This window comes from Dermacentor silvarum, chromosome 1, assembly GCF_013339745.2.
Source record: "Dermacentor silvarum isolate Dsil-2018 chromosome 1, BIME_Dsil_1.4, whole genome shotgun sequence".
Taxonomy (NCBI): Eukaryota; Metazoa; Arthropoda; class Arachnida; order Ixodida; family Ixodidae; genus Dermacentor; species Dermacentor silvarum.
This window is the reverse complement of record NC_051154.1, coordinates 389,503,531-389,563,529: the sequence shown is the minus strand read 5'-3', so window position 1 is coordinate 389,563,529 and position 59,999 is coordinate 389,503,531. Positions and strand designations below refer to the sequence as shown.

The 59,999-nt window shown below is 45.7% G+C and overlaps 2 protein-coding genes, 1 long non-coding RNA gene and 1 pseudogene across 4 annotated transcripts in view; 2 read left to right on the top strand and 2 right to left on the bottom strand.

Annotated features, from left to right (window-relative positions):
- The window catches only part of LOC125942468 (uncharacterized), a 75,521-nt gene extending 66,709 nt beyond the window's left edge, over positions 1 to 8,812 (bottom strand). The window contains exons 1-4 of one of the 2 annotated variants that reach the window (XM_049660659.1): positions 8,264 to 8,812; positions 7,592 to 7,692; positions 4,619 to 4,844; positions 3,395 to 3,486 (exon numbers count right to left, since the gene is read on the bottom strand). In XM_049660659.1, coding sequence (XP_049516616.1) covers positions 3,395 to 3,486; positions 4,619 to 4,844; positions 7,592 to 7,692; positions 8,264 to 8,459 — 615 coding nt within the window. In that variant the 5' untranslated portion in view covers positions 8,460 to 8,812. The remainder of the gene's footprint in view (positions 1 to 3,394; positions 3,487 to 4,618; positions 4,845 to 7,591; positions 7,693 to 8,263) is intronic. The other variant, XM_049660658.1, reaches the window with a different exon arrangement.
- Positions 8,813 to 9,054: 242 nt separating this feature from the next.
- Positions 9,055 to 14,854, top strand: LOC125943737 (uncharacterized). Its single transcript, XM_049663226.1, has 4 exons — positions 9,055 to 10,372; positions 10,485 to 10,742; positions 12,305 to 12,565; positions 13,661 to 14,854. Exons 1-4 carry the CDS (start codon positions 9,055 to 9,057, stop codon positions 14,452 to 14,454), a joined length of 2,631 nt encoding a protein of 876 aa, XP_049519183.1. The 3' UTR covers positions 14,455 to 14,854.
- A 10,792-nt stretch (positions 14,855 to 25,646) lies between these two features.
- On the bottom strand, positions 25,647 to 27,540 carry LOC119446258 (uncharacterized; annotated as a pseudogene).
- A 5,633-nt stretch (positions 27,541 to 33,173) lies between these two features.
- LOC119454465 (uncharacterized) lies at positions 33,174 to 47,792 on the top strand. The gene is made up of 3 exons (XR_005192579.2): positions 33,174 to 33,321; positions 35,272 to 35,318; positions 47,754 to 47,792. It is a non-coding gene; the product is annotated as an uncharacterized LOC119454465 (long non-coding RNA).
- The last annotated feature ends 12,207 nt before the right edge of the window (positions 47,793 to 59,999 follow it).

The window sequence follows — 59,999 nt, the reverse complement described above, 5'->3', positions numbered from 1 at the left end:
TTCAAGGTATGCTACATAGAACCATGTGTCACATTCAATAATGCTGGCCTTCAGAACATTTAATTGAACAATGCAAAGCCTTCAGAATATTTAATTGCCTGATTATCAAGGAAACATTAAACAAATGCTTACTACACTAACACATTTTAATTACTGAATGAATCCAGAAATGAAGTGCAGAAGCTGCAATTACCATGATCTCGCAATTAATTAGTGTTCGCAGCAGCATGCACCTCGTGACTTCCTTCATGGTGAGCCACAGTACAAAAGTGCCACACCTTCATCTGAGACGTGCTTCACTACAGCGTGCACATCCCAATTATTTTTTATTTTTTTGCCAGTGAGCTGGTTAGAAACAGATTGCACATCCATTGCAATGTAGCCGGCAGAGTGGATGCCAACGTGCAGGCCCCATGGTAGAATAACTCTTCATCCTTGGCCGGTTACACTGCGTTCATATTATGCGTGCGTTGGACTGAGCCAAACAAAACTACTGCTCGCTGCAACTGCTGCAAACAAAACAATGGTTGCTATTGATGCGATCATAGAGATGGCGACTAAACAGTTATGAAGACAGACTACCTGTTATCAGCTATCGGCAACACCATTTGCTCATTTTTCGAGACAACTTTTGCTAATCCTTGAGGTCGTATCTGAGCTCCTAACTTCACAGGTTACATCACAAATGCAAGAATTGTAAAAAAAAGGCACTCGGTATTCTACTAGTTACAGAGACACTATGGTGGTAAAGCGGCAAGCAAAATCACAACTGTCATAGAATGAGCAGCTTACAAATACCAAATTATTGATTGTGCAAATGTTCTGCTGTACATACCTGGTTGGCGTCTTGCGTGCACAGCATCACAAACCATGTCTGGTTGCTGTGGGAGAAAGTTTGGTTGTGGCGGCATTGGCTGTTGTGGCACCGGTATCTGCACTGGCAGTGCCTCGTGGGGCTTTGCAAGCAGGTTTGGTTGTGGCGGCAATGGCTGTTGTGGCACCGGTATCTGCGTTGGCACCGGTATCTGCACTGGCACCGGTATCTGCACTGGCACCTGTATCTGCACTGGCTCGTGGGGCTTTGGAAGCAGGTTTGCTTGTGGCTCTCCTGGTGGTACACTCTGGTCTGCCAATCGCTCGTGGGCCAATTGGGCATCTTGGCAGTGACTTTCAGTCTGACACAAACATAATAAGCAGCACCTTAGTTAAGCACAACCATAATTATGAAGTCATAATAAACCAGAAGAAAATGCTTTATAAAACCTAAAATAGTATGAAAAATGCATACAGATAGCACAAAAAACTGGAGTGCTCTCCCTTAGACCAGTTGCTGATGTAAAAAATATCAGAAGAAAGTAATACAAAAACGGAAATATGCAATACTGTCGACTTGCAGCTTCACAATCATGAATTGCAAGAAAACAAAGGGGAGATTCTGCTACACAGCAAGAGTGTTCTACATGTGGTGACCACAACATATTTATGACTAAATAATAAAGGAAAAAATTGCGTCAATTTTTCGGTCTATTAGCCGCGCCATACTAATGTCATTGTTCTACTCTGAACCAATATAAAGTGCTTGCACGTTCGATTCGGGAGCGTGTAAGAATTGGGGCAAATACTGCCAGATTATTCACCAGTATTGTTTTAGTTTTACTGCTTCTTGTTGAATTCAACCAGCCAGATCATTTGGTCAATTTTGTTTGTCCTGCCAGGGTCCAGATGACGGAAGTCGGCTGTACCAGGAAGCTTACAGGCCTAAAAACACTGAAACAGCTTGTACAATCGCATTTTTTAAAGCAATGACAGCCCTCTTCACTGAGTGTACTTGCCATTGTGGGCTGCTGTGAACACATGCACATTGCTCACATGCCAATTAATGCTCTCTGCTTCCTGCACAACTTTGTGTAGCAAACTTCCTTTGCAAATGCACTGCCTAAAACAAATGCAGGTGCTCCAGCAGAAATAACCTACTCATATTTTGGTAGCTCTGCAGTAGTCTTTCCATCACATAACATCCAGTGGGCTGCAATATGACACCTTCACCTAGAACACCCCCCCCTCCTTATGGTGAACCCCACACCAGCTGCACCAGCTCTAAGATCACCTGTGAGCAATGATGAATGAGCTTGTCACATATGGCATTAGGCACATTGCTTTTTCTAAACTGAAATACTGTCCATTACCATCATCATCCACCATATCTCGTGTGCTCTTGTGCCAGTTCAAGATGCATGCCTGCTAGAATAAAGCAACAATTCTTCAGGCCTTGTCTTCAGCCTGATTGGCTTTTTTTTGTTTCTCATTTACATATTGCTACAGGCCACCCAACCACAGTCTAAGATTTTAGCTACTAAGCACTTCACAAAATATTTAGTTCCGTTTTACCTATTAGTAAAGTGTACATTAAAAATTGGGGCCACATTTAGGGTAAAGGCATCATTCACATAAGAGAATACACGGTTATGGAATTTTGTCTATTTGAGCCATGCAAAATGTTTTCTACCTAAAGTATAAACCGCATGCACGCAATCTTGTGCGTGAGAGCAACAAGTGACGCGATGGAGATGGCTGTCACATTCGCTCGTCGCCTACAAGTCGTACCGCATATGAGCGACGACTCCCCGGTGTTGCCGGTATGAGGGCAGCAAATACTTGCTGAAACTGGCGTGACGCGTGCTTTATTAATTTAAGTTCATGTGTTTTAGCGTAAAGAGCAGCTAAATATTTCTAAAGATGTTGCACTACGTTATTATCCTTGCACGTATCAAAATCAAGTCGTTTGCTCGTTCCATGCGACAATCGGTAGTATTTGACTAATGTATATCCAGTTCTGGCTTCGCGCTATTCGCTAGTCGCTCATAGTACTTCTGGGCGACGAGCAACGAATTCTAGATTTCCAGAACCAAGCGATCGAGCGACAAGAACGAGCGATCTGTTCGCGCACAAAATCGCTCTCATGTGGTTTGGGCTTTATGGTTTTAATAGGACGCAAAACAAAGAGGCATTAAACTGGGATAGAAATAAAGCATCTCTTGTAACCAAGTTTATTCAAAGCAGAGAGGGTCCCTTTTGCAGAGCAAATGCCAGCGTGTGCAAATGTATCTGTGCACTGCGATCACACCACTAATATGAGATTGAAAAATGCATGCCTATCCAAACAAATAAATAATTGATGTTCATTGCTGCACAGAGCCACAGACGTATCACTGGTACAAATGTCCCGTGCCTTTTTAATGTAATATATGCCTCCGCTAACTCATATGCCTCTCTGCTGTGAATAAGCTTAGCTGCAAGTGATGCTGTTTCCTGTCCTGGTCGTCACTTTGTTCATGTCATGTAGCACCATAATGAGTATGAACTAGCTCAGCAACAAAAAGCGATATGTTTTTACCTCGTCATGAATGCCGCTAGTGCCTTCATTTTCCTGTAGAAAAGGTTCTACAGCTGCACTCCTTCGATGGGCTGGCTGGCTGAACCATGTTTCTAGAGAACAGCAGATGTGCAAAACATAGACATCAAATTTTGAAAGTACATTGGCCACCACATAGCCACATTTCTGCTGTACCATGTATCAAAACAAAAAATGTAATTTTGGGGGTTTACCTTATACCACAACCTGATTAAATTCAACCACCTCCAGTTCTCTTAAAGTGCACCCCTCCAATCATGGTACATAATAAAACAATTGTGTACTGCGCCCACTTCACCCATGCTGGAATGCAGCCATCACGGCTGAGATCCAACCTGCGACCTTGTGTTCAGCAGCGTCAGCATAACGCCATAGCAACTGAGCTATCATGGCAGGTTATCAAGACACAGTACAATGGACCTCTCCCTGTTTCCATCGTCCGCACCTTTGAAACGTGCGCTGGTTGGCAAAAAACGTCTGAGCTGGTTGGCAAAAAACGCTAAAACAATAATTTCAGTGATTTGCCATTTGGGTGTTCCCATGGTGAAATACAAGCAGCTTCGTAGGTGTCAAAACATGCTAGGAGCCGATTTTAGTAATACCTTTCAATCAATACTTATGCGCAGATTTTCTTCCTTTTTTTGTTTTTTTTTCTGCACACATCGCACATGGCACCGAGATACGTGTGCTCACTAATCAGCGCATTTCATCAATTCTCACCTGTTCAAGAATTACGGGTCCTGATGTTATATCGGCGCCTCACAACTATGACTGGCCTTATTACATGCAACACGCATTCAGTATCTAATCACGTTGTATACCACACACACATAATGTGGTCCTTTTCCCTACGCAAAGATGAGCCAATATCGCCAAGCACTGCACCAATACACCAAGCACTGCACCAATACACCAAGCACTGCACGACTACACCGTGCAGAAAGCCGCCGCAGGCTGTGTTTTGCCAACCAGGGTCACTGCATGTGCGCCGGTGCTGGCGCGGTGTGACATACCCCAGGAGAGGTCTATAGAAAACATGGACCTCTACAGACTGCAGTGTATCAATATAAACTGCTAGATTTAAGAAATTAGAAGGCATCAACATGCATAAAGCTGCCGAAGTAAAAACATGCAAGATATGTGTAACTATACCACTCATCGAATATTTACAAAATCACAATGAGTTGAGAAATACATATAACTTGCCAAGTTTGTTGCACAGCAGATCTTGCAGCTTCCCATTTCGCTGCTCCAACACTTCTAGTTTCTCTTGGAGCTTCCTGACCTTTCTGCGAAGCTCAGAATTCAGTTGTTGCTCCTTCCTAAGTAGCCTTCTCTCCACAAGCTCTTCATCGGAGCTCTCCCGACTACTGCTCCTCTTTTTTGATTCCCCTGTTGCTGCTGCACGTTTTCGCTTCTTCTTCTTCGGGGTCTTGAAAATATACACATTAACTCATTATTAGTGTCACTCTGCATCGCTCAAGTGTTTCAAATAAGCATAAATTATTAGATGATCCATACTTTCAAGTAATACCTACTTCAATAACAAAGTTGTGGGTACTGCGACTTCTTTCAGTAATGAGTACCTATGCAGCCATACATATGCATTTATTCACACCTCACATAGTGCCTTGTTAACCGCCACAGCTGTGGAAGCGGAAACAGCGCGAACATGCCCTCCCGTTCACAGTGTGCTCGTACTCACAGTTAGAAAGAACAAATCAAACCAAAATGCTCTAAAAATACTATATATGAGTGTTATTAATTATTGAATAAAGTATTTTTGCCACTTGATATGTGCGAACTGCACATACTCTCGACAACAGGGACGTGCTTGTGTTCGTACACTCTCCCTCTACTCCATGTGCTGCCGGCTGCCGTCATATCGCCACCATTTCCCCGTATAAACAAATATCAAAGAAATTATAGTGCTTTTAAATGGTTTTAATGGTGTTTAACTTTTGGTAACACGAAAACGAAAATAAAGATCCGCAGCGCCACACAATTTTGCGAGAAACGTCTGAACCACTCAACGGCCTTTCAGAAGTGCCGTGTAGCAGCGCGATAACTCCTTTGAGTCGATAGAGTTGTGGCATTTCGAAGGCCGTCGACTGGAAGGGCTTCCAAATCTGCCCGTGTGACACAGGTATTATTCTGCGTTTTAAAATGACTAAACTGCTGCACACATTACATGCATGCTGCTCTTTGATTAGCCTGATATAGCCGTATGCATTTATGTGAACATGTTTTATGTATTGTCTCATGAAGCCAACACCATGAGTGATGTGGCAGGCATTGAGTCACTATGACAGCAGGCAGGCATGTTGTGTGAAGCAAGCTATAATATGCACTTATTCTAAATCAGCTGAATCAGTGATATGAGAATAAGGTTCCTGCAGACTCTTGCCCTCATGATCCTGCTATGACAATATCTGGACACCTAGGCGAAACGATTTTTAAATGGACGAGCTTGGAAAATGCACTAGGACACTCAATACCAAGCAGCCAAGGGCCAGAACCTAAAGGAGCTTATTTATGGGACTAGTCCCACCAGAACTTTCAGCAGTACTTCCTTCCACTTAGAAGTTAGAAGCTTTTATGAGAAGCTATCTGCACTGTTATTGTAATCCTGATTACTGAGATGGGAGACCATTGTATTTGCTTGGTCATGTTTACAAAAGCCTAATGGAATTTAACAGCTGTACAGTGTAAACACCATTTCAGTTCAGCTATGAGCTTTTTACAACAAAAACACCAAAAGCACAATAAATATGCATCAAAACTACCACTAGGACAGTCAATTACACAGCCAAAACAAGTTCTAGTGCCACTACAGCTTTTCTCATGACAATACATGAGATTGAGGTGGTTACACAATCCTTGGAGTCACGATAAAAACCACAGACTTATGCTATTAAAACGTCCACATGCATATAATGAGCTCAACTATACTGAAGTTGATTGCTTGCTTGCATCAGCTCCTCAAATGCAAACAAGTGCATATTACCCATCTCTTTAGAAGTGTAGCAATTTAACACTATGCGTGAAATGTGTGCCAGCAGATTTTGTAATATTAAATTTTTTTCTGAGACTTGTGACTCCATGGCTATGCATTGTAGGAGGCAGGCTAATGTGCATTTATGCAATTCACTTCTTTACGGCCAATAAGTGGCATGGCTGCACATCTATAATGGCAAATGTTCAGACGATTGCAACATTGCCGGAATGTAAAGCGCTGGAGAAAAGTAGTGTTCCTCACGCTGCAGTTCTAATATGTATGTTGTGCACATGCAGGGAAGCATTAAGATTTTGCATAAGATTTGCAAATCTTAGTGGCGAATTAAGATTTGCCACGTCAGAACTAGCGCTTGCATTAAACACTTAAATACGCCAAATTGTCAATACTGCAAGCGCAGCAGCCTGTTGTTTCGCTAGCATAAATTAAAGCATTGATGAGAGTGTGTCGGAATGTGCAGGTCAGTCCAGTGTTGGTCAAGGGCTATCAAACTCTGCACGTTTTTGCCACAGCATATTACGAGCATGAAGTTAAGCAGGAAACAACAAGGCAAAGTTCGTGCTTGCATAAGCAAGTAAAGTACTACAAGAATTGTGCTTTGTACTTTCTGACTGAACAGGAAGAACAACTGAGGTGGTATATCAGATTCCTGGTGATGTGCCTTTTTTGTGTTCAATTGAGCAGCAAACAACAGAAGACCCAAACAAGAAGTCGGCCAGCAGCAAACAATAACAAAGAAATATTGAAATAGTCATCTTTAAGGAATGCAAAGGAACAGAATACAATGAGGAGGGGATACAGCTACTGCATGGGATATGAATGCCAGCGATCATAGGAAAGATACTTTATGGGCGCTTCATACATTGAGTGAGGCGACAGGTATTTTTAACACGTAGCTTTCCTGATGCTTCAAGTTAGGCACCACTATGTGTAGTAGCCACGTGCGGCTTTCTTTCGGTGTCACTCTATCTTTGAGAACTCTTTTGTTTCCCACACTTCTACTTTATAAAGGCATTGGCAGACAAGTTGGCCACACTTTCTGCTTGAAAATGCAGCAGTTGCCCATTCTTCAGAGGCTGATCATCGCTTTGCTGGTTCACAAACAGACAATGTGATTCCTCCGCTATCTGTGAAATTGCGAATAATGATTGATGTATAATTACCCTTCGAGTATTGCAGTCTTCCGAGCTTGCGCTGCAGAATATATTGTCAGGCACGGCGAGCCGCTTCTTAGTCATCCTGTGAATCAGATCACTGACGCTGGCTACAGAAATGTGGGGAAAAAAGAACGGGCACCAGAGAGGAATGAAAGTCAAGGTGTGCAGAATATAATGAACTGTATTCTTCCACACGAAAGTGTCACAAAGCTCACTAGCAGGTTACACGCGCTTCTAATCGGCGAAATGCTGGCGACCACATTAAAAATACCTAAGCACCATACCACGCTGGCGTTTTAAATACACCTGTCAGAGTGTAACTACGCACAATCTTTGCAAAGTGCAGATGCACCCGCTTAAAAATTCGAATTTCTCCTCCCTTCCACGCTATCAACCGCATGTAACAGCAAGTAATCACCATACTACGCTGGCGTTTACAAACGCGTCGGGAGTAGAATATGCAGTGTCGCTGCTAACTGCAGATGGACACATTTAGCAAGTAATCCTTTTTAATTGTATTTTCTTTTGCACGCAGTATAATTGATAATCTGCTAGTAGTTACCCGCATAGCAAATCTGCCGCGTAAGCCCCGCACTTAGTGCAGCTCTGTGCTGCACCCATAATCATACGCTAGCGGCAAAAAAACAAAAAAAACATGCAATACAAAAGCACACTCACCTCCAAGGAGTACTACATCACCGCGGTAGTAGCCTTCTTCGATGTCTCCGTCGACATCGCACTTCCAATAAATTTCTTTGTTCTTTGCAGAATCTTCTAAAGTAAGTGGTTGAAAATCCTTCACTAGATGAATATCAACTATTGCACGGTACCCGTCCTTGTACACAACATACGCTACCTTCGGAGTAGAAGGCATTTGATGGCCGCGGTTTTATAAAATAGACTTTTTTTAAAAAGAAGCACGCCGCAACACTCTGCCTCACCTGTCTCCACAATCGCTACGATCAACTGCTCAGCGGCTCAGGATGGCTTCGGCTACAAAGCGGATTGAAAAAGCCAGAAGTCATTGCCGAGCCGTCAACGCATAATTACATTACTTTTCAGTTTTATCAATACATATTGGTGAGTATTCAGATAATTTACTATTTTAATTTAACGTATCCATTTATCTTTTATTTACGTATTTTTATTGCTTGTGAAAGATACTGTAGTGTTAATAGAAAAAAGCTAAACATTTGCGGTACTAACCGCATGTATGCTAACTCAGTCAGTGCACTACAGTTGATCCAGTTATCGAGCACCGCCTTCTCTGAAATCGTATCGTGCTTTCAATTTGTTGACATAATTTTTGCGTTTCTCCCGTGATAATGAGTCAGGGAACCGAAAAGAAGCGGCGAAAGTTATACTTGGGCCCGGATAGTCCATTCATTATCCCTCGCTCAACGCGGTGGTACAGCCAGCAATTTAACGCCAGCATTTCGCAGTCTCCTCGTTCCACTAAAGACGCAGCCATGCCATGTACAGCCGCAAATGATGCCTCAGATGACTCTGGCACACCCGAGTCATCTCCAGATGAACAACGGCCCAAGGACGGCTCCTCTGCTGATTGTGCAGCGGACTACAGTGATGACAATGTACCCTCTACGTTTCCCAACGGAGACAGTCACCTGGAAAGCAACAGTGACGGCTGCTTGGACAGCCTCGCACATGAAAGGATTAGCGACGGCGAAGCCCGGAGTTTAGTAGAAAGCAGCGACGACGACGCACTTGACTCGGACAACGACAGCGTAGACGAAAGCAGCAGGGCTCCACCCTATAGAGATGGAGAAGATGAGTCCACCCGCTCTAGTAGCGAAGATGACCGTCGTGGTGATCTGCCCTGTGATAGCACTGTCATACCTCCGTTCGACGATTCACAATTGCTGGCTAAGTGCATCGCTGATTTCGGCACCAACACTCTTCCTGGTTCAACAACTACAATTGCAGTGGCCATTGTGTTAATAATGTCGTTCATAGCAGCCCATGGGCTACCCTGGTCTGCTGTGGATGACTTATTAAAGCTCGTCGATGCCTTGTTTGGCTTTCAGAGATGCGGCTTGCCACAGTCAAAGTATTTGCTGAGAAAGCTTTGGTCTGCAAAATGTGCTTCAGTCGTGAAGTATCACTACTGTTGCAGCCAGTGTGGCAAGCTTCTCCACATTTCTTCAGACAAGGCACACCTGTCTTGCAATGGCTGCCTGAATTCCACGAAGTTGTCGGATATGAAAAGCGGTGGTACATTCTTTTCTATTCTTGACCTCCGAACCCAATTTTCCAGCCTAATAGCAAGACTCTCAAGTGTCTTGTACAACAACCTCTTGAAGTTGAAGCAGCAGGCAGAAGATGGATCTCGAATGATACGTGACCTCACAAGTGGCACGGCACACCGTTCTTTGTTTGAAAAGGGAGTCTTGAGGTGGAGCGACCTGACTATCACTCTGAACACTGACGGTAGCCCACTGTACAAATCATCAAATTCCTCGATATGGCCAATTCAGATGATTGTGAATGAACTGCCCACATCGCACAGACACAAAAATGTTGTGCTTGGAGGCTTGTGGTTCGGACGAAAACACCCAGACATGCTGCTATTCCTCGAAAAGTTTGTTGAAGCCATGGGCCAAATTGGTGAACTCATCTGGAAACATTGTTCATCTGTTATTCACACCAAAGTTTACACAATGTGCCTTTGTGTTGATGCTCCAGCCAGAGCAGCTGTGGGAAACCAGGTGCAATTTAATGGCTTTTTTGGCTGCCCATGGTGCCTGGCTTGTGGAGAAAGCCAAGAAGGTAAGTGTATCGAAAACATCTACAAACATAAATTCCGAAACAATGCAAACATCATGAGCTTTCAAATGAACAGTCTAACAATCCTGATAACCTTGTATTTTTTTTATTGCAGGACGGCTTCTATACACCCACTCAAAGCCAGATGTGGAGAGAACATCAGCAGGAATTCGAAGAGATATGAGCCTTGCAGCTAGTCTCAAAACCCCTGTCAATGGGTTGAAAGGGTTATCCCCACTGACAGAGCTCCCCCACTTCGACCTTGTGTGGGGCTACACAGTGGAATATATGCACTGCGTTTTACTGGGTGTGGTGAGGCAGTTCACAGATTATTGGTTCGACTCCTCAAACAACAACGAGGCATACTACATTGGTAAGCATACCACATAACTTGAAACAAAGTAACAGCACGCACAAAGATTTTAGAAATACCATGCATTCCGACTTCTGAGGTATTGCTGGCAAAGTTCAGTTACACGCGATACAAATTCATCTGATTGTGCAGTAGATATTATACGTAAAGACTGCTAGCATTGTCCATGGTTGCTGTGTGATTGCTTGTCATGGTTTTGTGTTCATCTTTAAGCTGCATTTAAAATACACGTTAGATTTCCTGCCTTTCTTACAAAGTGTTTCATTCTGACTTGGCTGCCAATTCATGTGTCAATTGTCAATGATATGCCAATGCGTACTTACATGTGTCGATACAACATTATGAAAACCTGCCGGCCTGCTCAAACTCGACAACGTCGAGATGCAGAATGCGATGTTGGACTACTGCCTTGTGTTGACCTCCAAAGCCATCTCTAACTAGGCAGAGTGATTGGGCATAGGCCTCTTGCGGCTCTCTGATGTATACGAAAAAAACGAACTATATACAAATTTTGTAATGATGTGTAAAAAACGCATTGCGTCGATCACATTCAAGCTTGTAGTTGCATTAGGCTTGTTATGCATGCTTCCATAGCTGGCCAGTTATGTCAAGCCATTATGGCAAAGATTACACAGTGTACTGCATTCTTTGTATTAGCTTTACGCTGTTAAGATGAATGTTAAAGGAGACTGCGAATTGAGTAAAGAATAAGCTTGAGATGGGCGTGGGATATAAAAAATGAAATGTAATTAAGTATGTAACGCTCGCTTCTTAGACTGATTGCGAAGCATTAGTTTAAGAACTGATTACCTAAGTTCCTCAGAGAGAAATTCATCGTAGCTGCAGCTCATTGAATTAATCTACCTTTAAAATATTTATGTATGTCACTGGTGACATTTGAATAACAATTTATAATGAAATCTGTTCAACTGCCTTTTATGATGAATACTACAAAGGTAACTAAAAATGAAAACAATTAAAACGTATTGGAGGATGGATCTCGTCCAACAGCATCACAAAGGACAGGTTCTGGAGTTTACTTTTCCAGCAAAGGGGGGAATCTAGCATAACAACATTCAAGCACGTGGCAAGACCAATGTAGATGTCAATATTGTCGTGCATGCATGACATGCATCCTCTGGCTCACTAACCTAATTTGCTTTTTATAAATTCTAAATAGGCAATGATTATCCTTGTCAAAGTTTGCCTGGCATCCAAGTCACCTGCATGTACATGACGAGTGGCAATGAGTGACATGTTCTGTATTGTTTTTTTTCGTCCAGCTTTTTATGCACATTTTCTGCTTTGCTACGCTTTTAAATTTCTCAGCAGGGAAATTAATTGATGTCCTGCACCTGCCCTACCTCCTACTTATGCCCCTTGTCATTTAGCTCTGTCGTTCCTGTTAGCCCAGTGTTACCCTAGCTCATTCGGCATGTACCCCACTTGCCTAGCTTTTAACAATTACTGCTGTACTGAATATTGTGCATTAGTCCTTAGCTTATACATGAGCCATTTAAACAGTTGACCAGGAGCACTCTAATGATTTGTTGCCACTGCAGGGCGCCCAAGGACACTCGAACTGATTAACAGACGGCTGCTCAGCATCAGACCACCCCATCATTTTACCCGGCTGCCCCGCACACTGCGAGAAAGGTGCTACTGGAAGGCTCATGAGTGGCGGAATTGGCTACTGTTCTACTGCTTGCCCTGCTGTCGTCATGCCCTTCCACCGAAATACCTTCGTCACTTCTCACTCTTGGCTGAAGCAATTTTTGTCTTGTTGTTGGAAGAGCTGTCATCTGACCAAATTGATTATGCAGGTAAGGGCACCAGTTGACACAAGGCATCATCTCGCATTTTATTATCATATATCTTTAGATGAAGCTGGGAAATATAGCCTGGCTATACTGTTAGTGTTTGAAGTTATCACATGAGCTGTGTATGCAATTGATGCCATTAGAAAGGCTATAACAGTCTCTAAAATGTTGTACTATATACTACATTGGCAGGCACTACCATACGGCATACGCGCATACAGTAGGCATTACCAAATCCTGACTGGGAGCTTACCACTGTTGTTGAAAAGAAAAGTGTATAATCATTGTATTCTACCAGTGCTAACATATGAGGCAGAAACTTGGAGGGTAACAAAGAAGCTCAAGAACAAGTAAGGACCGCATGAAGAGCCATGAAACAAAAAAAAAATGTTGCAGTTTCACCCGAAAGGCGAAGCATCAATTGCGATAGCAAATTGGTAGAGAGCTATACGGAGTAAGGATAGTACTTTCATCAGCTGCATAAACTTGGACATGCAGCAGCACCAGCAATGCGCAGAACTATTGTTGATGCCGTCGGTGTTTTGCCCACGGTCGCACCAAACGCGCGTGGCATTGGTGACTGTTCAGAATGGGACACTCGTCAAGCAGTGTCCGAAGTCTTTACCACCTTCTCACCTTGCAACGTTTTTATATAAATACGCATTTGGTGTCGCAGCTAAACGTCGCCTCCCCTCCCTCCCTCCCTCCCGTCCCGCCACAGCCTTTCGCGCGACAGAAGTGACGTTTGCTCTATATATATGGTGATTGTAAAGGAGGAAAGAAAGATTTAATTCTGAATACCACAGCATACAGCACGGGCGTTCGCCCAAGCCAGCAAGCCAACTGCCCATAGATGGCGCCACTGCCTACGCAATGGCGGCGCCCATGAAAAAACTGTCTATATGCAGTAGTATGGGAAGAGTTGCTATAGGTATCCGTCATCATAAGTGGTATTTAAATTAATTGAGTCCTGTCGATTGCTTAGTAGTAGCTGTTGTTGCAAGTATAGGCTTCATAAGATTCCATCTGCTGTAGCGTGATGTTAAAGGTTGGAGCCATGCACTACGGTGATTTATATGTATGTTTCTCTGTTTTCAGAAAAGCTTCTCACAGCCTTCGTGTCACAAGCGGCAAGCCTCTATGGCCAGCGGTGCATGAGTTTCAACACTCACCAACTGCTTCACCTGGCAGAAGCTGCTAGGAAATTTGGGCCTCTGTGGGCACATTCTGCCTTCACATTTGAAAGTGGCAATGGAGAACTAGTTAGGCTTGTGAATGCAGCAAAAGCTGTGCCAGAACAGATACTTGAAAGAGTTATAATGTCACAGGAGCTGCATGTTCTGCTGTCAAAACTTCCTTTGCCATCTGATGTGCTAAATTTTTGCACGACCATACTTGGCAACCCAAACACACAGCATGCACGACGCATTGGAGCTGCATGGATGTTTGGCACACCAAAGGATGTTGTTTCCCTTAGTGATCAAGAGGTTTCCTGCTTACAAGTTTATTTTGGTCATGTACCATCTGTGCAAGAGCACTTGAGATTTTCTTACATAGGGACAATCTTTCATAGTGCCAATTACAGAGCTGGAAGAAAAAATAGTTCTGTATTTGAATGCAACACAGGTGGCTTTTATGCCATTAAGAGAATATTTGAAGTCACTGACTCGTCTTCTACTTCAAATGGCCAGGCTGTCCTTCTCTGCACAAAAATCGTCACTGATAACAATGTAGAAGGACTGCCACCATATGTTTCTGAATGTTTTTTTTCATTAGCATATTCCCTGTTACCACTGAACATCACGGACATCGCTAAACCATGTGTTTTGATCTCTCTGAATGGCAGAGAAGACTACATTTGTGCAGTTCCGAACTTGATTGAGCGTGATTAAGATCACACAAGCCAAGCTCGTTTTTACCCTTTATTTACCTTTGACGAGTACCTTGATGAGTAATACCCTTGTCGAGTCATTAGAATTTATTCCAAGACAGCTAGTGATGAGCATAGTCGTCATGAAGCCATGTTACTGGAAATACCTGGGAAATTTAGTTCCTTCATTTCATGTGGTACCAAAAGGGTTAAAGAAGCACTGAAGCGAATTTGAACATTGCATGCATGTTGTAAAACCTTCCCCTATAATGCACCCTTATTGCTCGAGATCAATACATAACTGATTTTGGATTGCACCGCCATCAGGATGTGGCTACAGTGATAAATTCAAACCATGACCTCGTGCTAATTAGCAGAACGTGACAGCTACTGAGTTACTGTGTTGCGTAATGTGTCACTGTACCAAGGCTGAGAGCAGTAATTTATTTATGAAATGGAGATTGGATAATGCTGGTAATTTCATCAGTGCTGGCATGAACTGTCAAAACATGCATTTGGTTCATTGATGCTATAGGGGTGTGTGAATAGTTATTTTTAAGACTGAAATGGATGACTGGAATAGTGCTTAAAGCGAATGGAATATAAAATACCTCTTGAATAATTTTCTAATAATAAACAGACATTGCCATCATTAATATAAAATGTTCCAATCCTACCAAATTCACAATGTTTGCTAGTTCCTGTCATTACACTGTATACTTTATTAGAAGCACAAATAAGTAATGTGTTCGCATACTCATAGACTCGTTAGTGTGTTTGAGTAATAGCAGTTCAGCTGGAAAGGTCTGGCTCCCTGAGAAACATATAGCGTGCTTTGATGTCTACTACTGCCATTGAGATGAGATAGCATGTTGAGCGCTAATTGTCCCTTTTATCACCCTCACTGGTCGACTTGAAATATTGGAAAGCTATTAAAAAATATTGGTATTAACTGATAGCGACTATTTCATTCAAAAAATGAATCGAATTTCTGAAAATGAATAGTTTAGTATGCTTAATTACCCTCGCAGAATTCTTCATTGTGCTAAAATTCATGCAATCATATTTTATTCTGCTATTACGGATATCTTTACTTGTACCTAATTTATATGTGTCAGTCTATAAAAAAAAGTAAAGCCATGCAGGGATGAGACAGCTGTGCAGATTTCACCGAGCCTGCGCAAAAAACCATAAGAATGAAAGGTGTGTGCATTGAAGGCACCTTGCTAATGAAACTTAAACCTAAACATTATTTTCAACATTGTGGAAGTCAACGAAGTGGCCTTTGGCCCCAGATGTAACCAATGCATACAGTTCTTCATTTATTGTTTTTGTTTCCCGAAACTTTCACTGCATTTCGCTCTGGCAGACAGTGTATTGCCACTGTGTAGTCGTTTTGTCTTTGCTATTGATGGTGTAGTTCTGTACTTCTTGTACCAGTGTGGTGCTGAGCTCAATCAATGATGCCAGAAGATGAAAAAGAAGCCTAAGGTTAGGTGTGATTGATTGCTTGATTGTTGATTGCAGATTATGAATGTGGCAGCGCAAGACGCGCCAAAGATCAGGAAGTAAACAGGAAGTAAACTCACTGGTGCCACTCTCTAAATTAATGAGCAGCTTACACATGATTTGCTTATTAAGGTGAGGTCGTGTAATTAAGGCTCAGGGGCATGAGCCCTAAGTGGCTGATTCCCCTGATGGCCTTGAAGAAACTGTGTCGTCCAGTCCAGTGGTACAAAATTGGCTCATAGCAAGCAAGCTAAAATGAAATGGCTTATCTCTCTCGCAATGTAGAGGCTACAAGCACTCAGCAAGGTGAAGCGAACAGTGCATGTATTCATTGGAATCATGCATACAACGTACAGAAACATGTCGTCTAGTCGAGTGCTAAAAAAATGTGACCTTCTCAATGGCTCGCACCCATGTGAGCAAGCAAGCAAAAAATGCAATAGCTCATACCCCTGTAAGGCTGAGGCTACAAGTGCTCAGCAAATTTAAGTGAAGCGAACAGCGCATACTTTCATTGAAATCACCCATACAACACAGCACAGCATACGTTTCAATCCCCTGCTGAGAGGATGCAGCTAAAAGTCTAAGAGAAACGCCATCAGCGCGAGTCTGATCCTGCTACATGAGCGCGCAAAGCTGCAGCTAAGCATTGAAAACGAGCCGAAGAAGCTGAACTGCGAAAGCAGCAACGCGATGATGCGAGACGTTGCATTACCAAGTGTCCAGCAGGCTTTCACCTTCACATGTTACAGGAGTGTAACATGCTGCCGAAATTTTTAGTAAGCAATGGCAGCTTATAATTAAGCAAGGTGTGACGACTGGCAAACTACATTGTTATGCTAGTGGTCACATCAAGTAGCAGTAAGATATACCTATTTCCTACTGCCTCTTGTAGAGTGAAGTATTTTGTGTTGTAATAGACTTCACTTCTGCACCGGAGTCTGCCAACATCAGTTAGTGTTCTACAATGTAACAGGCTGTGAAATAATTAGGTCTTTTCTGGCTTCTATTCCAGAGCTCAGCACATGAAAAACGTAGCATTGCATGTAACTTTGTCCTGTTAACATTTTAGTTTGTCCAGTAATAGTCCACTCACATTTTTCTAGATTATGCAATTGTAATGGCTTTTATGTTTGCAAATTAATTCATACATGTTTGTTTATCATTTTTCTTGCTTTTGTCTCTGGGAGTGTGTATATATATATATATATATATATATATATATACACATGATGTGTTGTTATTTTGAAGCCTAAGAATGACCGCACCCGGCACTGTAATGTCCAAAGTGAGATTTGCTGGAAGGAATCGTTGAACTTGTCTTGCGACTTGATGCGAAAAAATCAGCAGGTCCTGATGCCATTGCTGCTGCCTTTCGCAGATGATATGCTGGCCTTGTGGGAAAGTTTTCAAGAATAATATTTGGCAGATCGATAGAATCCAGCAAGAGTACAGATGACTGGCGCATGGCTGATGTGATTCCAGTATACAAGAATAACTGTCAATTACTAGTTATCATCCTGTATTGCTTAAGTGTCTTCCTTTTCCAGGGGGGGGGGAGGTGTAGCCTTTAGGTGGGCTCCCCTTGCTGCCCGGTGTATTCCATGCAAACTGTTCGAGCACATCATAGCTGAGTACTTAAATCAATTTCTCGATCAGAACCACAGCATTGGCAACAAACATGGTTTTTGTCGTGGCTTTTCTGCTTGTACCCAGCTTGTGGAAATATTTGATGAGTTTGCCCATAAAGTTAATGTTGGTGGACAGGTTGATCCTGTGTTTTTAGACTATTCCAAAGGCCTTTCACAAGGTACCTCATGTCAAGCTAATACATAAGATGGAAGCAATGGGTGTTCCTCTGTACATTAACTGGGTTGCATCATACCTAAATAGACAAAAGCAATTTGTCAATATCAATGGCACCTCTTTTCATCTCTTAGATGTATGTTTTGGAGTACCCAAAAGATCAGGGTTGGGTGCAGTGCTGTTCAGTTTATAAATGATTGTACATGCTCTTGATCCTTATATGTCTATAATTATAAACTATTTGCAGATGACTGTGTTATCTTCCATAACATTAATTCTTCAAGGGATCAACTTGCATTAAACAGAAATCTTCATCTTGTGCCACACTGGTGTCAATTCTCAGACATGGTCATAAACTTTGACAAATGGGTTACCATTGTATCAATAACAAAATAATATGTTTGAGTTTACATATAGCCATGGAAAGCCCCTGACACATGTTGAGCAACATAAGTATTTTGGTGTAATGATAACTTGGCATTTAATATGGTCAGGACATATAGCTAGTATTTGTTCTAAGGTCATGCAAATTAGGATTCTTAAAACTCAAATTAGGTAGTTCTACCTGTCAGTTAAGATTAAAGGCATTTAAATCAATGGTTACACCCTCTCTTGAATATGCATCATCTGAGACTCCCGCACAGCAGCTAATGAAAATAAGCTGAAAAACTTCAATGCCTAGCCGCCCGGTTTGTCCATATAATCACTTCAGGGGTGCCCAGACTTTCCGTCCGAGAAGCTCCACTCAGTCTAATTGGAGTCGAACGATAGACCTATCAGAGCAAGACAACTTTTTCCAATCATTCTATTTTGAAAAGTTGCGTATACAACTACAACAGCATATAAAAAAGGATACAGCTAGAGCAGCTTGTCATAAGCACAGCAAGAGTGGGAAACCTGTTTTTGGTTACACAGACTTACAGATGCTCCTTCTTTGCTAGAACCATAGATGACTAGAATTCCATGCCTCATATATAATTCGAAGTTTCTTGGTTCAGTGAAGTAGTTCATGCGTTTATTTTTTTATGTGTTCACGTGGTTGCTTTTAATTGTTATTTTTGATGATCCAGATGTATTGTACTTTTGTTCCTGTACTTACAAACTTCATTAACATTTTGTAACAATGGCTGTACATATCTGTTTGCCCTCTTCTGCTCGAACCCATGCATTGAGGTATGCAGTAGTGTAGAAATAAATAAATAGTGCATTTACCTTTCTAATTGCTGTTCTGTACGTGTGCTCTTCTAAGTGGAAGTGCCTCCCCTGTACCCTAATTCATGCAAAATGAATGGAGCTGTATATAAATAAACAAATTTATGCATCTGTTTTCTTTAACCTTTGTTTATTTTTTTTGTATTTATGGTAAGTTTCACTGAATATATCTAGAAATTCGTGCAATCCTTACCGCAGTCGTTTAAGGAGCCTATACGCTGTGAAATCTCATCTACAATTCCTGGATTGCGATATGTCCGGAAAGTTAATAATTATTAGTGAATTTTTCCTAATTATTCAATTATGCATTTCGATCCATTTCTCATGCAAGTAATGTCTGCTGCTTAATTAATGCAGCTCCAGGACTACAATTATGCTGTCGCCCATAAGCGATTTCTTTAAAATTTTGCATCTGCAATAAACAAAAAAGTATATATGGGCTGAGCCGAGCTCCCTCAAGGGCTGCGGAAGATAGCACCAACCTTTCCTTTCTCTAACGACCACCTAGTAGGTCATGCACTCGCATGTACGCGAGTCCTATATTGCTCCTATACTCAGCGAGATGGATCCTATATGGGTCCCTTATTCGGGCATACTGGTCCTATATACTAAGCCATATGGGTCCTATATTCAGGCATCCAAGTACTATATGGGGTTGTCCTCAGCCTTATAGGTCCTATATATCAACCATGTGGGTCCTACATGCTTCCTGTATGAAGGCATATAGGTCCTGTATCAGGGCATATAGGTCCTGTATAAAATCGTATAGGATTTTTCAGTAGGGGCGAGCATTGATTACGCGCTCTTTTCTGACACTGCCTCCCACTTTAAGAATATTATGCAATAATATTCAATAAAACACAAAAGAAGCGCCCACAAGAGTCCACTAAGCACGAGTCCGTAAGTCCATAAATCAGTCCACCGCAAATCATACATGACTCGTGATATATCGATTGCAAACACATGTAACGGGTACACTTGGACTACACAATAACACATCTCTCGCGTAACAAGTACACTTCTACTATACAATAATACATCCCTCGCGTAACAACTACACTTGTACTACACAAAACACATATCTCAGATAACACGGCAGAAATACTAAACAGCAGGTACAACAGGTGTACAAAACTATGAGAAGTTAGTTTACAGAACACAAACACTATATCCATCTGCATAAATAAACACTCGGTGCACTCAATCAAAACGCTTTACACCACAGATAATCGGCAGCGGTTCTTAAATTTAAATTTCCTGTCCTTGGTTTTTCGATCGTAGGGTTTCAGATTGTGGTTGTGAGTCCCGGTCGGTTTATTTTTGGAATCGGGCGTGGAAGGTAGCTGGAAAGGCCTTGCCGGAGCCTTCGCTCGAGCTCGGGTGACAACTGCCGCGTTGTTCTCGTCAGCCGTTGATGTTCTTCCGCGTGGCTCTTCAATTGTCGATGGTTCGATCTTCGACTCTTCTTCCAAAGGTTTCGGATCGTCTGGGGCGCGAACTTCCTCGACGTTTCCTCTGATTAAGTCATACAGTGGGCTGTGCATACAAACAGCAATGACATTCCCACTGTACTATGGAGTCTCGACCTCAATGTTGGCTTCGGCAAGCTTCCTAGCCGTACCATCGATCAGGTAGACCAAACTGGTTTCGCCCGAGAGCTCTTCGTCTTTTACCAAGTCTCTTCGCACAATCACTGTGCAGCTGCCGGTATCTCGTAACACCGTGACTTGTTTTCCTGCGATTTTTCCGGCAAGTACAGGCATTACTTTAACGAGAAATTCTGGGCGTGGTGTCATCACAGCGTTAACTACCGGAATTCTTTTCCCGTTTCGTAGTTCTACAAAGCCGGCGTTTATGTATTCTTGGTGTTTTGGCGGGGCATACACACAGGATGCCTGGAGGGCTTCTTTTCCTCCATTGCGACTTGTATCGGCTTTGTGCCCAGTTCGCCCACATTTAAAACATTTGACATCATTGGGGCGCGTAAAATTGCTCCGACAATTGCTAGCACGATGGCCCAGTCAGTTACAAAGATACCACCTCGGAACAGGCTTCTGAGGGTTTCTTCTTTCATCGGATGTCGGTTTCTTAGCGTCCTCTGGCTCCTCTTTTTTGATCTTGGAGAGATTTGTGCCTCCCTGTGCTTCCAAAATTTGGTCTGCCAATTCCAACATATCTTAAAGCGATTTAGCTTTCCTTTCTTTCAGATAGAGTGGCAGGCTGGGGTGGCAACTGATGAGGAATTGCTCCTTGATCAGAAGCTCTCTAATCGCACCGTACTCCTGTGCAGTCTCTAAAAGTTCGGTCCACCTATCAAAATAGTGGCTGAGCCGCGCGGCAAATTGCGTGGAAGTCCCGCCATCGGCGGGCATTCAAGTCCTAAACTTGTCTCGGAAGCCTTCTACGGTGAACCTAAATCTCTTTAATAGAGCGGCTTTCAACCTTCTATAATTAGAGGTATCGGTTGGCGTCAGCCTACCATACACACTAAGTGCTTCGCCACCCAAACACGTGCTCTACGCAGTGGCCCATTGATCCTCTGGCCAATTCTCGCTTTTAGAAACTCTCTCAAATTTGTGCAAATAAGCATCCAAGTCATCTTTTCTTTCATCGAATGCCACGAGCCGCTTGCTTGGGTTCAGACGGAAGCTAGTTTCTTCCCTTTCGGTGCTATCGACTCTTGCTTGAGCGAGAGCGTCTGTGCGCTGCTGCAAACGAAGTCGTTCGAGTTCTAACTCGTGCTATCTTTGTCTTTCTCTCTCGGCTATTTCAGCTTCTCTTTCTTCTCTGATCTGTCACTCCTTTGCTTCTGTTCTTTTATCTGTCGTTCCTTTGCTTCTCCTACTTCTTTTCGCTCCATCGCCTCTCTTTCTTCTTTGGCCCTTTCGATCGCTAGCTTTTCTCTCTCTCTTTCTAAGGCTTCTTTTTCCTTCAGGCTAACCCACTTCCGTAGTTCCGCTACGGAAAGACCCATCTCACCAAGGGCAAGTAATTTCTCGAGATCCATAATGCCCTTCAAAAATCGAGCCGCTTGCAAAAAATATCTGCCTAGATTTCAACAATCGAACTGCTCTTTGCACACAAATTAGCAAAACGTGGTGCAACACTGAAAATCATTTACGATGGCAATGTAAACGACCCTAGGCTCTTTCTCACTACTGTGGACACACAATTTGCACAAGAAAGGTCCTATCGCGGACGCCAGAAATATTCTCACAAACCCCGTGAACAAGGCGCAAACGCTGGACCAAATTCCAAAGCCGACTTATCAGCTTCCGAAAATAATCCAACGAAAGCAAGGACAATTAAGAACGGGCCCTCTGGTGCGCCAGTGAACGCCGGTTGCTGTCCAAAGACCGAGTCAGAGCCCAGAGTTGTCAAAACACAACAAAATAGCCTTCACACAAGGCAGTTACACACACACGTGCACACTTAGACTAGACAACACAATACAATTCAGATGGGTATTAACAAACACAAGAAAAATAATTCACCACATGCACTAAGAGTCCAACACGCAAATTACAATATGAATAGGAATACTAAGTGTCCAATCGTATTCACCCGTGTTGGTCTTGTCAGACGATCTCGGCGTAGCTCGGGGCAAATCTCCAAGAAGGAACTTCTACCGGAAATGCAGACGCTCGATGAACTTGTCGACTAGCTTACCGGGGAATCCCTTCTTCCGCAGACACTAGGTCCTCACGTTACATCACTTCACCGGTGAAGACTGTCTTCCGATTCTCGCACTGCGTTTATATAGCCGTCGACGCTCCTTCTCGAGCCTTCGGTCGGAGTCGTGATCCCGTAGCATGGCCAAAGCCTGGGAATCTTCTAGACTTTTCTCGCACCTTCGACCGCCGCCGTCGGAGCTTCGTCGAGGGGGGGTGGTGCATGACTCATCCTGTAGGCGCACGCTCACGCTGCAGTAATCTCTCTTTCGACTCGCCGGGCGAGAAGGTGTCTGGTTGCCCGTGCTCTCTCTCACTCTCTCTCTCTCTCTCTCTCGTTACCGTTGCTTTGACGTCTAGACGTTTTTCGCGTCGGCTGTTTGAGGCGTATGAGCTCTCCCCCTTGTGTTGAAGCTGCCGCGGGCCCGGCGTGTTTCTTTCGCTGGCTTGCGTGACGCGCCGCGCGCGCTTTGATTACGCGCTCTTTTGTGACAATATATGAACACTTCAGCAAGAGAACTTTATCATTAAGCAGGTTGGTCACTGCGATAGAGCGAACAGGCCGCATTCCAACAAGCAAAAGGATGACCGTTTATTTCACAGTGCACTTATATAGACAGGGATTACATGATCCGTAACAAAAGGAATGCGCGCACTGGGTGCGCACTGATATACGACGTCACGCTATAACACTTCTTCCCCCTTACATTAATTTCGAAAGTCACTGGGCTGGTATCTGTTCGGGGGATGTCGCACACGGGCACTACGACGAAGAATTGGCAGCTCGGCTGTAGGTGCAGGGTCTGGCTGGTTCGAAGAGCCGGGGGCAGTTGTTCCGGGCGTGGGCGATTCAGGTACCGGAAGCTGCTGATTTGCAGACTCTTTCGCGCCTGGAACCCCGAGAGGTGGTTTGCCCAATCGACATCGGAGCATACGGATGAGCTGTGTCTTCCGGGGCTGTAGGAGCAGTTTGTACTGGCGGAAAGCTTGAGGAACCCGAGCTTGCGTAGCGGGCTCTGATGTGGTCCACATGCGTAAATCGCACAGCTTGCGACACTTTCACCAGATAGGTAACGGGACTAACAACTTGCGTCACGACACCATCGTCCCACGACACGCTTTCACCTCGCACAGTTTTCACCCACACAGCGTCCCCCACAGAAAAACATCGAGGAACCCCACGCGACACATCATGGGTTTCTTTCATGCGCTGTTGCTGCTCCCGCATGGAACGCGTAAAATCTGGTTTAAGCAAAGATAGCTTCACCCGTGGTTGTCTTTTCAAAAAACAATTCTGCCGGGGTCTGGCCAGTGGTACTGTGTGGAGTATTCCGATAACTCATAAGATAGCTGCTAAAACACTCCAGGAAGGAATGCTTCTTGTGGCTAAGTCCGTCATCTAAGACCTGCTTCAACAGAGCTTGTTTGGTTGTCTGCACTAAACGCTCGGCCGCTCCGTTAGAAGCGGCATGATACTGCGGCGTCTTAACATGCCTTACACCATTCACACATCAAGAACGTTGAGAACTCTTCCGAAATGAATTGCAGTCCATTATCACTCACCAGTACCTCTGGTAGACCGTAAGCTGCAAACACACAACGTAACTTTTCAATGGTTTTGTTAGCAGTAGTGGATGACACAGGACAGACCTCGATCCATTTCGAGAACACGTCGACGCGGACTAACAACGCCTGGGAGCCCTTTACAGCATAGTCGACGTGCACGCGTTGCCAGGGTTTTGTGGGACAATTCCATGGCTGCAAGGGAACAGGTAAAGCCACGTTCTGAACGGCCTGACACACCCGACACTGTCGAACGTAGCTCTCAATCGAAAGGTCGAGACCCGGCCACCACACAAAGCTTCTTGCGAGCGCTTTCATGCGGCTAGCTCCTGGTGGTCTTCATGCAATTGATGCAAAACCATTAGCCGAAGCTTATCAGGTATGATCACCCGTGATCCCCATGTTATGCTTTCTTGTTCTACTGATAGCTCATCGCGACGTGAATAAAATGGTCTCAACTCTTGGGAGCACTGCGAAGGCCAGCCATTTAGAATGAAGTGTGTCACGCGAGATAAGGTGGGATCACGTCTGGTAGCTTTAGCACGTCATTAGATTTTAGTGGCATGCTGTCAAAAAGCAAAAGACACTCGGGAGGCTCGTCGGCCGCTACAATAGGCCGTGGTAGCCTGGACAGAGCATCAGCCACTTCAACGTTTCTTCCTTTTCGATATTTTAGTTTATACCTATATGCTGCCAACGTCATTGCCCATCTTTGCATTCGAGCTGCCGCAAGTGTAGGCACAGATTTGTCTTGGACAAATATTCCGAGCAGTGGCTGATGGTCTGTGTAAAGAGTGAACTCTCTTCCATACAAGTAGCGGTGAAAATGTTTTAGCCCAAACATCAGTGCTAATGCCTCCCGCTCACCCTGAGCATAGTTCTTCTCAGCTGATGTAAGTGTTCTAGACGCAAACGCCACTAGCCTCTCTTGTCCCTCTGCAGTCTCATGAAAAAAAACAGCACCCAAACCATAGGACGAAGCATCACATGACAAAGCAATTGGTTTCGCTACGTCGTAAAAGGTTAGCACAATACTTTTCACAAGCAACTGCTTCGTAGCAGCAAAAGCTTCGCTACACTCCCGTGTCCACGGCCACTTTTTGCCCTTGCGCAACAGACGATACAATGGTTCTGCCACCCAGGCAATGTTGCTTAAAAACTTTGCGTAAAAGTTTAACATGCCAACATGCCATAACATGTTTAATAAGCCTTTAGCTCTGTTTGGTAAGTGGGCTCTGGCGCTTCCGTGACCGCTTTTATCTTTTCTTCCGTGGGATAGATACCGTCGACGCACACAGTGTGACCTAGATAAGTCACGGTGTCCTGAAAAAAAAACGACACTTTTCTTCTTTCAGAGTCACGTTGTAATCATTAAGCCGCCGCAGGACTAGTTCCAACGTTTTTGGCAGTCGAAGTTTTTTTCCGGACACAATGACGTCATCTATATAGCAACCTACGTGGGTACGCCCTTGAGCACCTCATCCATGAATGACTGAAAAATGGCTGGCGCGCTGGCTACACCAAACGGTAACCGCTGGAACTCGAAAAGTCCCATGTGCGTGTTAATGGTTAGCAGTGGTCGGGACTCGGTGGCGAGCGGAATCTGCTGATACGCGGCTGAAAGATCCAGCACACAAAACACCTTGCCACCCGCTGTTGCAGAGTAAAAGTCTTCCGGACGAGGCAATGGGTAGTGGTCGGTCTTTAGCACGGGATTTATTGTTACTTTGTAGTCCCCGCACAATCTCAGCGAGCCATCTTTTTTCTGAGTCACAACCACTGGCGTTGCCCAATCGCTTTGCATCAAGCGGCGTATAACTCCGCTTTTTTGCAGCCTTTCCAGCTCCTTTTCTACGTTATCTCGTAGCGCATGTGGAACGTTTCTGGCCTTGCCAAAGACTGGCGTACAGTTCTGTCTAAGAACTATCCTTGCTTGGTGTTCTTTACTACTCCGTGTTGCTTAGAAAACACCCCTGGGAACTTTTGTTGCACTGCTTCCACCTTGCTAGAGTCGCTTACATTTACGGACAACACACTTTTCCAGTCAAGCCCTAGCCTCTCGAGCGAATTTCGCCCCATCAGCAGTGGAAGCTGTTTGCCGTGATCTTTGACAATGATAACTGGCAGTCGTAAAGACTGGTTTCCGGTCGTAACGATAACGTTGCATTGCCCCTTCACTGGAACGGGTTCCCCAGTGTATGTTCTTAGGGTGACTCGCGATGGCTTAACACCCTCAGGAATTAGGGTTACAGCAGCTCCCGTGTCAATCTGCATGCAGATGTCTTTCCCTTCTACGTTTACTTGCACTTCGTATCCAGAACGAACTGTGTTAATAACATGGTACACATCTAATTCAGAGTCACTATCAGATCAGTCCACCACATTCGCAGTCTTTAGTTCTCTGCACTTGCTGGGACACATCTGTAAATGGCCGATTTGTGAACAGCAGTGACACTAGACATTCTTATACCAACAAACACTAGCGGCATGCGCCTTGCCACATCTTTCGCAGACTCGCTTGACGTCCTTGAATTTCCGAAGCTTCAATTTCTTTTCAGTTCCCTGAACTCTTATCTCCATGGCATGCAGCGTCGCTTCCTTGCCTTCTGCATGCAGTAACGCTGTTTGTCGCGCAGCCTGCTCCCGGTCCAAGGCTATCTTGCACGCCTTTTCAAAGGTTAAACTGTCTTCAGCAAACAAGGCGAGTTGCGTTTCTTCGCGTCTTATGCCTGCCACTAATCTGTCTGGCAGTGCGTCTTGCAGGAACCGACCGAAATTGCACTTCCTTGCTAATGCTTTAAGGACACTATGAAATCCTCGACGCTTTCTTGTTCTTGTGCTCGCTTGTTAAATTTGCAACGTTCGGCGATGACAGAAAAGCTTGGGCTATAGTGCTTCGTCAACAGCATTGTCACCTCTTCAAAGGATTTGTCCCCAGGAACGGCGGGTACTACCAAACTTTTGAGCACCTCGTACGTTCGTGGTCCTATCAGGCTCAGAAATACGGCCAGCTTCTTTTCCTCTTTGATATCGTTTGCAGTGACGAAATGCTCAAAGCGTTCTAAATAGGATTCAAATTTCTGCTCCTTCTCGTCGTACTCGTCCAGCTTCCCCAGTCGCGCCATTTCCAGTGAAGTGACTGTATACTTATCGGTTCGCTCTCCCGATGACTGCGTTGACTCGTTGCTGTGGTACCGACGATTTCAACCGTTCCGGGCCAGGGCTGCCGGCGCCTTCCTTTCCGTGGCTGTCGACCGCCGACTGTCTATGATACTGCTTCCGTACTGAGCTAGTGGAAGCGGGCACATCCCATCCTCGTCGCCAGTGCGATAGAGCGAACAGGCAGCATTCCAACAAACAAAAGGATGACCGTTTATTTCACAGTGCACTTATATAGACAGGGACCACATGATCCGTAACAAAAGGAATGCGCGCACTGGGTGCGCACTTATATGCGACGTAACGCTATAACAGTCACGAAACCAGCTTATTAGTTGTGAAACTGAAAGCCGCATACCTCTCCCGAAGAACAGATGAGCTGTAAGAGTGCAAGGAGAGTCAGTCCTGTGAATAAGTCGGGAAAAACGCTCAACTCTTAAAAATAAGAAGTGCACGGCTTAACAGTTTAGTATTCTATAACGGTTGATCACGAAGAATGAAAGCAACACGGGAATAAAAAACGTATAACAAGAACTACTGCTGCATTTGTGCACTGTTTTCTCTCTGACAATCCTCGAGTTCCCTAAAAATCTACGCAGGACAACATCGAGAGGTGATAAGTGGAGCTCGCTTCGTTTATAACTATTTGGCAAAACCTCGTCTCACATTTGAGGTACGGGCTGGGTAGTTCTTCATTTTTGTCGAAACGCACGATACAATTTATATATCACATATAGATTGCGTAACAACATGGTATGAAGTTTTTGGTGTAAGTCTGGCTAGAAGTCGCGTGACGCAAAAAAAATCATGATCCTTTCCATGCTGTGAAGGTGGATGACGAGTGAAGCTGTTTAGCACAAGGTACAGAGGCCTCCCCATTACTACGACAGAAAAGAAGGTAAATTCAAAATGGAGAACGGTAACTTGCCTTTCTGCTTTTCGTTTCTATACACTAGCGGGGACTTACTTTAGGCAAAAGGAAAACCCGTAAATCAAAAAGCCTAGGTATACTTTTTTGTAGCGTTAGCTACACTGGCCTAGCCAAGCCCGTTTCGCGCGGCACATCAAGAGCCGTGCTGCGCATGCGCAAGGATCAGTGATGTCACACGGCTTGCGCACCGGAGCCACCGGAGCCGGCACCTCTCGCGCACTCCGCCGCCGCCGCGCGCGACTCACCGCCGCCGGTCTGCGCATTCCAGAGGAGTGACGTCGTAGCCGTGGTAGACGCACTGGCGCCGGCGCGCGCTCGCTGTGCAGTCGCCGTCTGACACTGCGCTGGAGCCGCTGCGCTTCTGACTGGCGTTTGCCAGTGTGGTATAGCCATGGAGAAGGAGAGCGCAAATGCTGCTCAACAGCGCAGAAGAACGGAGAAGCTTGACTCATCGGATCCCGAAGTAGTTGCCTGGCAATTAGCGGTTGAGCGTAGGAGACAACCAGGAAAGCTAAGAATAATCAATTGAACCTTTGCTAACGCTACGTATATCCTGGCATAGCCGAGCTAAGCCACTGCAACTTTTCTTTTTGGTACGCACCATTTCTGGCTTCAGTGGCTTGAAACGAAGGCGCGGACAAAGGAGCAAAAAATTACCGGGTGTGCTTATAACTTTCTAAGAACTTGAAGGCGAAAGTCTAGTTGGACCCATAACGATGTGGAATGAAGCTCTGAGCCCACGCGGTGACGTATACAAGGCGCACAAGCGCGCTGCGAGCGCGTTGCTGCCGTTTCAAGAACGTTCTACAGGCGCCGCCACTCATATATCTCTTTATTCCCAGCGCCGCCATTGCCCTTTCCATCAACGTATTCCCGTGCCACCACTCACATTTCCCTCCTCCTCCCCAGCACTGATGAACGCGCGAATAGTGGCACGAGCGCGAGGCAAGCACGAGGCGAGCTCACTGACTTTTTCTACACCTCACACCTACCTTGAAACATAGAGACTGATGACTTTCGCCAAAAAAATGTCGATATCATTTTGGGACATTGTTGCAGCAAATTCAGAAGAGCCGCTACGCGGCATTCAAGGGCAGACAGGCGAATTCGAAAGACAGGGGGACATATTAAGTTGATCTATTTACTGCTTAAGTTGATCAAGATTAGACTGTATGCACCGGGGCACTCTGACAAGAGACAACAGAAAACTCAAAGAAAGACGGCGTGGTCTGAGCTTGATGCGGCCCTGCGCGCTTCTCCTTGGTCCGGCTACAGTGTACTTGAAGGTATTTTATTGGGCTTAGAGGAGGGAGCGGGCTGCTGTGTTGCATGTTGCCACCGGGAGGAGGCGCAGCAAGACGTTCCTCCTGAAGTTTCAACTATGTGAGCGACTGCAGACGGTGACGTTTGTCCTCGGACTCATGGTCCTTCGACGCATTCTCCGCTTTTGCACGGTACCGCTGCTACCACTGGTACTCGCGCAAAATACTTTTGAAGAATGCTGGTGGCGATATTTTTGCGACAGGGCCATCACCCTGTCAACGATGGGCGAAGCAGAAATCTGAGGGGGGGGGGGGGGGTCAGGACATCCGGACATCCCCCCTGGATCCGCGCCTGGAGGTAAGGCAGCATGAACTGTCTGTGCACATAGGTTTCGTGGTCAGGGGAAACCACGTGGTGCTTCCAGGGGCGTTTAGAAAGCGTGTGCTCGTCGTGTTGCTCGCAAATCATCCGGGAGTATCGGCCATGAAGCCTATCGCGAGATTCTACGTTTGGTGGCCTCGGATGGACGCGCAGATGAAATAATTTGCGCGGCACTGCACGGCGTGTCAAGAAAACAGGCATAGTGAACCCAGGACGCCTACCCACTTTTGAACAAAACCGGAGCGGCCATAGGGCAGAATCCATCTCGACTTTGCGGGGCCCAATGACGGTGTCATGTTTTTGGTGGTTGTTGACTCATCCTCAAATTGGGCGGATGTGGAAATAATGACGTTGGCGCGCTCGTCTGTCGTGATCGAACGACTACGTAATATGTTTGCAACTTACGGACTGTCGGACTTAATTGTGTACAACAACGGTGCAGTATTTACCAGCCAAGAAATGCAGTCGTTCCTCAAACTAAATGGTGTTCAATACATATATACTGCCCCTTACCACCCGTCAAGTAATGGCAGAGCGGAACGCATGGTTCATGAGTTGAAATGTGCACTTAAGAAGCAGAGTCCGGGAACACTAGCGTGTAAAGTCTCTCGGTTTTTGTTCAAACAACACTTCACACCACACTCAGAGACAGGCAAGGCCCCTTCAGAGGTCATGTTAAGAAAGAACTAGAGGTCAACCCTGGCAAGACTGCACCCCGGCAAGATGCACGCGGAATGCATGTGGAAGTTACCACGACAAAGTTTTCAGTGCCGTGACTGTTTATGTAATGAATTTTCGCCCAGGTCCAAAGTGGTTCGCGGCTCGTGTGCTAACCGTGACCGCACCAGGTGGTGCGAGTGCCTCGTTTGCTCTACCCGGACCCTCGAATTTGGTGCCTACGCCTTCCCCAACAGAACCACTGGTTTTGAGACGTTGAACCCGTCAGCGACGTCCAGTGCACCGTTATGGTTGAGATGACCAGTGGGAAGGGATTTGATATCGCATGCGTGACGTCGTGCGGTGACGTGCCGGCAAAGCAGTGAAGCATGCGCCGTTATCGTATCGGCCACCTTGAGCGCAGATAAGTGCGCCGCTTCATCTATTTAAAGAAAGCACTCTCGAAATAAACGGTTCTTTTCTTACTGGCCTATCGGCTGTCCTGGTGTCAGTTATTACAGAAAGTAAACAATGGATTTAAGAGAAAACTTGGTAAATTTCGGTCTCGGCGGGAATCGAACCCGGGCCTCCGGGGTGCTCGAAGAGGAGGATTTTCGAACGATTCCTTTTCCCGATGTTAATGCCTCTCAGCGCTTTTCACTTTCGTGATTGGTCAAGCGACGCTGCACCCAGGGCAGAGCGTCGAAGGCGGCCATTTTTTACGAACACGAAAAGCACTGAAAGGCACTAGCATCAAAAAAGATATCGCTACAAAATACTGACCGAGCCAGCCGAGCACGCTTCCGCGACTCCACAGCGACTCCAAGGTTCCAGTTGAATAAAAGTGTACCTAATGCGTGCGCCATTGCACAAGTGACAGTGCAGCCAATGAGAAGGTGCCACCAAGACATGAGAGTATAAAATGAGTGGTGCATACAGTAAAAAGCAATAATGTATCCAATTGAACGGCGCTAAGAGGTCTTTATAAACTGCTCACGAGCTAGCGAGCTGGTTGAGTCGCTTGGCAAGTTTTCATTTGGCCTTACAGAGGCGTGGTTAGAACGTTGGCGAGAACTTTCACGTGCAATGAACGCTCAGAACAAAAATATTTCGCCGAATGCACGTGAGCAGTTCTAAGTTTCTGCCGAAATTTTAGAACGTTTGTTTAATCGAAGCTTGTATACGCTAGCCTGCGCCGGAAATGTAACGCTAAAGCTTGTATGGCTGATACCCGTATTGGATATGCGGGTAGCCAGGGATATGTGGGTATGAGCCAGAGACAAGAAAAAAGAAAGACAGAAGGAAGGAAACAAAGACTGTCAAAAAGAAAAATATTGTCAAAGAAAAATTATCAAAGGAAGGAAGAAAGAAAAAAGCAGGTGCGCCAGAAAGCTGCACCGGCGCCGGATCACGTGACTCGTGCGACCAATCAGGGTCGTTTGATGTGTCGCGGCGAGGGAAAGGGAACGAAAGGGGGTTGGCGCGTGCTCTGTCGGGCTTCCCTTGCCTCAGATGAGTTTGGACTTCCGGATGGGAAAGCCGCGCGTGGTGGTTCCGCTGAGGAGCACGCTGAGTTTGAGCAACGGCGCCGCGAAATCGCTCGGGAAAGGGCACGTCATCAACGTGCCGATTCCAGCGTGATAGATTCCGAAGCCTAGGCGAAACTCTGAGTTGCGGACCCCGAGTTACGGGAGCGCGATGTTGAGGCCAAACGTCAGCGAAGAGCCGGCTACCCTGAGTTTAGGGCAAACGAAGCGGAACGCATGCGACAGCGTCCTCTTGCCACAAGCTTCGCTTACCCAAATTTCCTCTACAGGCAAAGGGCTCCGAATTTTTTGTTCTATTTTCTTTGTGCTCCCTGTTGCTTCGCTTCATGTTGCGCACGTACGCATACACGCGCACACATACGCGTCTTGTTCACGTGTTCTTGTTTGCATTCCGTAGCCACTGATATTATAATTAAGCAGTTGCCGTGGCCACGCTTCAGATAACATACTGGCGCAGAGGTGATGCATGAACTGAACTCACACGGAAAGACGGCGACGTCATTGTTTGAATATTATACGAAACAATCACGCACTGCTGCTCTGCCACCAGTGAGAACTCACCAAGGATGAATGCTTAACATGTGCGCAAGAGGAAATAAACAAGGCCCGAGAAATAAAGCAGAAAAAAAAAACAATATTGCCACAAAAAATAAAAAGGGCTTGTCACAACGTTGTTTTTGTACCGGCACGTGGAGAGTAATACAAGGACAGTAATCTGGCCATGTGATAAAAGCAGCTGTTATTGACCTCGCAGGAGTGCTATATACGCACTTGTGTACCATACAATTGGCGTCCAAAAATCACATGCTTTAGACTGCTGACGGAAACTCTCAGTGAGTGTTGGCGACAGAGAGAATAGAAAACAGCAAAAATTACCAGTAAGGGCACAATCAAAATTCGCGCAGTGCGCCCGGATTATTCTTTTTGTAAAAAAAAATCAGCCCCCCCCCCCTCAAAAAAAACTATGCTAAGCAGCTGACGCACCAAAAGGCCCTGTTATAAAGGCTCGGCTGCAAACGCAGAGCATTGGTGAGGTGCACATCGACGGAGACAGTAACCTTCATCAGACACGTCCCTTCGTTTGGCCATTGCTAGTTCTAAAACCATGTCATCATTAGCAGGTGTCGTAGTCATCCTGTCCCTGGCTTCGTGTCTTGGACACGTCCTAACAGCGGATCCTGGTGAAAATGGTACGAATGCACGTTCACTCTAGTTTCACTTATGATGTGTTTTAGATTTCGTGCTTACCTTAATTTAGTGCATCCTGGAGTACATTGGCGCTTTTCGGAGGACACTATGCACTCTGATATCATGACACTGTTAATGTTTGATAATTATATCACACTTTATGCAGTTGTCGCTATGTCCTGCGAATGAAGCTTCAACAACCTCAGTTTGCAGGAGCGGAGCGACAAAATGTTTCCGAAGCGTCCTGCTTCAAATCAATATGAGGTTCACAAAGCTGTAATTGATTTTCGGTCGACCACGGACTATACTCTTCTTTGTAAAGCTGTTACTCTGCGTGTGACAGTGTGACACCTTTTTGATTCTCTCTTCCTTGATCTCCCACTTTCTATTTTTTTTTATCCGTTCTGTAAGTGGGTGGGCGTGTTGTCCCTTCCAATAGATAATTGGTAGCCAGCGTTCCTTTCTATTCGTGATGTTTGTACTCTTTATATGTTCACATGATAAGTAAGAATAATAATTTATGAATAACGAGGTTCCGTAGCTATCCAAGAATGCATTCAGCGTAGGTTGGGAGGTGGTAATTTGGGGGCCCTATGCTCCACTACGTGTTATAGTTGGCGCTCCTTTTACCACCGTGCCTTGTGCGCGGGAGCCAACCTGTACTTCGAGCGGCACTTTTTCGAGGATCAGTTCGTAACCTCGTGTAACGTCTGCGACCGCCTCTGATCGCAGAGGCTGCGACCAGAGACGCAGCGTCTGAACGGCAGCGTCTCAAAGCATCTCCATTACCAGCGTGCCATCGTGCTGTATACCGCCGGGTGGTACCCCATGAAAACAGTAGCACAATCGATAGCGATACCGCGGGTACCAGTGGTACCATATCATAGGTACCACCGCACGGAATTATGGTGGTACTGTGCTACCATGCGAATCGTATCGTTCTGTCAGACTGCACTATTGTCGGGACCGCAAAGAAAAATTGTTAGGCAGTCACAAAAAAATCGTGATTGGTTCCCAAACAAAGCGAAATGCTTTAAAATGATTCGCAGATATATGCACCAGCGAACATCAAAGCCATCAGATCTCTATGACTAAGTTTGCACTCTCTTCGGAGGACCTAGAGGTCTGGTTTACAACAGCCCTAAATCTACCCAACACATTTCAAACTCAAGTGTTTCACTATAAGCGGTGCACTTCCTTGGATCTAGCCAGCTCTTTTGAAACCGTCTCTACTTCCTTGCCTAGCACTTATATAGTCTCTCCTATAAACGACCGCGGTGTAAGAATACTTTAGGTGCTGGCACTCGCCATGGCGTTGAGCTCGGATCAGATGTACTTCGTTCTAGCTTTAATACAGGCAGCTGCGCTCCCGGTACCCACCACAGGCTTACGCAGCTCGATTGCTAGCGCTTAAACTGTGACGGTGCCTAGGGCGCCCGGTTCTATCGTGGATCGCTCTACCAGCTTGTCGTCGTGAGAAAAATAAATTAAGGGTTCACTGGGTTTGATTGTAGTCATCTCAATTCAATACTGAATAAATTAGCAATGTTTTATAGGTGTTCTTTTTATCTTGTCCAATAAGTTTTCAAAAAGCGCCACCGCTTCCGGAAAGGTTATTTCTGTTGTGGCTAACAGGTGGCATCGCCGAATTTATCGGCACCCTCCTGCTGGCAATGCAAATGCTCTGCTGAAATGCCGAAAACATTGTCTCATTATTGCCGCCGCCATTTTGCGTATGCCAACTTTAACCGTTGAAACATTAAATAAAAGATTCCGACATGAATGCCAGCTTTCAGAACAAACTTAACCTGGGATTTTAATGCTTCGGCGAACGCTGACGTATGTGATTAGGCCTCAAAGAAGGCGATTCACTCAAGCGGTCATGCTCAGAGACAGCCGCGAATGTGAAGAATGCCTACCGAATGTGAATTTGTCTGTTCCTATTTTTTCAGGTGCTTGCGTGAACTTGGTGCTTCCAGACATTGCAGGACTAGGCGAAGTATACAAGTTTACTTGATTTTTAAAAATGTCCGTGTATGTACGTTAGTGTGCATGTGTAGATCACAGCTACAATATGGGATAGGCATCATGCCACAGACTGTCTCGAACAGTGCGGTTATCGGACATTCGCTGACTAATCCCTTAAAAGCCAGTTGCACTAAAATTTCACTTAGCTAAACTTGTGATAAATGAGTACTACATACCAATGAACCAATCTTGCCAAAGCCGCAGAAATGGTAAATGTATTTTTAAGGCGAGAGCCTTAAGTGGGTCGTTGCGCAATGGCCTTGAAAAAAAAAAAACGCGGCGTCTGGTGGAGTGGTACAAAAAACAAATTGCCACCATCCCGGCCTGCGAACGTGAATGTCCAGGAAAGCTGTATCAAACACCACACATGCCCGAGCATTGTATTCAGGCTGCATTTCTTCTGGTGTCTTTAATTTCTGTGGTCTACCAATGGCAGTCTTAGAATGAACTAAATGAGTTGCTAGACGGGTCTCCCTTTTATACATGAAAGTGTGGTGACGTCACTAAGTATATATATATATATATATATATATATATATATATATATATATATATATATATATGTGTGTGTATGTGTGTGTGTGTGTGCGTGTGTGTGTCAATGTTTGTTGGCTTCTTATGATATGATTAATAAAAATCGGGCCCCTCGGTTGCCTTTCTTCTGGTTCATATATATATATATATATATATATATATATCCTGTATGCCTGATTCCAAATAAACATATGCCGTTGCTTTCAATTGTTAACGTGGAGTTTTGTGTTTACGCCACGAAATTTTCCGAGCAATGAGAGGTACACAGCTTCGCTGTAAAAATACGGGTGACCTTCTCCGAGCGAGCGGCGGATGGAGAGGAGACGAGCAGCGCGCGAGCACAACAAACAGGTGTCGTTTCACTGACGTCACGCCGAGGCGGCGGCGGTTATGGCGATAGTGGACTGCGAAGCGAGAAAGACGGCGATGGAGTACGCTCGGCCGGGGCCCAACTGATTGCGCTGTAGGCTTCGGAAGTACGTTGCGGCCGAGGATGCTCGTAATGCGAGAAACGAGGTGCGGCGTGAAAAGCGGCGGGAGCAAAGCGTTCGACCGCGAGTGCTGCTTTCCCCTGCTGAGAGGATGCAACGTAAAGAACTCTGACCCCTCAGATCGCATCACTGCATGCATTACCAAATGTGCACCATGCGCCTTCAGGTGTCACTGGGGTGTAACGTGCTGCCTAACTTTTTTTTTGGTTATCAGCCTTCAAACAGCGAACGAAGGGTGCGGCTGGCGATGTCGCTATGACGAAAGACCAAGCACGCTGCATCAGAGATTTTCCAGCGTTCTGCGGAGAGCCACGGCAACTCATGATAGCACGCGTTGCCACGCCAGGAGAGCCATGGAGGGCAATCAGAGCGCGCGCTATTGTGTGCATCCCTGCAGCGAAAGGGCTCGTCGTGGAACTTCGCGATGGTCGCGGTATCTATGCTACGGCGCTCCGTATCTTACGATATGGCATAGGTGTGCTGATGAAATCTCCGAAGTCCTGCCATAGAGTGACGCATTAGGTCATGCGGTACTTCCGGCAGGGTGTAAGGGCATTTTTTTTCGTTTTTTTAAAGACAAGTTCTTCTTAGTCGACTTCAGAAAGATTCGGCGAATCTGGGATCAGGGTATCTTGTAACCACTTAAAAAAACGGGCGGTTAGGTGAGGGGTAGACTTCGTATGAACATTACAATGGTAATATGTGATACTTCGTCATGCAGAGAGTACGTAGCAATATTGAGCAACCGAGGATATAAAAAACGGAAGGTAGGTAGCAGAAAACTAGGTACGATGTGAGTCTCTGGGTCGCCACCTACCGTGCCGCCACCAAGTGTAATCTAATTTAACTAACACGCCTTCCACGAGATGGCGTGGAGTTCCCGAGTTGTGGCGAAAGCGAACGCCATGGAATGCGTGTGGGTCACAATGGAGCAGAGGTACCGAGTGGTGATAATGGGCAGAGTGATTAACGTACTGCATGGGAGTACAGGGATCCCGAAGCAAATAGCCAGTGGTGTTACCAATCTGCGAAAGGTTTCAAAAGAAGTGCAAATCGCAGTGTGCACGGTGTCAGAGGTTGAAAGCAGGGGTATGCAATTGAAAGGGCAGCGGTTTGCAGTAAACAGAGAAATCTGGATGCTAGCTAGGGCAATGAATTTTACGATCACTGACATCAAGCGAGAATAGCACCAAGCTAACCGCGAATGTACTTTTGTGCGTTACGGGATACATTTTAGCGAAAGTGTAGGAACACCGGTTTGACGTTGATTCGCGGCATGGGCAGTACCTTTTTTAGGCGGGCCCCAGGCAATCAGGAAGGAAGAATAAGTATTCAATGTAGTGAGACCCAGTAAGGAGCAGAATTAGATGACTAAGAGTTAAGCAAAGACTCACAAGGGATAATTATAGAGACGGTTAAAATTGGCAAATAAACTTGCAGGGTGGTCGCAAGCCGAAAGAATGACTGAAAATTGAAACCGAACACAAGGACGAAGCTATTAGCGTGTACACCTTGACCCAAACGCATCTACAAGATTTTAAGTAACCGCCTGTTATTGACAGTTTTCTATGGGAGGGATAAAACAGAATGACTGTGCCAAAGAAAGGCGGAGGCGTAGGCATGCTACTTTGGCGAGGTATGAAATGCCAAAGGGGCAAACGAATAAGGAGCATTTCTGGATTAGTGGCCCATGGGAAGGCCAAAAGAGGGGCATTGGAGCTGCTTACCTGTGGACAGGCAGTGATAGGAGAGATAAAAATAAAGAATTTATTGATTGCATTAGAAGCGATATTAATGAGTTCTAATAATCGGGCCAAGTAGTAGAAAATATCAATGTACAAATATAGGATTTAGTCGCTTATACGCATTACAACGGTTCTATATTGCTGAATTTGTGCAATTAACAGAACCTTATAGCAGTTAACATAGAAAATAAGTGTCCTAGACAGGTAACGTGGCAATGCGGGAACGGACAGTCATGTATCGACAACGCCTTAGTCTCAAAACGGTCCATGTACGACGACACCAAATGATGATAGATTGACATGTAAAAGCCTGAGTAGTAATCATAAATGTTTAAGCTTAAAATTTGGGTGAGATACTAACGCAAAACATGAATCAATGGCACCAGGATATCTAAAAATCTAAGAAAAGCAAATAACAGAGATCGCAAAAAGCATCGAGACGAAATTTGAGGCGTTTCTTATATGAGTGTGGGAATGGAAGAAATCGGTAGAAGTTATACAGCAGGATAAAAGACAGACAAGGAAAAAAATATGTTGGATTGGGAAGAGGAAACCCCTTAAGTTGCGGAACAGGGAAATCAAGCAAGCTATAGAAGACCGTAAGCAGGCGTCAAGGGGTCATCTAGAAGCCCAAAATTTGGGATTACACGAAGAAGTGGTCCTTAGAACGAACAAATGCCGAGAAAAAAAAGGGGTGGCGAGTGAGCTTGTTGAAGAGAAAAGAATGCACGAGTGAACGTTGAGTGCATAACATCCGCAAAAGAGGCAAAGACGCACCAAAAGGTTCTGGAACCATGTAAGAGCACTTGGAGCTTTAACTAAAGATTTGCAGATGGCTAAAGGGCTGAAGACGGTAAGATCTTCGAAGGAATTGATGCGCTGCGGTATATCAGAGACGTTATTAGTGATACCTTCAGCACGAAAGAAAGCCTAGTTCAGACTGAAACAGATACAGCAACAGCAGAGAAGCCTTAGAAATGAAAATTTAGCACAGAAAGCTGTTATTGCAAAAAAGCAGAAGAAAATGTCCCTAATGATGATAATACACAGCGCGAGAAGAAACACGGGGACGAATAGCTGACAGGGACAAGCACTGTCTCTATCTGCTATTCGTTCCCGTGTTTCTTCTCCCGCTGTGTATTATCAATATGAATATGCAACTTTCCCAGTCAGCCGCCTTAATAAGATCCTAATAATATGGCAGCAGGAGCCGATGAAATTCCGATACAGCTAATCGAAAACTGGGTCCTGAGAGCTAGGCATTGCTCACTAATGGCAGAGAGCAAGTGATTAGAACGAAGAAAATTCTGGTTGGATCGCCTGAAAGCAAGATGAACCCCATCTAGAAAGGCAAAAGTGATAAGGATAAGACGAGCTCGCACACGCGAGTTACGATAACGTCGGTGATTTATAAATGGCACTGCAAGCCATAAAATTAGACCTATCTGTCGAAGTTGGTGGGAAAAAATGTGCACTGGGGGAACTACAGATTGGGTTCACACCAGACAGTCGCTTAGAGCATAATCTGCTGGTACTAAGTCAGTGCATAGAGATTTCAGTCGCTCAGAATAAACATTTATGGATAGCATTTCTAGGTAATAAAGGAGCCTACGACATCGAATACAGGGAATTGATAAGGGATATTCCCAAGCACGAAGGCATAGATGACGATTTCATGGAGATGCTGAGGGATATATATTGACCCTTTTTCGCGGCGGCCCCGTGAGCGCTACAATGTTTGACCACGTGGTGCCGCGTCCATTGCTTGCCTCAGCTACCTCGGTTGCCTCAGTGCTTACATTCGATATACATGACGCCAGGTGCGGCTCAGGAAACCTCTGTTTCGGGAGACATCGTAAAAGCTAACTGGGTGAACGACACGAAGCTTTGATCACAGCTTTAGATGACACGTTAAAGCGCCTTTGCCGCTCGTTAAGTTTTGTCCAAGCAGCGCGAGCAACGTGTATGGAGCTTGTTCTAAAAGGGAGGCTAAAATGTATTCCAAGCTATCGAAACTTTCCGCTTATGAACTGAATCAATATTATTATGCTTTGTTCTTCATTATTTATTCGGCAAACACTTTGAGGCAGCGGCTTGTCACGTTTCTGACTCAGTGAATTTCTTCGGTGCGGTCTCTTTCTGATTTTCTGCCAATTCGCTGGCGGGTGCACCCAGCTGAAGTACATTTCTTCTTGCTGTACACAAGGCTTCGAACGTAGCAGTTGTGTACTTTATAATAGCTTCTAGTAAAGGTGTATTATCGGTAGTAACTCACTCCTGTGGACCGTCATCAAACATTCAGCGTCGACCATTCGTGCGCGTTTGGTGTAGTCGCTGTCACTCATGCTTTGGCGCATTGATTCAAGTGAGCGCCCATTCACGTATTCTTAATACGTTGGCGATACAGTGTGCATAAGTTTACATGCGAGTTGGGATAGATGTGTGTAGATAACGTGTGCCAAACTTACTATGCCAGGAGCGGCGCTACAACCTAATGAACGGTAAACTCACTCTTGCCGATGTTCCGGGGTTGAAATCTTCTTTGGGAGGTTAGCGATACAACGCTGGCGGATGAGTTAAATTATTTTATCCACGAGCACAGTCGTGCATCGAGAAGGGCTGGCAACACAGGCGTCCGTATGTAGCAACAGTCCGTGAACTTGGTTACATATTCATTCCATTCTTTAATATGGTAGTCACTATTTTTGCAGCCAACTACTGCACACATCTTCAATCCACCGCTCCACACTTCGCAGCATGAACTGAGCAAAGTGCGTGAGCGAACACCCAGTAGCATTTCTGACAGCTGATCGTGCAGAAAGAGGGCAGAAAGGGTAATGGTTTCGTATCCGTGTGCTTTCGCGGAGGCAACGTGCGGCGCGCCACCGACAGCGCCTTCTCGTTTCTCGAGAATGAACTGCTGCGCTGACAGGACCAATAGAGACAACTGAGAAAAAATTGTATGGGAAGTCCGAAAATGCAATGAAGTGGTGGACATTCCCTGGTCATCATTGCGACGAAGACCGGTCCCATGGCCGAACCGTCTGTAAAGTCATATATATATATTATATATATATATATCAGTGAAGTAAAGAGTAACCGCAGCCGGCACAGAAGTAGTTCAAAAATAGAAGCACGTAGGAAAAACATAACAAGACTTTACTGACGTTTCGGCCGGGGTCCGGCCTTCATCAAGAGTGCGTGTACAAGCATACAGAGCTCAATGTATACCTTTTTGCCGTAAGGGTGAAAAGAGACAAGAAAAAAAATACAAAGTGGAAAGAAAAAATATATATACAAAGTAAAAAAGAATACAACGAACACGTAAATGGAAAACTGCGCGTGCACAGAGTGGAAATATATATTATATATATATATATATATATATATATATATATATATATATATAGCAGCAAGGGAACCGATGTGCCCAATTTTTCTTAATCATAGCATAACAAGCCAACAATGACACCAAGGACAACATAGGGGAAATTACTCTTGTACTTACCAGGTGAATTAAAGAAATGCTAAATTAATGAAAATGAAAATGAATGCAGAAACAACTGGCCGGAGGTCGGGAACGAACCCACATCTTCGCATTAGGCGTGCGATACTCTCACCATTGAGCTACCGTGGCACCGTTTTCCCATCCACTTTCTGGGGTATTATGTCTTACAACTAGAACTAACACTAGGTTTGTGAGTGGCGCTCCCAGGATTAGTTCAAGTTGTAAGACATAAATACCCCTGAAAGTGGATGGGAAAACGGAGCCGCGGTAAATCAATGGTGAGAGCATCGCACGCGTAATGCGAAGACGTGGTTTCGTTCAGCCAAGGGGGGGGGGGGGTGATTCAGCCCCTACCCCCCCCCCCCCCGACATTTTTTCGTGCTGGCATGCACCTCCGACCAACACAACCACCGGCGCCGAGAATCATTCTGGATTTTGTCTACAATGTCTTTTCACGCTCGAAAAGACATTTCCGAACACATATTGCGACTTGGACTGGATTTCATGGCAACGCACTTGCAACTGGAGTCACACAAGGCAGGGAGCCCATCCGAGCAAAAACTTTCAAGGGCGTTTCGATAGCGAGCGGGCGCGTCGCGGTATCTCGCAGCGGCCGCGGAATCTACGGAGCGCATGAATTTCAATTGCGAAACTTATGTGTATAGATTTCTCATAAACTCGTGACGCGAAAGGTGCACTGACATTGTCAAAAGGCGTGCTTTAGATTTTCAATTCTGGAACTTTATGGGCTTAAGGTTGTTATTAACTTTGGCCAACATGAGCGCAGTTGGAGCCCTCGTGTCCAAGCTGTTCCAGAAATGAAGCACGCGCTCGCAGTCTTCCACACAGACCAAAATACTAAATATCACCGTGACTGTTGGCTGGCAGCTGATAATTTCCTCCAAACCTTTTCAGTAAGTGCACCCTATGTGATCGATCACCCGGACCAGGGCTGGCAAAGTAAAATAAGAGAAAAGAGAAGAAAGTTAACGGCCTATCATTCAGGCAGTTCTTTTTTGCGGGTCACAAGGTTTGGCTCTCCGTGGCGATGAGGACAGTGATCCTATGGATTTAAGCAAAGCCCCCGCTGAAAACACTGGTATTTTCAACACTGCTTCGCTTGTGAGCTGATTGTGGAAATACATATCAGAAGAACATTGGAAAGTTCCCCAGTAATGCCCCGTATTTAAGCCCAGGTGTACAAAAACAAATTATAGAAATGTTGTGGTGAAATTATCAAAGAAAGCTAGATGCAAAAGTAAACGCTGGAGGGCCTGCTTTTCCGTACTTGCTGACGAATGACGTATATTGCTGGAATCGAACAGCTTACTGTTTGGCAAGGTTACCTAAACAAGGATGCCAACGACATCGTAGAAGTGTATTTAGGTTTTAGCACCGGAATGCATGCCCTCTCTCATTGCGACTGCAGGTTTAAGTAATGCGTACAAGGTACTGCAGATCAAAGTCACCCTTCCAGTGACCACTGCCAGCGCAGAGAGAATATCTTTAACATGAGATACTAAAACACTACTTGCGCTCTACAATGTCTGAGGAACGCATGGTTAGTTTGGCGTTTCTGGGACGCCACAGAGACGTCGGCATCAACGTGTCCGAAGTCATTAACCGCTTCGCTAACTTCCCCGCCGAGTGTAGTTTATCCTTCAGATAGCGAAGCAGCAAAAATCAATGCACGTAAAAAGCTCTGTTCCTTCAGGTCCATAAACTCGTAATTATGAAAACGTATGACTGTCATTAGCTTTTAAAACCGCAGAAATTTTCACGTTTATTCTAACAGTTAGCATCGTGATCGAAATTATCATGTGAATACGAAAATTACGAGGACATAAATAACCAATTTTGACCGACTTTACTGAACTGAAAGCCCGGCAACGCGACGTTCTTTTCCTTTTATGCCGCTAGCAATTATATGGAAACTTCAACCGCCATTTCTGCCGTCGGCTGTTCACCGTCGCCGTCGCCGTCAGGTTCCCTATAGATTGAAATCTTCGCGCGCGCCGTACTGCCCGAGCGGAAGCGTGCGGGGACGCGCGCTATCACGGAGAGCGAACGCCACTCAATCTCCCGCGCGCAGCAAGGAAGCGGGAAGCCAGCGCCGGAGGAACGGGGGGGGGGGGGGGGGGGGCGCACTTCCACTCTGCAACAACCGCACTCGTCGCTCGCTCGCAACCGTCTCTATATCCACACGGCTCTGACCTTTATGCGCTGTGCATTCGCCGCTCTGTTTCCGTTGAAGCGATAGTACCGCACGTACCTACTGCGCCCGTGCCTTGTCTTTGCCAGCGTTTTGACTGTCGTGGTCTGCAGTCATTCAGTGTGATCTATTTCATGTTTGTTTGTGCGCGCTCACACCAACGCTTGTTCATTCAGTTAGTAGTAGTCGGGCCACATTTTCCAACGCACGCTACACATGCAATGCTGCCCGTATCGGCAGTGCAGCGCTACAGGTGTGTCCCTACGCACGCGCTGCCCACGGGAAGCGCTTCTCATCAACACCACCGTTTCACACCGCGCCTCATCGTTGTCATCGAGTCTCTCTTCATGTCGGTCTACTTACGCCGCAGCACACCTGCTTACTTAATCAGCTCATGTTTACTACAATTCATATTGCTACCAAAGCCGCTCACCTTACTTCGTATGGCATTGCTGTGTTGCTATCGCATTCATTGCTTCGCCCTTAGGACGAAACTGTGACATTTTTTTAGCTACCTGATTTTACTTCTTTTTTGAACCGAAGCAATACCCTTCTTTTATTTTGGGTACAGAATATTTGTTGCCACTCTGCAGGCAGTTAACTTACGCAATTAAGCGACACTTTTTTGCCCTTTATGGAGTAGTTGTATCTTCGCATTTGTATATTCCATTCTATCTTCGCATGTCTAATGTATATTTTGCAGAACTCCTGCTTTTTATATGCACTCACTGTTGCGACTATAACATCATTGTAATTACAATACAAGATGGGTAACACTGCTCCTGCGCAATCTATTGTAACGAAGACCGCGTCATTGAGGTTTTTCCCTGGCCGTTGCAGGTGTACAAAATGTAAACAAGGTTCCTGAATGACTAAGATTCATCAAAATATTTGTCCTCAACATGTTCATTTCGTGGCCTTTACGTTTTTCATATCAGCTATATGCACTGCTTTGCTGGTTTCGCATTGATATAGTTCTAAAGTTCGTGTGATATTTGGTTAGTTATTAAAAATGACAAAAAAACACGGAAGTATTGATATCAGTTAGTTCTGCCACGATTTTTGAGACATACGAATATATTCGTTTAGGAAAAAATACATATTTTACGTGACATTGCGTAGCGTTCAGTAATTCGTTTGCAATCGAATATACAATGGCATTGGCAATGCAGTTATTATTCATGCATTTGATCCCTCGAAAAACTCGGGAAGGAGGCGTCCTGCCGCTGCAACGTGACTCCCCCCCTCCCCCTCCCGAACAAAATTACTGTTCCCCACCGGCGGCCACTTGTTTATTCATCCATTTCATTTTCATTAATTTATCATTTCGTATATCAATTCAGCTAAGTACAAGTACTTAACCATATGTTGTCCTTGGTGTCACTGTTTGTTGGCTTCTTATGCTATTATATATAATATTATATCTATATATATATATATATAAAGAATAACGAAAAAAGAGGCAACAAAATGGTGGTATTGTGGTCCATTGAGGGCAGGTGCACAACACGTGTTCACTCGTTCCTTCAACATCCGCAAGCACATACTAATCTATCCTTCAATCCAATGCGATAAGCTTTCCTAAACCCGATGTACTCAACACATTCAAACAAACAGATGACAGTTTACGTGCATTGTCTAAAATTTACGTATGGTGTCTTCGAATGCTTTTTTTCTGGTGTAAATATGACTTTTATGTTATGGTTTTTCAACTGTGACTTCAAATTTTGCGCACGACTCAAATTCTTTATGTACCGCATGTTTCTGCCTTTCTTCGACGGGAGTGGCTTGGCTACTCAAGCTGCAGATATGCAGCTTTTACCGTGCTATCCTCACCATAATAAGTACATTCTGTCGCGTTACAAAAGTACTGATGTGAAATAAACCAAATATCAAATCTCAAAATAAATCAAGGTTCACAGGAAGGGAGTGATTGAGAGAAATGATATGGCAAAAACAGAGTGCTTCACCATAAGTGGGGCTAATGGTTGGCTGCCCTAGCCTGGGGCAGGGGCAAGGGTGGAAATAAAAAAAAACAAGAGCAGAGAAAGATTGCAAAGGCGCAAAAAAGAAAAGGAGGGGGAGCGACACGGTCAGGAGTATATATCGAAGTGAATTTAATAATCTGCTAATAATAAAGATTTTAGGTTGGACTACAGTATAGGTTAGACAGACATTAGTGATTTAGTAGTCTTAGGAATTAATGCATAGGAACCAAAGCGCCAATCATGCTAATATATCCAAGGTGGGATCTTATGGCTCTACAACGCGAAAAACACGCACCTCTGACCTCCTCTCCCGCCCTTACAAAAAAAAAAAAAAACTAAAATGTAAACTTGCTTTCCAGACATCGGAAGGAATGTCTATATACAATTGTTGTTCATGGTGCAAACTTTGTAATCGCGAAAACAGGAGCGGTGTTACGAGAATCTTTAATAATGTTCGCGACACCGTTTGTTTGAGCTGTAGAAGCAATATCTTTTTTTCTAAATTAAAGCCAACCAGGCTGTCGAGTGTCTGTTTCAGCGGACTCACGGCTGAGACGCTCGACTTCGGTAATTCACCTTCGTTATTACGCCATGAGAAAATGTCTTTTAATTTCCGCACCACACACTAGTGCGTTCAAGTGTAGGTCATGTTAAATCTTAATTGCAAAAAGTACCTGGCTGGCTCTTTAAAAAGCGGGCAAGCTTGCACTCGGTCGTACAAACCTTAGGCACAGCGAAAGTGTCAATCATCAAGTCTTACTTGCAGCTACTGCTGGGTATTAACTTGGTTGCTGCTAGGTCTTAACTTGGTTTAACTTAACTACGCATGTAGGATAGTTCAAACAGTATGATCTCGAATGCTCACTTTCGGAGGTACCTTCCCTTTCGCGACATTTCGCGTGACTAGCGCTAGATGCGTCAGTGCCTACGAGCAACAGCGTTCCTGGCATGCCACAAACGCAGGCAGGCAGGAGTCGTGTCTGTGTCGGGCGAAGCGAGCGCGCACCTGCGCCGGCGGTTACTAGGCAATGCGGGCGGCGTCGGCAGCAGCTGTGCACGTTGCCTCTTTGGTGCTGCTACAATTTCTTTCTCTCCCTATCTCGCTCTAATTTATCTTTCCCTCTACCGAGCACTGCGCGTGCCGCGCGCATGCTTCCTTCCCTCTCCTTAACGTCCCATGTCAAGGTATCATCGGCACGGCACGGAGAGGAGGCGAAGCACACGCCACTCCGCGACGTGGTTGCCGGGCAACGCAGTGACGTCATAGCTCGGCGAGGTTTTGCGACAGCAGGCGCCTCTTTTTACGGTTAGCTAGAACAGCTTCGTTGTTAGCAGCATTTCTGAATCACTGTGAATACGTCCATGAAAGGGCGATATTGCCTTTAAAGGAGATTAAAGTGATTCATTTCTAAGGAAAAGAACAAAAGGCGGTTGGCAACGGCTCAAATAATTTCGCACACCAGCTCATGGTGCCGTCAGGAATACTGAGGGAGTCCTTTCGATTATAGCGAGTTCTTTTTTTACGGCAATCATGGGCAACATTGTCCTTTAAAAAAAATTCTAAGAGTTAGCAAGTTGAAAGCTACTCCCTCAGCCTAAACCGTGGAATGCGAAAAAAAGGTTCGAATTCCTCGACTTCACACTGATGTACGGGCGCTGGGGCTTTCAGACGAATTTAGAAAAACTAATGGAGGCTATAAGCTTGTTTTCCATCCCAATATTCAACTTTTTGCCGTGACATTTACCACAATAAAGCTCTAAAACATTACGTTATCGGTCTAAGCTGATTTTTTTTATTAGCATCCTTTCAATTTGAAGCGCAAAAGTTCTAATGACCGTTGATAGAATACAGCCGCATAGGGCACATTAAACTCCATGTTCTTCTCCTTTTGTTCTAATCGAATGAATGCAAATCATTGACCACGCAGTGCTTGGGCGACGCCCTCCAGACATGCGGTACATCACAGGCAAGTGACTTTTATCAAATCTTTGGATCTGCAATTAACAAAGCAACACTTCTTTTAGCAACAGTGATGAAACCTAGAGTCAGGTAATATTGAGGCATGAGCACAATAGAGAAACAAAAATGATAACAATAAGACTGCATATTCGGTCAAGAAAGATGCTATGGCGCTCGAGTGGTGGCCAGCGGCAGATTTTGATGGTTGAAGGGTTTCTTTTAAGCAACTAACAAAATGCTACGTCTCTGGCAACACTTCGTGGGCAATAGACACAGGTTTCATATTTGCTCGCGAAAGTGCACTTTTATATAGCATATCGACCGACCTGTTCTTACAGGTCGTGAGCTTTAAGCTTTTTAAATGATATCCGTACATATACGTAGCACAGCGTACACTTTTAAAATTAAATATGAAACTACAAAAAAACGGAACATTTCTATTTTTACTACATACCATTTCCTCAAAGGTAGAAATAGAGGTTATATTATGTTTTTAAAGATCCCCCTTTCCTTTTTATGGTCAAAGACAGAAATTGTCTTCGTGTTGACAGAATGGTCCCCATACAGCAAAGCTAAAATTTTGTCATGAATATTGTGAGCGGCCTAATATTTGTTCCTCCCTTTGCTATCTTCAAATAACATTAATCTTCAATAACAGTTACACTAGCCACACATAAGCAGAAAGATCTCGTATCCTCGAGTCAATCGGTTTTAATTTTTGAATAAGATATAGTTGCAATCAGGGCGAGCTATGCTGCTTTGATCATGACTATATAAAGTATGAAGTCGTAGAGTGGATACTTGGATGTGTCGCGAAGTGCCGGGTGTTTTGGAGCCAGGTGTCTTGTCAGATGTCACATCTCAAATGTTGTACGTATCGTGCTTATCCTTGCATGTATGATCATGTATGAGCATTTGACTTTTTCGTACTACATGAATGCTGCAGTAATGAGGGGAGTAAAATTTACTCCACTAATGGAAAAAAATCTATCTAATTTTTACGGTAAAATTACAGAAAAGCCCAAAGTCAAGTTCTATTGACGGTTGATAGAATGCAGCCGCATAAGGCACACTAAACCCTCTAATCAACATAATATTGCGGTGAAATCACAGAATATTATATAACCTAAAACAGAAGAGAACAGAAAGGATATGTTGCAAAAATTGCCATACCCTTGCTGTTTATTTCACAAACACAATTTTAACAGTGAATGATCCGACGCTGCTACAGCGGATAGTTATATCTAGTATTGCACGTGTGTCCAGGCTCTTTCGTTCAAGGTCCCCGGTTAAGCAGTAGTGCTACTCGCAAACTACCACCACGTAACTACGTAACTTCATAACTACCGTAACTACGTAATTTTACGTAACTACCACCACTAGCCTACGTAACTTTATCACTTTGTTGCGCATCTTCCATGTTTGTCGTAAACCTGACTACAATCATTTCTATACTTCTAATAATAAATATTTTACGCACTATAAAGCGAATGTTTTTAGGCGACTATGGCCTCTGTACAACAATGTTACATCTACTACCAATTTATTTGACCACTGACAACTCGTGAGCCAACGCGCCCTGTCGTGTTCTTCATCTTATCTGTGTGGTTTCCATTATCGCGTGGGATGTTGAATTCTGAAGATTATGACCGCTTGCTCGGCGCTCTTTGACCCTATTTGGCCCTTGCACGAGTGAACACCTGAAATCATCATCATCATCATCATCATCAAATTTGCTCTATAAACATTCCTTCGGTTGTGAGCATATGCTTAGTAATAAAAATAAAACATTTTCAATAATAATCGCTCTATGAATTGGAACAGAAAAGATGCTGGAAGCTTCTACAAAAGGTTGCCCTCTCTATCTCTCTACGGGTGCCGTTCTCTATAGCGAAAGAGCTACGGCAAAAATTTTGTCAGTATACTTTTATGGATATATTACAATCAATTAGGTTTACTTTTTCTAAGCCCATTGATGACTTAGCCCAGGCAATGGTTGCTGGTACCCACACGACCAGAGCGGTGACTAAATCGGACACGAGTAACGTTGTTTTTGGAACCGGCTAACACTGGGGTCCTTTATAGGCATTATAGCCACCAAAACAGAGACAATTGAATGAAATGAACAGGAATGACCCTGTAACCTTAATGTTTGATAATTAAGATCAAAAGTATGTAGCGCGCAACAATGACACCGAGGAAAGCATAAAGGTATTACTATGCATGCATTACACTGGAATATGAATCCACGGTACATATGCTATTTTCGATCCACATGCACTTTTAACAGCGGAGCTGTTGAAGCTAACCGTAAGAACTTAGTGCCCAAACATCAAACCAGTTTTACGGAAAAGCCGGTTATCCGGTTATTCGATTCACCTGTTATTCGAATTGGAACACCGGATAAACCGAGAGATCGGTTATTCGGTTCGTTATTCGGTTAATAGTATTTGAATATTCGGATAGCCAGACATTTCTTCTTTCTGTACTTGTGCCGAAATTACTTCTCTTTCTCTCGTGTATTCTTATAGTTGTAGCTATAAAATGCGAAGCATTTTTTGGCGAACATTTACCACTTGAGAGTACCTGTCTCGCCGCCTACGTCTTGGTGCTCTCATGGTCGTTTCGTTAAATTGGTAGGTACCAAAATTGGCATAGAATGACAAGAGTGTATGACAAACATAAATGATAGGTCATGACATGCGTGTTATGTAGGTCATGAAACAGCCGCATATGTGTTGGTGATCTCATGGTCGTTTCATTAACTTCGTAGGTACCAAATTGGCATAGTATGACAGAAGTGTATGACGAACATAAATGATAGGTCATGAGATGCGTGCCATGTAGGTCATGAAACAGCCGCCTACGTGTTGGTGCTCTCATGGTCATTTCGATAGCTTGGTAGGTACCAAAATTGGCATAGCATGACAAGTTAATCATTGTTGAGTGCTAATCATTTTTCGCTGAGTCATTGTCATTTCTGCTGAGTCATGCTCCTGACTATGACTTGCACCATCATCCTTAAGTGTTTCCTTCACTTAGTGCCACGTCCGAACCCATTCAGCGGTTTTAAGTTTTCTTCTATTCACATCCTTTAGTGTTTCCTTCTCTTAGTACCCATGTCCGAACCCATCTCAGTTGTTTTTGAGTGTTAATATTTTTTCGCTGAGTCATTGCCCCTTTTGCTCAGTCATGCTCATTACTATGACTTCTATTATCATCCTTTATTGTTTACTTCCCTTAGTACCCACGTCTGAATTGATTTCAGGGGTTTTTAAATGTTGATGTTTTTTCGCTGAGTGATTGTCATTTTTACTGCGTCATGCTTATGACTATGACGTCTACCGTTATCCGTTAGTGTTTACTGCCACTTAGTATCCATGTCCGAACCCATTCCAGCTACATACGAAGTTAACTAAAACGACCATGAGAGCACCAAGACGTAGGCGGCAATGTAGATAGATAGATAGATAGATAGTAGATAGATAGATAGATAGATAGATACTGTCAAAGTGTCAAATGTTCGCCAAGAAATGCTTCGCATTTAAAAGTCGTAGTTTTGCCTGAAAGGCGAAGCACCGATTGCGATAGCAAATTAGTAGACAGCTATACAAGTAAGGATAGTATTTTTATCGGCCGTATAAAGTTGGACACATTCGCTTACTAAACTGTATTAACAGCATGGTGGTCAGCGCGCACAAGGAAACATGAATAGATCCCACTCGACGACCGCAGACAACCGCTGTCAAAACGCTGGCGTGAGAAAATGTAGCAGCAGCAGCAGCGAGCGAAGGTTCGTGGGGTCTGTCGCTTCAACGGAAACTGAGTGGCGAAAGCACAGCGCATACAAAGCCATGAGCCGTCTGCTGATCGCTTTCAAGATACGGTGCGGGCGACTGCCCGCAGCCGCGCAAAGTACGCATTTGTGGGCGGAGTAGAAGCCGCATCCCCTCCCTCCCGCGCGGCCTTCCCGCTTCATCCTTTCGCGTGCGAGAATGAGTCGCCAGTTCCCCTTGCGCTGTTGGTGCGGCTGCACAACGCTCCCCCACTCTCCGATGCCTCCATGGTCTTTCGCGCGACGGTCGCGTTTGCTCTCCGCCGTACGTTGCCTCTCTGTGAAAGCGTGCGTCCTTCGCGCGATTTCACTCGCATATAAGCATACGGCGCAGCGGCGACGATTTTTTCGCCGTTGGACAATAATCGAAACCTCACGGCGACGGCCAGGCCGAAATCCGCTTGGAGTGTCTATATAATTGCTATTGCAATAAAATCTAAGGCGTACAGTTAAGAGTCATGAAAAGAGCGGTAGGTATGAGAGAGGAAAATGGCGACAACCGATATTCCAGTTGACAATAAAATAAAAAACTGGACCTGGGCAGGCAATGTATTGCGTGCGGCAGAAAACCGGTGGATTATTAAAGTTTCAGAATGGGTGCCAAGGGAAGGGAAGCGCTGTCGAGGATGGCAGAAAACTACGTGAGGTGATCAAATTGGAAAATTTGCCGGCGGAAGTTGGAATCAGCTAACGCAAGACAGGGGTAATTGGAGGTGGCTCGAAGAGGCCTTCGTCCTGTAGTAGACTTAAAGAACTTCGTAGTAGACTTAAAGAACTGCCCACGGGAAGATCTTCCCGTGGGCAGCGCGTGCGAAGGGACACACCTGTAGCGCTGCACTGTCGATCCGGGCAGCATTGCATGTGTAGCGTGCGTTGGAAAATGTGGCCCGACTATTACTAACTGAATGAACAAGCGTGGTGTGAGCGCGCACAAACAAACATGAATAGATCACACTGAATGACTGCAGACAACGACTGTCAAAACGCTGGCAGCAAGCAGCGGGCGAAGGTACGTGAGGTCTATCGCTTCAACGGAAACTGAGTGGCGAATGCACGGCGCATAAAGGTCAGAGCCGTGTGGAGATAAGCGACGGTGCGAGCGAGCGACGAGCGTGGTTGCCGGCAGAATAGAAGTGCGCCCCCCCCCCCTCCCAGCTCCCTCCGGCGCTGGCTTCCCGCTTCCTTGCTTGCGCGCGGGAGATTGAGTGCGTTCGCTCTCCGTGATAGCGCGCGTCCCCGCACGCTTCCGCTCGGGCATACGGCGCGGCGCGAAGATTTTATCTATAGGGAACCTGACGGCGACGGCGACGACGACGGCGACGCCGAGGGCAGAAATCCGGTTGAAGTGTCCATATAATTGCTATCGCAATAAAAACTATCGTCAGCATTGGCTCGAGCGTCGTCGTGTTTTTCAGCGCACGGCGCCTCCTCACTGCTTGGCGCTGAGCCGTGCTCCCTCAAGGGCTGCAGAAGATAGCGCCAACCTTTCCCTTTCCTCACGAACCACTTACTACTACCTCACTACTGGCCAGCGTAGCCCCCGCTATCTCTATTCTATTATGCCGCGTTCCCCTGAGCAGAGTTGGGCCCGGCTACGAAGCTAGCGTGGCAAACCTGCTTGAAGCTACGCCCGACAAGAGTTGAGCCCTGCTGGGAGGCTAGCAAGGCTAGGCAGGCGGCGCGCCTCGGCTGCTGACACGCGCGCTTTCCCTCGCCCCACCGGCAGCTCCGCGTGCGTCTATCGACATGCCGCTGATAAGTGAAAGGAAGGCGAGGAGGGCGCGGCGCCCCGATGGGGGGAGAGATAGACGGCTGCCACGCATGACTGTGCATGTGTGTGCCCGCTCTGCGACTGCGGCGGAAGCGCGCAGCCCTGCCGGCCTCGGCTGCCTGTGCCTCCGGATCTCTCCGGTCTCCCACCTGCAAACGAAAAATGTCACAGTTTCGCCCTAAGGGCGAAGCGATGCATGCGATAGCAACACAGCAATGTCATACGAAGTAAGGTGAGCGGCTTTGGTAGCAATATGAATTGTAGTAAACATGAGCTGATTAAGTAAGCAGGTGTGCTGCGGCGCAAGTAGACCGACATGAAGAGAGACTCGATGACCACGAGAAGGCGCGTGTGAAACGGTGGTGTTGATGAGAAGCGCTTCCCGTGGGCAGCGCGTGCGAAGGGACACACCTGTAGCGCTGCACTGCCGACCCGGGCAGCATTGCATGTGTAGCGTGCGTTGGAAAATGTGGCCCGACTATTACTAACTGATTGAACAAGCGTGGTGTGAGCGCGCACAAACAAACATGACTAGATCACACTGAATGACTGCAGACAACGACTGTCAAAACGCTGGCAGCAAGTGCATATATACGCCGCAGCAGCGGGCGAAGGTACGTGCGGTCTATCGCTTCAACATAAACTGAGCGGCAAATGCACGGCGCATAGAGGTCAGAGCCGTGTGGAGATAAGAGACGGTGCGGTCGAACGAACGACGAGCGCGGTTCCCCCGCTCCTTCCGGCGCTGGCTTCCCGCTTCCTTGCTTGCGCGTGGGAGAGATAAGAGACTGTGCGAACGAGCGACGAGCGCGGTTATTGGCAGAGAAGTGCCCCCCCCCCCCCCCTGCTCCCTCCGGCGCTGGCTTTCCGCTTCCTTGCTTGCGCGTGGGAGATTGAGTGCGTTCGCTCTCCGTGATAGCGCCCGTCCCCGCACGCTGCCTCTGGGGCATACGGCGCGCGGCGAAGATTTTATCTATACAGAACCTCACGGCGACGGCGACGCCGACGGCAGAAATCCGGTTGAAGTGTCCATATAATTGCTATCGCAATAAAAAGTAGGTCAACGGAGGAATGGGGTGCGAAGAGGAGTTCTCGTTAGCGGTGGTTGTATATAGCTTTGGTCAATGACTGTTCTCTGGGAACGTGGTACAAAAGAGTGTGGAACGCGCTAGGAACACCACCGCCCGTGGACGCCGCGCCCATTCTTTTAGAGCCAGGCATTGTATAGCCATCCTCTAAGTGTTTAAAAAAATGTCACAGTTTCGCCCTAAGGGCGAAGCAATGAATGCGATAGCAACACAGCAATGTCATACGTAGTAAGGTGAGCGGCTTTGGTAACAATATGAATTGTAGTAAACATGAGCTGATTAAGTAAGCAGGTGTGCTGCGGCGTAAGTAGACCGACATGAAGAGAGACTCGATCACCACGAGAAGGCGCGTGTGAAACCGTGATGTTGATGAGAAGCGCTTCCCGTGGGCAGCGCGTGCGAAGGGACACACCTGTAGTGCTGCACTGCCGATCCGGGCAGCATTGCATGTGTAGCGTGCGTTGGAAAATGTGGCCCGACTATTACTAACTGAATGAACAAGCGTGGTGTGAGCGCGCACAAACAAACAGGAATAGATCACACTGAACGACTGCAGACAACGACTGTCAAAACGCTGGCAGCGAGCGTATATACGCCGAAGCGGGGAAGGTACGTGCGGTCTATCGCTTCAACGGAAACTGAGCGGCGTATACAGGGCGCATAAAGGTCAGAGCCGTGTGGAGATAAGAGACGGTACGGACGAGCGCGGTTGTTGGCAGCGTAGAAGTGCGCCCCCCCCCCCCCCCCCGCGCTCCCTCCGGCGCTGGCTTCCCGCTTCCTTGCTTGCGCGTGGGTGATTGAGTGCGTTCGCTCTCCGTGAAGCGCGCGTCCCGCATTCTTCCGCTCGGGCATACGGCGCGCGGCGAAGATTTTATCTATAGGGGACCTCACGGCGACGGCGACGGCGACGGCAGAAATCCGGTAGAAGTGTCCATATAATTGCTATCGCAATAAAAATACCCCATTGTGCTACTCGGAGCCGGCACCGAAGCCTCTTTCCCGAGTACGTTGCGAAGGGGTCAGTTTACCATTTTGTAGCCATATTCAACATAGCAAATCCCTATTACAGCTAAACCCCAACATAGCAAATATGAGCAGAGCGCCAGCTTCACTTGACTTCCCTCTTCACAAGGTGGAAGGGCTTTGACCTATTTTTTGTGGTGCTATCTGCATATTTCTGATAAGCTACAGGCTATATATTGTTTGCTGCCCTTACTCTACCCCTTTGTTTATACCACATGCACTTGTCTGTTTGGTTTGTACTTAAAGATATTTCATTCTTAAGATGCTCGTTACAGATTTGCGTATGACACTGAACCTTTTCTGCCTTTTGTCAGTTTGATTTTGTTATTTTGTTTGCTGGGATTTTTTTACATTCTTCTTTCAAGTTATACTTTCACGTAGTAGTGACGGTGAACAAAACAGTCGCAAAACTGTGAATGACAAAACGGACATTATTGGGCGAACCTTTGCCCATAAGAGCAAGTTGCACTCTAAGCACAACGATAGCCGCGGACACGGTCGGCGATCGTCGAAATCTGATCAGCGGCGAAACGCGTCGGCTTTTATACATGAATAATCGAAGGTTCCAGATTAATCCCTGATGCCCGCGTGTCTTCCAGAAAGTATTAGACAATTCGCGTCGCTCATACAATCAGATTACATAAGCGTCAGCGACAACAGAAAATAGATAGAAGCATTGATAACGCTCGAGAAACTTCCGATACATGCAGGCGCATCCTGTGCCTAGCGATAAAGTGTAACATTTGTTAGCCGCTGAAAGATAAACATGTGCATGCGTCAATACGTTCTGATCAAACCATTTCATTTTCATCATGTTTGTATATTAATGTCGCGCGGTCCCGATACAGTTACCGACTACGGGACCTCCTTCTCTAGATGAAGGTTACAATCCTCTAATTCTGAACTAATAAATGTATGATTCTGAGATGGTCGACGACGTAACTTTAAATGCTACAAGCAGTTGCCCGCAAATCTTGAAGAAGCTTCCTGCTGTTTTTCTACTTCGACCTACTTCGACTATTCAATGGTATAACGTCAGTTACCGAAAAAATTAACCTTGGTCGGCATCTGTTTTCTCTTCTAGTGATGATTCTTCCTCAGCAGACGAGATTTCGTCATACCCTCGATTTTTAGAGCGATCTAGCCCCCGTATGCATCCCCCGCATGCGTGCCTAGTGTGTGTGTGGGGGGGGGGGGGGATCCCCTGGGCGGATACGTCCGTAGACTCCGTATCACGGCGCGTAGACAGAAATGGCGAGCGGTAAGGGAAAGGGCGGAGAGAGTTTGGCGATGGCGCGGCAGCAATATAGGGGGGGGACAGTGTGGCTACGGCGTCTGTACACGGAGCTTGCGCGACTCGCGTCGGGGGTGCCGACGCAGCTGCAGCAGCGGTTGGGGCAGATGCATGGGAGGTGCGGTGATCCCAAAAGTGCGAAGACGCGCCCTCCACGTGCGACCTTTTCCAACTAACATGTCACACGAACATCACAATGGCCGGCACCTGGTGCGCGTGGAAGCTCCAGCCCGACATTATGGCAATAAAGTAGCTGTATACCACGTGGACGCTTCCGGTCCTCACCACGGGGGATTGTACACGGCGGCGGTACCAACACAACAGCAACACAGTTAACGCCCTCACTTTTAGAGCCCCCAATGCAAACACGATGGAGAAGTTGCCATCGCTATCGCGGCTTCACATTCCCATTCAAAATACATAATGACCGACTCGCGAGGGGCCTGTCGGAACGTCGAACAAGGCTGGACCCCCTTTCTAGCTCATCATATCTACCGAAAATGCAAACGTGATACGGATGCAGCGCACCGTTACCTTATATGGTGCCCTGCTCATCAGGGGTAGCAGGAAACGAGACAGCGACGCAGCCACCCGCGCGCTCTCTCACCGGGCTGTTTGCTCCTCCCCACCCAATCACGAACCCGATTTTAATCCGGCCTATACATTTAGAGATATCAAAAGATACTATCAAGACAGTCATCACCTTTACCCACGCTCATGTAAAGGCCTTAGGAAGTAGGATGAGCGGCTCTTCTCCGCATTCTCACCAATACATTGCTGTGCCCGGCAGTTCAAAAATTGTGAACCCTCCTTTAGTGGCAACTGTTCACACTGTAGTTCAGTGTCTTCAGACACCTATCACATGGTGTGGGCCTGCCCTCCAACCCGGCTATTCCCCCCATCCGCAACCCAACCCGGGAGAACTGGCAGGCGATCCTGCTCGGCTGCCATGACTTACAGGCACAACAAGCCTTAGTCGGGCGCGCTCGGGTGGCGGCTACCGCCACTGAGGTCCCCAACTAGGGACCTACACCTAGTATGTGTATGGATCAGTCCCTTACGGGATGGTCCAAGCATACTCCTGTCCATCCATAGCCTAATAAATGTTTTCACCACCACCACCCACCACGGCGGCGCTTGTGCCGGCGTAGTATGATGCCGTTTAAAAAAGCTGTATGATTTCATAATTGATGCCACCCATGCGTGCAACCTAAACAGCTTCGCTTGTAATCCGTCCCCGTATAGATGTTGCGGCCCCACGAATTTTTGGACTATTGTATTTTGCAGTTTGTGTGTAAAATTACAAATCACAATAAAGAGAGAGCAGTTCCAAGTGCAGCACGGCATGAGTGCGCTTTTCAGTTTTGTTGCAATAACTTATGTCGCCTTGCACTTTCTCATAGACGCCGGTTGAAGCCTTGGGACCAATTTTGCAGGTAAGCACACATTTCTATTTTTTCACAGGAATTCAATACGGGAACAGAACTATGTGCTGTGAGTTATAGGTATGAACTTAATAACGTAAATTCTGGAAAAAGCAGAACGCGTCGAAAGTTAATTTCACTGTAGCAAAACCACTCCCTCGTAAGTTGAAAAAGAAAATTTGGCTGTTTTAGCAAAATGTGGCGAAGAAGTGATAGTGATAGCAAGGTTTAGCGTCACTCCAGAACTGCTAGCACGGTGCACTAAAAATGCGCGGCTGTGACATGGTTCCACGTAACACACAAGGCAACTGCTTGACGGAATGAGCATCGCCCTGGGCAGCTACCGGGTGTCTCTCAACGCTGGCTTGATGACCGCCATCAGTGGCGGTGGAGGCATCGCACCTCGATGGTGCACGACATGAAACCGACGGGACACCATCCGCCTTATTTAGCACCTAGTGAAATACTAAAGAGACACTAATGGAAAGTATTAGGTCGAGCTGGACAGACAGAATATTCGTCTAGAAGTCTATCATGGTTTTCTGCATGCCGATATATGAATTTTTTGCCTAGGAAATTGCCGTGAAAGCTCTCTGTGCTGCTTCCCAATTTTAACCACCCGCGCCAATGCGGAAGATGACGTTATCTCCACGTGACCCCCCTCCATGTCGTTTTGTCTTTGTAGACTATTTATTTAGACTTAGCTCTATATACCACGCGTACGGCTTGACGTGTGTAGGTGTTCAGCTTGCGTGAGTCACTCGGTCGTTCCTCTTGGGTTCAGGTTACCATTACGGCCACTTGAGCGTCCGCTGGCGGAGTCGGCAGGGTTGTCAATTGCCACACGTTACCGCCTCGGCCGATGTAAACTGAGAAAAGCGATGCCGTTCGCAGTGGGGGTCACGGCCGTTCTCTGTGAATCAGGTGCTGACGCCCCACATAAGAGGTGCCACTGTCTACAACAGATGGCGCCATTCCGATTTTCTATTTTCGTAATTTTCTCGCCCACAAAAGCTCTGTTTTCATTACAAATGTAGAAATCGTTATTACAGAAGCATAATGTTTCAATCTAGCTCGATTTCATATTTGCGTTTAGTGTCCAGTTAAACAACTCCCTGCTACTTTCGGACCAGTGGACAGATATCAGCTCAGCAGGAACGCTTGTGCATAGTACGTGTGCGCGCAACTCCCACGCCTGTAGTGGATCCCGATGCAGAAAGCGTTTCAGGTTCAGCCACCGAGCCGATTGAGCAGCGCGTTCTCGGTGCGCCCACTTAGCTTTGTCGATCTTGCAGCCACACGCATTACGTGTCTCTGAAGGCCATCTGATACTTGAAGGAGATCTTTACTGTACGTTCCACATGGACCCTCTTTGCATATGCTCCGCCAGCCATGAACATTAGCTTCAGTATAACCATAATGGATATTTTACTAAATAGCGGAACGTGTCATAAACATTAATGGAATAACGTGTCACTATTCATTGGTCTGCGGCAGTTGTAGCGGCATGTACCTGACCCTCCCTCATTGTTCCGTAACGCCTCTCGGGTGATTCGTTGATTAGGGTGAACAAAACGTCCGGCATTTAAATTTTGCCTTCCATTCAGACCAATCACTGTGATAAAACCGAGTAAGTTAAGGTCTAAAGATGCTGACTATTGGCAATACTAAAGTGGCTCTTAATACGTAGTTGATTTAATCGTGTCACGGCTTGTCATCCGCTCGCCGTCGGCGCGAAGTCGTCGACGGGATAACAGCCGGTTGGTCGTCCCGTGCTCA

Bases quoted from the DNA above. Each gene is read 5' to 3' on its own strand.
- LOC125943737 (XM_049663226.1), top strand. From the start codon at position 9,055: ATGCCATGTACAGCCGCAAATGATGCCTCAGATGACTCTGGCACACCC. The intron at 10,373-10,484 runs GTAAGTGTATCG...TTTTTATTGCAG, and splicing joins TTGTGGAGAAAGCCAAGAAG to GACGGCTTCTATACACCCAC. The intron at 12,566-13,660 runs GTAAGGGCACCA...CTCTGTTTTCAG, and splicing joins TGACCAAATTGATTATGCAG to AAAAGCTTCTCACAGCCTTC.